A 72,089-nucleotide genomic window follows, 5' to 3' on the forward strand; every position below is an offset into this window, starting at 1 on the left:
TGAATTTCTGAATTTAACATCTGAAACGAACCACAAGAAAATAACCCTCTCTGGAATAATTTTTTGGACAGACGACACCAAAGATGACTTGTCAGACGCACATCACCGCGTTTGGAGAAAACCACATGCAACATATCTGCACAAACGTCTCATACCAACAAGCCATCAAGCACGTGGGGTAGGGCTGACGGTTTGAGCTTGTTTTTCAGTCACAGAATCTAGACACCTTGCAGTCATTGAGTCGGCCATGAACTCCTCTGTATACCAAAGTATTCTAGAGTCCTATGTGAGGTCTCACAGCTAAAGCTTGACGAGGTCACGCAACAGAGCAATGAACCTAAATATAGCAGAAAATCAACGGAATAATTACTAAAAAGGAAGGACTTGAGGTGTTGCACTGGTCCAGTCAAAATCCTCAACTGGTTGAATTATGGAGCGGACTTAATTTTTCCACACAGCGTTTTGACTTAGTTTTTGTAAAATAACAGCACAGTGTAATATTTCATGGGTTCAGCTGAGGTTGTATTTACCTCATTTTGTTAAAGACAAGATTATTTTTTATTATGACATGATTTGTAGGAATTTGGAGGTGAGATGGTCATCATCATGCGTATTGAAATTTCAACTTCTGCAGGCTCATCAGCTATTATGTAAGTAATCTTTCTCTTTCGTCGACTTTTCGCCGGCAAGGTTCTAAGCAGCATTATCATTGATGACAGTGCTACAGTGGCATTGTTTTCTTCTCCACTTTCATAGTTGTAGAGTAGTTAGCGGTAACCTTCACGTAGCAGCGCCACCTCTGTGACGGAGAAAATAGCGTTACCAAACCCCCCGGCAGAGGCCCCGCTCAACACCCGAGAGGGCCAGGCGCCCCAGACAGCCAAGCGCAGTGGGACAGCACATGCCCCAGTGCCCCTGGCCAAGCGCCCTGGGAGTCAAGACATGCCCACAGGTGGGTGAAGCCATGGGCAGCGGGGAGAGGCAATGCCCATCCCCCATCAGGAACAGCACAAGCAGGCCAGAGGACAGCAAGACCCAGACCTAGTCACCCCATAAATCATATAAGAAAAAAAAACAAAAAAAACTACCAATAATAAAAAAATAAATGAACACACATATAAACAAAGACGAGATTACCTATGTCTATGATCGTTGGGGGATGGATGCACATGCACATCCGCTGGGGTGTGGTGCAGCGGGCACATCCGGGGGCCAGCAGTCCCACAGCCACCACAGACCCCAAACCAGCAGGACAATTCCTCCTCCTGGCCCCTCCCGCCCCAGGCAGCAACCAGGCAACAGGGGTGTGGGAAGACCCCTCCCCTCGCCCCTCTGGCTCTTCCATATTTTCTAATAGTGAGCATTTAAAATTGAGGGGCAGGCAACCTTGTGGAACTGGGAGCGTGGCCCTCCGGGCAACCTACATACCCAAAGAGCCCCGCCCACCAGATACCACTCAGTGCTACCACCCCCCAAAACCTAATGTGTGTGCGTGTGTGTCTCATGAGTAGTGATGTCTAAGGTGTGATTAAAACAAGGGCGGGGGGCTGCAGAGTGCAGCAAAGGGGACCACCTACGTGGTCCCTTCCGCTACACCCCGCTAAAACCCTACGTGTGTGAATGTGTGCTGTGTACAGGAGCCAGAAGGGAGAGGGGTATGGGGATCTAGAAGACCGGGGGAGAGAGGCTCCCCTGGAGAGGGCAGCCACATAATGACTGCAATTGGCACCCCTGTTTCCTGGGACCTGCCACAGGACAGGAGGGCCCGATGTTCACCAGGTCCGGGGCCTGCAGCGTAGTCAGGGAGCCACCTGGCAACCCGAAGGCACAGACGGCCCCTACAAATAAAGAAAATAACAAAACAAACAAACAAAAAAACAAACAAACCACGCAGTCACTCCAGTCACAGCAGCCCGGGCCTGAGACCCACCATCACCCAGGCCCACCCAACAGGGGAAAAGCACCACCACACCCCACCGCACGCCACCACACACTAACAAAGAAAAACCTATGGACACATTAGAGATCCCAGAGCAACCAGCCCGACACCAGGACCCGCACCAACCCACCTTCACCGCGGCGTGCCCAGGGCAACCCAGACCCCCCAGACACAGGCAGGGCACCCCCGGGGAGCAAGGCAGCGCCCAGACACCAGGGCCCAGGCCCAGCACTGCAACCCATGCCAGAGCGGCGCGGCCACACGACCCAGAGCCAGCGGCCACCACCCCATGGCCCCCTAGCGACCACGCCCCACACTGCAAAACAGCTCCACCCACAAGCCCCCCAAACTGCCAACCAGGCCAGACACACAGTCCCCCCCAGCAATGATCAACCCAGCCCCCACGACCCGAGAGACCACTAGACACCCAAAGCCACACAGCCCCCCCAGCACACAACCAACCGCCCAGAGTAGCGGGACAGCAACACACCACCCCCACTATGTGATAAAGCTAATCAGCGGGGACCGGCAGAATCCTAAAAGACTGCCATCACCCATCCTTCAGACTGTTCACCATGCTGCCTTCTGGTAGACGGTACAGAAGCATCCAGTCTCGCACCCGCAGAATGGAGAACAGTTTCTATCCTAAGGCCATCAGGCTCCTAAATGGACTATAATGCACTCTCATCACTTACACACTCGACACTTACACTTATACTTTACACACTTTATACTTTACACATGCCTACCTCCACTGCTGTTTGCACTGCAACTTGCAAAATTGCACAATATTGTATTTTTTATTTTACCTTATGTTATAGGTTAGTATAGGTCTAGATTAGCATAGGCTATTATGTGTATTATATGTTCAGTACAGCTCTTGTAATTAGCGTTAAAATGTATATTGTAGTATCCACATTGCCTATTTATTGTTACTGTCTTTGTTAGAGTACTTATGACATGACAAGTTACGGTATGTTGTCTTGTTATGGTAGCTGCTGTACGGTGTACTGTCCTAAGAATTTCAGTGCCCAGTCCGACTCTGTTGTTCTGTGTATCTGACAATAAAAGACTTGACTTGACTTAGAATTAGAACTGAAGGATAGATCTGCCTCCCATTTTGAGGATGGTAAAGAAATTGTGTCATCCATCTTAGACAGTAATTTATATATTTTTGATAGCAGTTTTGGTGTGCAGATGCTTAAAAGTTCTGCTACCCTAATAGGGAATCGTAAGTCTGGTTGGAGGAGGATATATTTCTTAGTTATCATAGACTTAAGTTGTTGGTATTTTAGAAATGTATTGCTTCCTAACCCATGTTGTCATACGAGCGCATCGAATGAAATAAAATTTCCATTTAGGATAATATGTTCCAGATGGGAATGAGATCCTTCCCCAAGTGGAGGAGTTCAAGTATCTCGGGGTCTTGTTCACGAGTGAGGGAAGAATGGAGCAGGAGATTGACAGACGGATCGGTGCGGCGTCTGCAGTGATGCGGGCTCTGCACCGGCCCGTCGTGGTGAAGAAGGAGCTGAGCCAGAAGGCGAAGCTCTCCATTTACCGGTCAATCTATGTTCCTACCCTCACCTATGGTCACGAGCTGTGGGTAGTGACCGAAAGAACGAGATCGCGAATACAAGCGGCCGAAATGAGTTTCCTCCGCAGGGTGTCTGGGCTCTCCCTTAGAGATAGGGTGAGAAGCTCGGTCATCCGGGAGGGGCTCGGAGTAGAACCGCTGCTCCTCCGCATCGAGAGGAGTCAGATGAGGTGGCTCGGGCATCTGGTGAGAATGCCTCCTGGACGCCTCCCCGGTGAGGTGTTCTGGGCCCCTCCCACTGGAAGGAGGCCCTGGGGAAGACCCAGGACACGTTGGAGAGACTATGTTTCTCGGCTGGCCTGGGAACGCCTCGGGGTCCCCCCAGAAGAGCTGGAGGAAGTGGCCGGGGACAGGGACGTCTGGGTCTCTCTGCTCAAGCTGCTGCCCCTGTGACCCGATCCCCGGAGAAGCGGAAGATAATGGATGGATAGATGGATGGATGTTCCAGATGTTTTATTCCTTTGTTCTTCCATAGAGTAAAGTTTAGCATTTTTTTGTTTTGCAGGATGTCAGGATTGTTCCAGATGGGTGTAAATTTACACGGGAGAAGTGAGGACTTTGTAATTTTAAGAAATTCCCACCAGGCTGTCAGCTGATGTTAATGCTTTTGAAACATTCGTGATGTTTTACGTTTGGACAAATAAGTGGCAGGTCCGAGATTTCCAGATTATCACATAATGCTTGTTCTATATTTATCCATGGTTCATCTAGTGGGCTAGGTTTAAACCATTTTGTTACCTTTTTTTTGGCTAAGAAATAGTGCTGAAAATTAGGTAAATCTAATCCACCACTGTCCTTGGTCTTCTGTAGAGTTTTTAAACTAATACGTGGTGGTTTGTTTTTTCAAAATTATTATTATTATTGCTATTATTATTATTGTTCTTTTCTTGTATATGCCTTGTTGTTCTATGTTGTTCACCGTTTGTAAATGAACGAAATGTGCAATACACATGTTTAAAGGATAAGACCGGTTTTTTGACATTGGGCCCTTGATTTCACATTATAACATGATGTTCTACTCACCCCTGCTTGTTGTTGGTCATTTGGAGCTGTTCCGAAGATATTCGCGAGGCGTCTGGCTGCTCTCTTGAGATATTCGGCCATGAAACGGTTTCCTATGGACAAGCTTATACAGGCACAAACTATGCTGTTTATAATTTATTAATTACTGTACACTAGCACTGATAACGTGGAGGTGCGTCGCTTACTTACAAAAAAATCCGGGTTACTAATTTTGATTTTTTTTGTCGTAAAGTGGGTGTTACTGACGTCCTCGTCGTGCTACTGCCACAGACAGCCCACAGACCTGCTGCCTATTTATTCATTCGGCTAAAATTCAAAATTAGTAACCCGGATTTTTTTAAGTAAGCGACGCACCTCCACGTTATCAGTGCTAGTGTACAGTAATTAATAAATTATAAACAGCATAGTTTGTGCCTGTATAAACTTGCCCATAGGAAACCGTTTCATGGCCGAATATCTCAAGAGAGCAGCCAGACGCCTCGCGAATATCTTCGGAACAGCTCCAAATGACCAACAACAAGCAGGGATGAGTAGAACATCATGTTATAATGTGAAATCAAGGCCCCAATGTAAAAAAAAACGGTCTTATCCTTTAAAGAAAAAAAAGAAAAAAAAAGCAACCAGGTGGTGACAGGTGGTTATTTCTTTGTTTACTTTCAGTTTGGTTTTATGATTCACATAAAATGTACATTCTTTGGAAAGCTGCTCTTTCAGATGAAGAGTTCAAAGTTAGTGTGACCTGTGGAACAAAAGCAGCCAAATTAATGGGAAATATTCCAGATAGAAAAAACCACAAGGATCCTCTGAGGTTCAAATGACTCGGCTAAGGTGAAGGACTGGATGGGGTAGTTGTTAATTGGGGTCGTCTCAGATATAGTGGGTGTAAGTACACACTTACACCCATATTTGAAGTTGATTTGCATCACCAGTGATCAAGTAATCATATACGCAGGCACTGGATTCAGATTTGAATGCTTGGATGCTCACAAGAGACTCATTCCCCCCCAGGCTTTCCACACACACTTCTCACTGTTTGCTTTAATCTATCAGAGTAACCACAGTGAAGTTAAATCAGGTCCAGAAAGCACACACACCCTCACCACTAAACACACACACAAACACACCTTTTGAGACCTTTGCTCCCCAGACCTTTGTTCCCCAGAGAGTGTTGTGATCTTTGTCACGTGTGACTGAGAGACAGAGAGGAGAGCCAGGAGATCAGTTTCTGTGTCAAAGATTGTGTTTGAACTTAGTTTGTGTTATGAAGTATTACAACCAAAACTCCCACACGCATACACTGCTTGGGTACCTGGGTATTAAACATTAAGCTTTGTAGTGTTAGGAAATTAAAATCTGTCTCTTAAGAATACTCAACAGACACAGTTTGTTCAATTAAATGGATGAAAAATAAAAGAATCTTATACAAATGTTTCATTAAACATTTTTGTATTAAAAAAGGTGACTGTGTGAGAGATTCGTCTCTATAAAGAGCTGTCTGTGTGTGTCATATTTGAAGTTGATTTACTAAAACATATACTACACATGCATATAAATAAAGTATTTGGCATAAAAACCCATTGGACACAGTGACATAACAGTGTCACTGACACTGTGCCAATGACAGAAAACACTGCTGCTGCTTATCCAAACAGTTGGATAAGCACATCACACACCAAATAGTCTTTACTGAAATTGACTTTCACGTAGATGCAAAACTCTGACTGTAGTCGCCTCAGAGAGTCTGAGTGTACACAAACTGTGATGGAACTGAGAAACTGATATTAAGATAAATGTGTTCAGGCCTGAGTATTGAAAGCTGATGTCCAACGTGACAAAAATTGAAAGTGCTTAATTGACACTGAATAAACACTGGTTTGTGAAACAACAAACAGAAAATGAATAATTCAACCATCATCGTTAACGGTGGCTCAGTGTACCACATTTAGCCAAATCTTAACATTTGAATCATTATATTTGACCATAAACCAATGTTGATTCGGTGACATCTGTTCGGCATTCAATCTGTTAAATTGTTCATCAACCATGAATTGAAGTTTGAACTAAAAATTATTATTTTTGACCAGAACTCATTGTTGAATTTAGAACTCAAAATGGAGATTCTCAGCTGAAGGAATATATCAAATGTTGAAACCTGTTGAGCCAGAGAAAATCATTGCCGTTACAGTAAAATGCATTGGAGGCTGTGTATTGTGGGAACCTTGCATTCAGCTCGTGAGGTAGAATGGGTAATGTTTTTTATTGTATCTTGTCTCGATTTGCCAAAACGTCTGTTTTACAGTTTTGGCATTCAGTCAAGAACAGATTTGAAAATGAATCAGTATAAGTCTGTTCAATAGATATTTGAATATCAATAAAAAATCACTTTGATTTGGTCAGAGATGTATGTAATATCCACAGTATTTTGTGACAGTGTCAGAATTAAATGCACTTTAAATTAAAAGTTTAGGAGATATATGTGAGGCTGTCATGACAAACCGCAGGAATGTATTAACTGACTACATAAACCTTAACCTAAAACCTACTTTTGATCCAGGAGTGTTAGCTAATTATCAACCTATTTCCAACCTCCCTTTTATTTGCATCATAGCACAGAAACAGCACTGGTGAAAGTTTGCAATGATGTCCTCTTGGTCTCTGATAGCGGATTTCTATCTGTGCTTGTCCTGTTGGATCTCAGTGCTGCACTTGACACAAACGATCACAACATTCTATTACAGAGACTTGAATGTGTTATTGGGATTAAAGGAACTGCATTAGGCTAGATTTAAGTCATACTTTTCTGATAGATTCCAGTTTGTTCTTGTAAACGAAGAATCTTCCTCACACACCAGAGTGAATCTGATGAATCTGCTAGTGTGTCTTGTCCTGCCTCCACCTCTGGCACCCTCTATACCAGTGATACTCACTATTTTTTTCACAAGAGCCACATTGGCAGAGCAAAATCAAGGGAAGAGCCACTTTTACGACAACATACTAAAGTCCCCTTTTGCAAATATGCATTTCTACATATAAAACATCCCACAAAAAAAGAAACAACACAGCCAATACATTTTCAATTAAGACCACATTTACCTTAATACTGGGATGAGCGGGAACTGAGTATCTCTGCTCTATACTTTCATTACCCCCTACCCGAACCAGGGTTTGTATCCCCACCCCACTGTGACTGGTGTGCAGTTGGTGAGAGGCTGGGGTAGCTTGTGGTTGTGGGGGAAAAAAATAAAATAAAAAAAATGGTTGTTGTGGTGTGAGGAGCAGTGATGGCTGGCATTAGGGGAGTGACTCTGGGACGCCAGTGATCACTGTCTAGCCTCCTGGAGGTGTCGTGGCCCAACTAGACGTAACACTGATTAAAGGAGGTCCCCACCTGATGACCCCAATGACATGTTGGTCAGCACTGCTCACTGGTCTATATAGGGAGTATAGGGAATTATTCACTGAGTCTGGTCCATTTTTTTTTCTTTAGCACAAGTTTCTTTTGTTTACCTTGAATGTATCAATGATGAATAATAAGCAGTTCTCGCTTTACGAAGGGCTTTCTTATACGTTATTAAACTATCTTTCCAGGCTAATTGAGACTCTTCTAAATTAGAGGAACGCCATTGTCTCTCCAGCTTTCTTGCAGTCTGCTTTAAAGCACGCAGCTGTGAATTATACCAAGGAGCCAACCTCTTCTGACTGATCACCTTCCTTTTCAGAGGGGCAACATTGTCCAGTGCTGTACGCATTGAAACTATAGTGCTGTCAACAAGAGAGTCAAGTGTTGCTGGAGTAAAGTTTAGGTAGTCGTTCTCTGTCACATTTGCACATGAAGAAAAGGATGATGGAATTAATTCTTTAAATCTGGTTACAGCATCCTCTGATAGACACCTTCTATATGTAAATTTCTTCTCAGAAACTGTATAGTCAAGTAATGTAAACTCAAAGGTTATCAGAAAATGGTCAGATAAGACGGGTTATGAGGGAACACTGTTAACTGTTCACTCTCAATGCCATAAGTCAGCACAAGATCAAGGGTGTGATTAAGGCAGTGAGTCGGTCTGTGAACGCTGAGAAAATCCAATAGAGTCCAATATAGAATTAAAGTTCATATTTAGGCTGTCATTTTCAACATCTACATGAATATTAAAGTCACCCACAACAATAACTTTATCTGTACTCAGCACTAACTGGGATAAAAACTCTGAGAATTCAGACAGAAACTCAGAATAAGGGCCAGGTGGGCGATACACAACAACAAACACAAGAGGTTTCTGGGATTTCCACTTTGCGTGGGAAAAACTGAGAATCAGAGATTCTAAAGAGCTCAAACTAATCTTGGGTCTGGGACTGATTAGTAACCCTGATCTGAAGATAGCTGCCACTCCTCCTCCTCTGCCTGTGGTTCGAGGAACGTGAACATTTAAACAGTCAGAGGGAGAGGAGAGATCTGATATTCAGCAAACCACATTTAATAGTTTGATGTTTTTGTTTTCAGTACTTCCTGCTTCTGAAGAGTGCAGAAGTGTCTCTGCTTCCTCCTGCTGCGAATAAAGCAGATTCGCTTTTTAATCATTCTACTTCTTTCCACAAGTCTTGGATATAATTTTATTCTTTTATTCTTTTTCTTTTAATTGTATATTTGTAAACGGTATTAGCCCTCCTGTTTACAAAGAGAATCGGACAGAACAATCTCTCCTAACCCTGCAGTATCAGTGAGCTGCACACAGTGTGAGAAACTCTTTGTTAGGATAACACAGCTCGAGAAGAGGATTGAAACGCTGCAAGAAATTTGTAACAACGAGGAATTTATTGACTCTATTATAGCTCCTGTGCAGGCTGTGGAGCCTTTGTGTGCCAAAGGACTAACTCAGATCTTTCTACACGGGATCACAGCTGATGTGGAATCTCACACTGCAGACCTGGCTGACACACTTCCCTGGATCTGTCCAAATGACACTGGAATTGAACTTTTCAGCAGACTTCTTGGCCTAAACACATGGTTGTCAAATGCATGCATCGCCCATGGGATTAAGTTCAATGATAACTTTAATATCTGTTGGAACTGTAAGGAGTGTTTCAGACCTGATGGCGTGCATCCGAATCGAACTGGATGCAGATTACTTGGTGCACACTTACGTCATGCTGTTGGGACGGCAAACCCAAACATGACTGTACAGATTAGACTGAAGGACACAGCAGCGAGGCAAGCAACATTCACTTCTTTTGAATATCTTAGTTTTATTTAAAGGGTGTTCCTGAAATTCTGTTCTTAATCATTTACAGATCTCCAGTATACTGTGCAAGTTTTATTGATGAATTTTCTGAATTATTGTCTTTTATTTCGACTAATTTTAACCATTTTATCTTGACCGGGGATTTTAACATTCACATAGATAATATGATGGATGGTAATGCCAAAGAATTTTCTTCTGTGCTGGACATGTTTGGTTTGTGGCAACATGTGACAGAACCTGACTGTTACATTCTGACCAGGTCCAGAATGTGAGTTCGAGGTCACAAGTGGAACAAACTGCCAGTGGAGATTAAACTTTCACCAAATGTAGATATTTTTAAATCCAGGTTAAAAACATTTCTTTTCTCGTGTGCACGCTATCTTTTCATTTATCTGAACTGTTGCTTGTTTTTAAATTAATTTAAATTGTTTTATTTGTTTCTCTTTACATTCTTTTATGTATCTTTAATGCTTCTTCCACTCCCCGCTGCAATGTTTTTATTTTATGTGAAGCACTTTGAATTGTTTGTACATGAAATGTGCTACAAATAAATTTGATTTTCTTTTTTTTTTTTTTTGCTCCTTTTGTGTTAATCGATTGGGTGGGTAGCAGCAGGTGGGAAGCTGCAGAGAAGTGTGTAAGACTACAACTCTGCATCCTGGTCTGAACCCTGGGTTGTCATGTTTTAGGTTGACAAATAAATTCGTCCATATTTCTAGAAATGAGAGCCGCTCCTTCCAAAGTGGGATGGATGCCTTCTCTCCTCATCAGGTTTTCTCCAGAAAGATTGCCAATTATCTTTGTAGCCCACGTTGTTTGCTGGACACCATCTGATCCATCCTCTGATCCCTTAAAGCTCTCCCAGTAACTCCTACCTCATAATGCAGGAAGTCATAAATACAATTCTCTGATGCGTTCAGGTGCTGCTGGAAATTAAATTTCAACCCAGCTTGCAGTCTGTTTAACAGCTGTTACAGGCATTCAGGCTGTTTTTAGCCATCAAGCTTCACTGCGCTTACAGTATAACAAGGAAATTGAGTTGAAAAAAACAGGATTTGAAAAAAACCCTCCAGATTGAGTTAAGTACATTTAAGAAATATAACTTTTTTGCTTAAAATAAGATGGTTAAACCTTATTTATTATTTAAACCTAACCTTATTTCAGTTAAACGGTGTTCACACAGCTGACATAATAACGCACAATCTAACATTTTACAGAGTTTTGTGTTGAGTTTTTTTTTTAAGACAGAATCGAGCGCACGGTTGAGTTGTGATAATTCCGATAGTACTGAATGCGGCAGAGCTGGGTGGTGAGTGGGTGCCTGCAGCACCCTGCAGGTTCAGAGCGCCTTTATTTCGTCCTCGGGCACGGAGAGCGCAGCAGCGGAGCACTGCCGAACGTGACAACACGGGACACGCTTTTACCTTGAAGGACTCATCGGATTATTATTGAGCTTTATTTCTTTTCTGAAACCACAAAGAGGACGCTTTTAGAAAGTTTTCAAGTTGCAGACGGAACAAACCAACCAGGAGAACGCACCAGGTGCATTTTACGCATCAAATTTTACGCAGAGATCGGAGAGTTTTGTACATTTTGGACACATTTCTACAGCTGTACTGTGATTTTTTTATTTGTCGACCTTTCTGTCAAATTCTCAAAGACAATGACGCTCATGATGCTACTCTACCCGGCGCACGCGGCTTGTCAGGGGACATGTCGTTGGCAAAAATGTCGTTAAATATATTGGAACGTGACTGCCGGTTATCAACTTTCTCCATAATGATTGCGGGAATTCTGATGAATTATTGACAGGACGCTGAATGAACTGGATTTACCGTCAGAATTCAACTTGTTTTGTTTTAAACATTAAGAGGCTGATTGGTGCCTTGTCATTTGGAGCAGAATGAAACTTTAGTCTCATCCAGAAGAAGTTTTTAGTTATGAACTGAAATTAAAAGAAGCTCCATTCAGATATTGTTTTACCTGATGTACAGACTCTGAATCACTCACATTTATTGCATTAATGGCATCTACATTGAGACTTGTGCTATGCAGCCCGGTGCTCCCTTGGCCCCTGGTGTTGGTGCTGCTGTTCTGGTGTCCTGGTGGCACATTAGGAGCCTCCAAGGACCTGGTGTGTGAACCCATAACAGTGCCCATGTGCAAGGGAATCGGCTACAACCTGACCTACATGCCCAATCAGTTCAACCACGACACCCAGGAAGAAGTAGGGCTAGAGGTGCACCAGTTCTGGCCCCTGGTCCGCATCCGCTGCTCTCCAGACCTGCTCTTCTTCCTGTGCAGCATGTACACTCCCATCTGCCTGCCGGACTACCGCAAGCCGCTTCCGCCCTGCCGCTCTGTGTGTGAACGGGCCAAACGGGGCTGCTCCCCCCTCATGAGTCAGTACGGCTTTGAGTGGCCTGAGAGGATGAGCTGTGAGCAGCTCCCCCAGCTCGGTGACGAGACCTTGTGCATGGACCAGAACAGCAGCGAGACCACCACCTTGGCTCCCCCGTTTCCCAAGTCCACCCCTAAAGTCAGGACCAGACCTCCCAGCTCCTCGCAGTGCGACAGAGAGTGCCGCTGTCGAGACCCCCTGGTCCCCATCAAGCGGGAGTCTCACGTTCTGTATGGCAGGGTCAAGACTGGACCCCTGCTCAATTGCGCCCAGCCCTGTCACATGCCTTACTTCTCAGCCGACGAACGCGCCTTCACCGCCTTCTGGGTGGGACTCTGGTCGGTGCTGTGCTTCATCTCCACTTTGACCACCGTCGCCACCTTCCTCATCGACATGGAGCGTTTCAAGTACCCAGAGAGACCCATCATCTTCCTGGCTGCCTGCTACCTTTTTGTCTCCTTGGGCTACATCATCCGCCTGGTGGCAGGTCACGAGCGAGTGGCATGTGGCACCAGCGTTGTGGGCAGCAGCCAGCTACACATCCTCTATGATGCAACTGGCCCCGCTCTCTGCACCCTGGTCTTCTTGTTGGTGTACTTCTTTGGCATGGCCAGCTCCATCTGGTGGGTGGTGTTGTCCTTTACCTGGTTTCTAGCTGCAGGCATGAAGTGGGGCAGCGAGGCTATCGCCGGATACTCGCAGTATTTCCACCTGGCCGCGTGGCTCATCCCAAGTGTCAAGTCCATCGTGGTCCTCGCTCTCAGCTCGGTGGACGGGGATCCTGTGGCTGGAATCTGCTATGTGGGAAACCAGAGTCTGGAGAATCTGAGGGGATTTGTACTCGCACCTCTGGTGGTTTATCTCTTCACCGGCTCACTTTTCTTACTCGCTGGTTTTGTCTCTCTGTTCCGCATCAGGAGCATTATCAAACAAGGTGGCACCAAGACAGACAAACTGGAGCGGCTGATGATTCGCATTGGGCTCTTCACGGTGCTGTACACAGTCCCCGCCACCATCGTGGTGGCCTGCCTGGTCTATGAGCAGCACTACCGACCCAGCTGGGAGCAAGCTTTGGCCTGCTCCTGCCTGCCAGAGCGCCAGGGCTCGGGCCTGGGCCCAGACTATGCCGTTTTCATGCTCAAATACTTCATGTGCTTGGTGGTGGGCATCACATCCGGAGTCTGGATTTGGTCAGGAAAAACTCTCGAGTCCTGGAGGAGGTTTGTGGCTCGATGCTGCCCCTGCTGGCTGCAGAAAGCCACTGCACCACCCTCCATGTACAGCGAGGCGAGTACAGCTTTAACTGGGCACACTGGAAGTGGATTAACTTCAGGAATCTACCACAAAGCGCCTCCATCCCATATATGACCTGATGGGCACAGTGAAACAGTTTTAGATGAGTGAATGACATCCTGTGTTCACTCTTCAAACACAGAATGTGAATGGTGATAAAACATCAGGACTGCGTGCTTGTGTGTCATTGTGCTCTTAATAGCAACACTCCCAAAAACCAAAACAATGAACAAGAGTTCACAAAAAGATTCAGAGCATAAAAAGGACAAATCAAACAAACTGGGTAATTAGAAATGAAAGAAAAGGAAGACGGAATATTTATGGAGCGCCTGATCTTTGTCAAAAAGCCGTTTGCAACCACTAAAACTGATTTTTTTTTAAGCACTGTGGCTTAAACGCTTGACCAGACTTTGCAATATTTACATCGTTGAATGGATCCACAACAGAGCCCGTTAAATTGCTTCCTATTTGCTTCTCCTGAGCACTGAGAAAAAAAAACATATTTATTGATGTGTATATTGTACATATTTGTTGTAAAAAGACGAGTGATATTTAGTTTCTAAACATCATCAGCCAAGTTAAATGTAAGTCACCAGAGGAACAAATTGTATTTGAATTGTATAAATTGTGCATAAATGCGCTGCTATAGGTCTGTGTGTGTGTGCTGTGGGAATACAAACTCAGAATTGTCTTTACATTGACTTAGAATTTCACTTATTTTGTCTTTATATTAGGTTCTAAGATTACCTCTTAGCTCTGTGAAGTCATTAAATTGTCTTTGTGATCAAATAACTAGTTTTGTATGTGTTGTGTGAACAAAGACGCAACAATGATCAAAGCTACAGGTAGATATAGGACTCTAGCCCCCTCTGCTGGTTCAGTGGAGATGTTCACTTCATGTTCTCAGCAGAAACCCTTCAACAACTGTATAGTACAGGACTATAGTAGTCCCATAGTAATTGTTGTATAGTATACTTTATTATATGATTCCATGAAACAGAAATTCTCACATTTCAATACGATTTCGATTATTGTTGACAATTACCACCATAAACAAGCTATTTTTTATTCATTTATCAATAGTTGTTCAGATTTGAGAACCCTTTAAAAAAAATGAGGCTTTTCATTATTCCAATCAAACCTTTTAAAAATCTGTAATAAAAAAGCTCTTCGTCCTCAGTCTTACAAGGACTGTCTGCATTTAGGGGACAAGGAGGAGGCATCCGAAATATAGTATCCCAATATAGTGACGAACCGATGAACCATCCGAAGTCACATCCTTTGTTTCTGTTGAGAAATTGAGTGTACAAAGCAACCAACAGGAATAACATAAAATAAGAGCAGCAGTCTCAGTGCATGACTGAGTCGTGGGAATCTGCCGCTCTTTTATTCTCAGTTTTCTGCTTCTCCCCGTAATGTTTCATGAAATCTTCACTGCCATTAACTGCGTTGTGTGTATTACATGACTGTTGATGCTTCCGATTAATTGGTCGGATGTGTGGGATTGAACGTCATTGCATGAATGTTTGATGACTGCCAAAGAGTGTTGGTAAAAACCGACATTTTAGATGTCTGTGTGTAAGTATACATGTCCTTTCATGTTGACAGATGTCCCTGAAAGGGAAATAAAATGATATTGTAGATTTTGATATCATGGAATTAAAAGAGTTGGTCTCTAGAGTTTGATGTATGTCTTCGTAAACACATCTTTCTTTAAGTATATATTTGAATGACATGTAGATATTTTAAGAGACTCATTTAAATCATTTGATTATTAAGTTATTTCAGGGGGGGGAAATCACCTTAAGCTATAATGAACACAAAGTGTATGTGGCCTAAAAATGGATACATGGAAATTAGTTACATTTTCTCTCCAACAAAATAGTGTCATTAAGCGAACTGAAAGACTGTCCTTGGTACAACAAAATTTAGCCCTCCTCTCACGGGCTCCTCTTTTCCAAGGCTGTATTGTTGCTCTCCGGACTCACCCTGTCGATTCATCCTCTATGTCAACCGCTGCCTGATAGTATTTCGTTTTGTGCCTTCACAGACCACAAGACATTGATTCTTCATGAATTCGCCATCATCTGCCATCTTCCCTCAGCCGCATATGTATATTCTGGGTCTATAACGGAAACTGCCAGGTCAAGTGTTGCAAATTTGAGCAACACTGAACATTTTAATGGACAAAAATAATGGTCTACTATGTGGCAAAACCATCATATTTAAGCTAACTTTATTTTCTAAATGCAAGAAGTGTGATAAACATCACTCACTGTAGAATCAGAATGCCTTTATTGTCATTATACATGGTGCAATGAAATTTAAAGCCACCAAAAACAGTGCAAAGAGAATGCGAATATAAAAATATATAAGTAATGTATACTGCATGTGACTTTCATTTTATCTAAAGATATCTAATAAATCTAACTCAGAACTAATATGGCAGATCTTGCTCATTCCCACAATAAACTTATACAGATTTCATATAAATATTTAACAGCTGGACCACCCTCTGTAACAAGTGACTAACACTGTCATCACTATATGGATGAAGATCCTCCGATGAGTCTCCACAAGTAGCACTGGCCACATAACAATATGCAAACAGTTAGCACTTTTATTCTTTAACATTAATTTGACCAGAATCTATATCCATCTAGCGAGAGTAAAGCACCAACTGCAGAGGAATTTCTCCAACGTATGGTGTAAGTTGTATGAGCATCAGACCAATGTTCAAAAAAACGTCCTCTTCTTCTTCCTGTGTTTAACAGGTGGAAAAATAAATACATTTACAAAAAAAAGACCCAGAACAAACATCTTGGCCATATGGCAAAAAAAAAAAAAAAATCACAATATCATTTTCTACATACGATGGATCTCAAACTTGTTCCCAATAGTTAATGCTGTCAATTTCAAAAGTATACTAATGACTGCAACATAAAACAAAAATAAACTTTAGAACAGAGTTTCTTAACCAAAGTTAAGTGGCATGCTCATATAAACCTTCTCACTTACATTAAAATCTTAAAAATCTACTTATCTTAAAGATCTCATTGTAAGATATTTTCCTAACAGAGCACTTCGTTCCCAAACTGCAGGTTTACTTGAGGTTCCCAGAGTTTCTAAAAGTAGAATGGGAGGCAGAGCCTTCAGTTATCAGGCCCCTCTCTTGTGGAATAAGCTGCCAGTAAATGTCCAGGAAGCAGACACCCTTTCCACTTTTAAAACCAGGCTTAAAACTTTCCTTTTTGATAAAGCTTATAGTTAGGGATGGCTCAGGTGATCCTGAAACATCCCATAGTTAAGCTGCTATAGGCCCAGCCTGCTGGGGGGCCTCATCTGTCACACCTTTCCTCACTTTACTCTCTTTTTCCCCCGTTTAATTTCTCAAATGATATTATGTACATGTGGCATTTGACTTGTTCCAACAGGTATCCTTTGAATGGTGTTACGGTGTTTGTTGTCCCCTCTTTTCTGTCTTCTCAAACCCCAGCTGGTTGAGGCGGATGGCCACCCTTCCTGAGTCTGGTTCTGCCAGAGGTTTCTTCCTGTTAAAAGGGAGTCGTTGCTTTCCACAGTCGCCTCAGGCACGCTCAATACGGGAGATTGGAACGAAGAGAAGTTATGATGCATTCGGAATTAGTTGAAGTCACATCAACATACAGTCAGCACAACAAATCTTTGCTGCATGATTAGTCTTTATTTAAAATACTTCATTTGCAAATTCTTTTCTTTTCAATTAAAAAGAAGACAAATTTCACAGCTAGTAGCCTACATAGTAAGCAAAAAGAGGGGAGTGTCCATCAGTCCTTTCTCCCCCTCATTATCTATGTAGTGTGTAGAAACACTTGCATGGTTCAGGTCTTGGGACGAGCACAGGATTAGTAATCTGCTGGATGGATTCTATGAGACGAGGTCAGGACAGCAGGGTCTGAGGGGCTCGATACCGAGATTGGACTGTGTGAACAGACCTGTCAACCAGACTTCCACATGGAGCCTCTGCCAGCTCAGCTGTACTGATAATCTCTTTGTAAAATGTCCTATTTTAACTTGTTGTACGTGTATATAGCATGACAACAATCCTAACTGGAACTTCTGACACAACAGTTAACAGATGATTGAGGGTTTGCTTACTACAAACAACTTCTGTGGAGTATTAACAGGTAAATACTTATTTTTATATATATATATATCATGTTGTTTTATCAGTTCAGACTGGTAGAAATTTACTCAAACTAAATCAAACTCCTGCAGTCCTGACAGTGAAACTCATGGCATGAACTCTAATTCAACTGAAAGAACACTTTGCATTTCTTCCGCCATTTATAAAGAATCAGACTGGTGATGTCATATCTTTTAAACAGTTCATTAATCCAAAGAAAACATCACACCAACCTGAAAAAGAAACCTGAAAGACTGGTATTTTCTGTGCTCGTCGGATACTGTTCATCATTTAACCCTTTAACTGTACACGGTACCGGTAATACATTTTCTATGTACTCTGTGACAGAAAAAAATGTAATCTCACTTTTTTTTTTAAAAAAATGGTCCAAATTCCACAATTTCATCATTGCTTTCTAAAGATAATTGAAATTTCATGTAGTGAAAGAGCATAAAAAAAAATGCTAGAGGTATTCCAACTGAGGCAAAAAAGAAAAGAAACTTTGTTTTAAAATTCCTTCATGGCCATCTGTGCATGGATTTGTGTTTACAAGGCACTACATGAAAAGAAACATGAAATTTGCTGTAGGTGGTCAATGGGTCAAAGTTTTTAAGTGGTGTCGATCTGATCACGTCACTGAAGTGTGAATGGTTTAATGAGCCTATAAAATAATAACTCAGAAGGTGTTGGAAAGCATACTTGTTACTGGCAAAGTTTTACCGTGTTCGGATAAACACCGACCCAGCTGTCTTTCAGCATATTAATATATCAATATAAGTTGAATTAAACAGAAACGATCTTTAGTGACAGAGCCATTTCTGCAGATTATTTGCACAAATGTAAACATCTGAAACTAGAGAACCGAAGCACACCTGTACTGGAGTCTTCCAAAAGACCTCTATAGCCGTTGATTTAAATAAGAGTGCAGCTTTAATATCCAAACGTAGCGTAGTTGATTCTTTGATTTTTTTTTTTTTGCTTATCTTGTCTTAAACCTTGGAGCTGTGATGGTCATTACAGTTTGGTAAGTATCAGAAACATTGTTTCCTTGCTGCATGTCTTCATTTAAATGTGAAACACAGGAACTTTTTTCTTTCACTCCTTTTACATTTACATCTTCTTGACATACAAAATTCCACTATATACTCAAATCCCCCAAGCACATTAGGCAATGTGTTGAAAGTTTGTGAGTTCCATGCCAAAGTAAACGGCAAAGCTAACCAGGACCAAACTTCTGCTTTGTCCCGGAGCAGAAAAAATGAAAATTAAGTGTGAACACACCCCTGGATTTGAGCAAACTGCAGCCTTGCCTTCTCTAATATGACTAATAACACTCTGGGGCACCAAACTTTTCAGTTGCATTTACGAAAACAGGTGCTCGGTAATTTAGATGGTGAAAAAAAAAAAAAAAACATGGCACAAAGTTCAGCATGCAAAACGATCAACAGGCTAGGTAGATATCAGTAGTGTCAGACTAAAAATTATGGTTTTGGTTTTTCCACGAGATTTGATGACAACAACTAAAGCACAACCCCGCACCAGCTTATCCTTTGAGACTAATTAAAACATTTTAAATAGTTATGTTTTCATGGCAATTCCACATAAATTAACTCCTTCACCGTTTCACACTTTGTCTTGAAAATTTGGGAGAGGTAAGAAATAAATAATCATTTTCAAAAAAAAAAAAATTATTTTCTTTTTTTAAATAGCTGTGTGGTTAGGTTTCATCAATGTTCATCAAGTTTAACAATCACACACCTCTACAGCTGGAACATAAATCAACATGTGAGCAGAACAGTCGGAGGCATTTTAAGCCAGAATGCTGCCTGATGTGGTTGTGATGGCTGGCGCTGTACGGGTTGCCGTGCTTTTCCCAGAGCTGGCTGTGGGTTAACTGGGCTTTGCAGATCAGAGGGCAGAGGCCAGCAGAGTGGTCTATGAGAGCACAGCATTGGAACGTCGGATTCCTATCAGGTTGTCTGCACTGAGGGATCGTCTCATGGCTGCTCGACTCAGGTCCTTGTACTTGTCTTCACACAGTCTTGAAATGGCCTGGACAAACAGTCCCACAAAAGGCAAAAACTGGAGTCAGACTAAGTAAACAGGTCATTGTGTTTTAAGTTCACCTTCTTGCTGCATGTTACAGTGCAAGTTCTGAGTAGATGAAAACAAAATGGAATCTAAATGATTATTTTTTTTTATTATTATTGATTTTTTTTTTTTTTTTTTTTTTTTACAAGCTTTCTCCAGTACCTAGCTCGATTCACATTTCTCAAATGTAAAAATTCAACCCCTGGAAAACAATCGCTTCAACAATCGGGTATTTTCTGTCTTTGAAAATCTGAAGTAACTACCACGACAGCAGTTTCTAATCAGAGGTTAGAGGCTGTACCAGTCAGTACGATGGGTGGGCTGCTGAGCAGACATGTTTAAGTGTTTGGAAGGCAGCTCACCTCTAGTTTCTGAGCACGCTGGTTGTTGAGAGGCTCCAAGGGGAAGCTAAGGTTGCTGTCATCAGCCAACTGCCGTAGGTCAAAGTAGTACTTGGCATAGACGCTGGCTGGCACATTAATATTAAACTGGAGAAGTTCCAGGAAGTGGCGCTCCATCTCATTCCTGGAGGGTATGGAGACAACCGATTGTTATTCTGGAAAACCAAAGCCTCTGAGCAGTTGATTATACTATAATCATGCTCTTCCAAAATAGTTATTGAGACGAACAGTTGAAGTCTGAGACAACTTGTAAAAACACAAGAGGAGCAAGGACCATGCAAATTAACACCTCAACGTTTAGATAAAGCTCAACGATAACAATATTGATCGATAAACATAACTCGAGTCTCCTCAGAACTTTGTGAGCTTTTCTGCTGTCCAAGCAAAAGCCAAACTTTCCCAAATGACCACACTCCCCACAAACTGTTTTAGTTTTACATTTCAGTGTTACTGAAAATCCTAAAATAAACAACAACTGTTCTTCAAATGAACACAAGTTTTCCTGAAGACATTTATTAAAAAGAAAATGAAGACACATCCCCCTTTGGCAGTTATTGATCCCTTTAAAAACTCCCGTTTTTGCCACAAAAAGACAAATTTGCATCTTAAATTGGCGCGGTGCAGCGAGCACTTTCTATGGTTTTCAACAGTATTAGAGAGGCACTGCTTGCCAGCCAAGAGTAGACGCGGCTCTCGGCTAGCTTTAGGCTCCTGCAGTTCAAGAGTTTCCGACTTGCTCAGCCATGACCTCGATAAGAGGTCCCTCGGCTTGGAGATTGGGAATAAGCTGAGCTAGCTCTTGGGCAAGGGAGTCTGGGGAGCCAAGTAGTCAAATTTGCTTGGGAACCTTCCTAACGTAGTGAAATGACACGGAAGGATAAAAGTAGCAGCCAAGGTAGGAGCTGTTCGAATTGTCAAAATGCAAAGGAAAGGAGCGCCAACGCTTCCTTCCTTATGCTATCCTACGCTTCCCCCTTCAGCATAGGATACACCAGACCTTCCTTTGTGAGAGAAAGGAGATCATTTCTTTTATTGCGACGCTCGATTTGTTTTCATCAAGTTTTAGAAACCGATTCAGATAGATACATACGAAGACAAAAGGATGAGTACAAGTAGCCTGTGACTCTTTTCGGTTTAATAATAAAGTAACATTCTATATTATCTCCACATTAGAAGACATACATAATAACATAACATCGCAATAGACGAATTATCTGAAGCACTTCTTGTAGAATTTTCATTGAACATTTGTAGTTTCAGTGTTGTAGACCCACATCCCAGCTCAGTGCAAGTGTGGTCAAATTCTCATTTCAGCATAGTTGTCTTTTCCAAAGTCTTTTCCTACCCCCAAGGTCAAGGAATAGAGCTCAGGAAAAACCGCTAGGGTTTCTTTTCCTATTCCACTGGATCTCTGAGCGCTACTTCCGCTAACTCCAGAGATCAAAGCCAAGTGACCTCCTGGCTGAGCGAACCCAAGTCGGCTAGCTTCTGGACCATCTCTGGCGCCCCACAGCTTGCTTGACTGGCGGAGAGCCTTGGCTCCATGCTAGGCCTTGCTTCCGTCTTTCTACCTAAGTTGAGCTAAACTCTGCTCATAGTTTGTTAGTTTCTTTTTTTCCCTTATTCTTTACAGCACGTGCATATTAGTTGTTCAGCCCCACCCTGCAAGTGATCAGGATTGGTTTCTGAAAATAGTCAATGTAGAACATACAGGCTGTCTGATTATGCCTGTAAAGGGTAGTAGGCGGTGCTCGGGAAATGCAAAGCAGAAATCCTCAGTCAAAACAGTCATGATTGATTGTCTTCCGTGTAACATAAAAAAAACAACAACAAAAAAAAAACATCTTTTAGACCAGTGTTTCCCAACCCTGGTCCTCAAGGCACACTGCCCTGCATGTTTTCCATGTTTCCCTGCTCCAGCACACCTGATTCAAATAATTGGGTCAGGTCTTAAAGCTCTCCAGAAGGCTGAGGACGACCCATTCATTTGAATCAGGTGTGCTGGAGCAGGGAAACATGGAAAACAAGCAGGGCAGTGTGCCTTGAGGACCAGGGTTGGGAAACACTGTTTTAGACACTATACGGTTTCAGCCTTGATTTTTAGTGGATACAGATTTTAAAATATAATCAAGTTTTCCCAGCTCATCTTTTTCCAGACTACAATCTCCATCATCCCTCCTCATCATCATAGTCACGAGAAAATCTAAGGGAGGTGGTCGTCAAGGAGACAGCATCCAGGATGCTTTGTTGGTCAGCAAAGGTGGCGAGAGTGCATACGAGTGAGTGAGTGTGAGTGTGTGTGTATGTGTGTGATGTCTGGTCTCCCAGGGCAACTAATGGAGCGGGCGAGAGCCGGGGCCATTATGTAGAAGCAGTGAGAGCACTTGAGACCCTTCCCTCTATTTCTCTTCCGTTTCCCTCTCTACTCTTCTTCCCATCCCTCCATCCAGACCAGGACCAGCTCACAAAGACACTTCAATGGCAGCAATGAAAACAGAGCAGAGGGAGCGTAGGTCAGACGTATATATATGAGAGAATAGCCAGAGAAGGATGGGGGCTCACAGACTGTGAACACACATGCAGGCAGAGCGCACAGCTTTCCGATTCACGAAAAAAAAAAAAGGACAGCACTCTGAACCTCTTTTACACACAGACATGAGAAAAGCAATTGTAGGAAATAAAGCAGAGGTCCTCCAAGTGCAGCCCCTGGCCTCTTACAGCCAGACAACAGAGATACTCCAGCTTCCATCTATTCCAGCACTACTTCTGTTTGCTTTAAGTGCATCTTATTATATTAATTTTATTATGGGTGGGGTAGGTGGTGAGTACCTTGTCATATTTGTTAAGAGCTTTCTTTTTTTAGCATCTAAACTATGTGGCAACCAAAAAAAAGAAAATTAAAAAAAAAAAAAACAACACAGAACATTGTTATAGATTGAATCAATCTATAACAATTAGGATGATTTTTTTTTAAACTTCACTAAATTAGTTAATGGTCCTTATTGCGATCAACAATAAGGTTAAAAAATACGAAGCTAAGCTATTAACCAATGGTGTATTCAATCATAACAACCTGGTTCTGGGTCACATGGATATCCAAAGCTGGACCTTCCTCTTTATCATTACCATCTGCACCTCCGTTATCCTGCAGTATTCTCAGGCAATATGACGAGACGCCTTATAAACGGATTTCTGTGCGATGTCATCACAGAGGTGCACGCACAACTACAGGACAGAAACAGTCAAGACCCTAAACATAGATGACAAGCTGGTAAACCTATCAATCGCCTAAAAGATTAATGGAAATTGTTCAAAATCCAAAAGATTCAAGTCCATCACCAAGAACAGAAACAGATTTTGGATCCAGGTCTGTAAAATAGCGGAACCAAGTCCCAAGAATACCAAAGTCTCTGCAGGCCATCCCATATTTAGAAAAACATGACAGTTAGCTCAGTTTGGGACAGTGGCTGATTTTAGTTTTAAGTTACAATTTCAGCTTGGACCACCCACTTTATACAAATCTTTCATCATGGACAGCTTTGAAATTTCAGTAAAAGAATCTTGAATCCAATATGCAGAGAACTTGAGATCCAAACACGATTCCTGATAAAGAAAGGTCAGAAGTGTTTTGTACGTTCGGTCTGCATAGTTTCTGTTAAATGAGGCAAAGTTGCAACGTATACTTCATTCTGAACAGTATCAAATATTGAGTCCAGTGAAACTAACATTACAATATCATATTGACAAATAAGGAAAGCTGCAACAGATCATTCAGAAACATTGTCAGCTTACATTTTCCACGCATCTTTTTAAAACTCTGAACCATTAGCGACTTATGATTGAATCATCAATGTATTGATGAGAGAAAGCAAAAGGCTTACTTCAATGGTCACACACAATCTGTTCTAATTTGTCATCGATTTCTCCCAAAGAAGCAACATGGCCCTAATTTTACATGGCCTCACGGCGAGGCCATGTAAAATTAACAAAGGTGAAGATCAATAATTTAGGATCAACTCTGACATTAACAAAAAGCACAAAACTGCTATGTTTACTTTATTTTTTTGGGTCATGCTGTATAACATATGTACTGCCCTATTCAGCTCTGGTAAGCTTAATTTTCTTGCACAGTCACCACTTGCACATGTGCAGTGTGTTCATGTGATATTTCATTTATTAACATGCTGGCAACACGAGGGGACCAAGCATAAAGCCTCTCACTAGAGCTGCTTCTTGAATGAGTGCCATTCTATTCTTTGTCACTTTCCATGTGTTTCAAAAGGCCTCTGTGTGCTACTCTGTAGCTATTGGCCAATCCGACTCCGTGGTCCCGCAGAGGCTATTAATCCTTTCGAAGTTCTCCGTCGGGATGTCGGATATGCAAGGCAGTTCACCTCCCGATCAGTAGGCGTTGCTACGCTAGACGACCTAATCTCGCAACGTCTATCGTGAAATTTGTTGATTGATTGTTTACCTTCCGGCTCCGTTCCACTCCTCGCAGTGAACATGACGATAGAGAGAGAAAGACTGTTGTTGGCGTTGGAGCCAATTGATATTGAAATGCAAATAATTTTGACCAAATGTTGACCGGCACACAGTAAACTCTTTCAAAAATGGCGGGGTTGTTGTTGTGAGAGGAAGGAGCTAAACCGGAAAAGTGGATTAGTAATTCCGGAAATGATGTTGTTAGCTGACCAATCACAACCCTTGCGGTCTCCGCGAGTCTCCGTCTCCTCGATGATTAGTTAGGAATTTTGGCTGACCCACGCAAGCACCGGAGAGGGTTTTTTCTGACGACGGAGAGGGCTCTCCGTGGCCTTTCCCGGACGACTGTAAATCAGGCTTAAAGGGACACTGTGTAATTTCTTCCCCCATCTAGTGGTGCAATTTTATTTTGCAAAGTCGAATGAATTTGCTCTCTAGCGCCTCGCATTGCAACTTGTTGAACTACGGCAGGCGGTATGTGTCAAGATTCTCTTTTTCGCTTTTTTGGCGACGAGGATCCCTTCTCCTGTGGCGTGGCATAACTATGGTCTTCCATTGCGAACAAAAGTGCGGGCCGTTCAGGCTGGTTTATACCAGAGAATGTCTGATGGCGTAGACTGGCTCTGTTTATACCTGCGTGCAAACGTGACGTCAAAATGACGTCATTTCCGCTTGCAGGCCTGGCGTTGGGGAAAACGCGATTCGAAGTGCTTTATGTCCCTCTCGGCACTTCGTTGTTTTTCATAGACCGGAAGGACATGGCAGCCTCCATAGAGCTTGCCCGCTCTATGTAGATACAGACAAGTGATTCTTCACTCAGGAGGATGAGTGAGATTGTTGACAGAGATAATTTTACACCAATGAGGACTAATTTATGAATGAATATGTTGATTTGAGCTAATAAATTACTTAATATATTACACAGTGTCCCTTTAAGGGCCTGCTTGTCCCAAGTTACAGATGCACACATGAACAACTGCAGCCAAAACTGACCCGCAGTATTGCGTCCATTTGGAGAACTAGAACCTATATCTTTTCAAATCAGCATCTACAGACATCTTCAGTAAATGCGTACAACAGATCAAAAGCTCTTCTCATTTCTCTAATTTGTACCTCCTCATCTGTGACCTGGAAATAAATCTGAACGCAACAAAACAAAGGATGTATTAATTATAGGGCTGGGCGAGTTAACGCGATAATAACGAGTTAACTTGTTAATTATTTAACGCCGATAAATATTTTATCGTGCATTAACGCAGGTTTTATTATTGTAAAAGTCTGTTGAATGCATCACATTCACACAGTTACAGAAAACACCACAAAGCATGGAGTAATAAAATGAAGATAAACTAGCAGGTAACATCACCGTTACAGGTGCTCCTCGGTCTCTGTGTGAAGCTCACGGAACTAACCGGTGCTACTTCCTGTTTTACTCGTTTCAACATAGAAGCAAGTATTTCAAAATGAATAAAAAAAAAAAAAAAAAAACTCCTGCATTTACAGCCAAGTTGAATTGTCTTCTCACCATAGCAGTTCCAGTCTAAAATACTGTATCACTTAAAGGAGAACTGCGGTATTTTCAACATTAAGCCTCTTTTCTGAGTCGTCTGCAGTGTTTTAGAACCCCCCTCACCGCTTTTTTGAATTTTACTGCTGTCTCTGGTATTTGCCTAATTTTGGTTCTTCTCAACCTGCTTCAGAATGGCAAGTCATAGAATGTCCTAAAAGGTCCGTAAAAGCACAATAAACGTCCGTTTTCAAAATCATCAACTCACCGGAGTGGTTACTGGTGTGCACTGGTAATCCATATCAAATTTCGTTGCGAAAAGTTGCTTCTGTCGTGTTTTATTTGACATTTTGTACTGGATGTTCGTTGATATTACTCCGCCACCGCTAAGAAAATAGTTCGAGCATGAACGAGCTGCCAAATAAAACACGACAGAAGCAACTTTTCGCAACGAAATTTGATATGGATTACCAGTGCACACCAGTAACCACTCCGGTGAGTTGATGATTTTGAAAACGGACGTTTATGGTGCTTTTACGGACCTTTTAAGACATGCACATGACTTGCCATTCTGAAGCAGGTTGAGATGAATCAAAATTAGGCAAATACCAGAGACAGCAGTAAACATCAAAAAAGCGGTGAGGGGGGTTCTAAAACATTGCAGACGACTCAGAAAAGAGGCTTAATGTTGAAAATACCGCAGTTCTCCTTTAAAGGCTAAACACACAACTGATAGCAGCAAGTCATTCAACAAAACAGACAGTGGAGCGAGGCTTCTACATAAAAACTACATAAAAATGTTGAAATCGTGTGATTAATTAGATTAAAAATTTTAATCGTTGCCCAACCCTAATTAATTCTTAAAATGCAACTGGAGAAGAGAGGATCAAGGAGGCTTATCAGTTGAGCTATGAGCGAGAATACACTTGTGTGTCCTTTAAGGACATTTTTTCAGGACAGTAAATTATTCATTTAATAAAGTGAAACATGTACTTATTCAAATAAGTAATCGCATGTGTAATAATTCATCAGTAGTGTTTGTATGCATTTTGCACACAAAATACACACATTGTGTATACATAAAACCTTTTTAATTTACTATTTGAATTTTTCCAAATCCGATTATTATTGTACTTATAATTATTGTACCATTTCAATTTGTTTTAAAAATACTTGTATTACTTTCTGTATCTGTAATGGAGGACAGTAACAAAACAATTTCAATTAGGTAAATAGTAGTAACATGAATGTATGAAAGGAGGTATTAATGTTACTTAATTTTAATTCATTATATTAAAATCCAAGAAACGAAAATATTAAAAAAATAAGCTGTCATAAAAACGTTTATGCTCATCTGGCAGAAATCCAATCCAAAAAAACAAAAAAAACAAAACCTGTTCATTCATTAGTTCTCTTTCTTAAAGCTTCACCTTGCCTTCTTTGCTCACATCACAGGGAAACAGACAAAGACAGAGACAAAGACAAGAAGAGAGGAGTCAAGGAAAGGAATCTAGGATGTAAAAATAATAGTCAATTTGTACATAACCCACATGTCCTCCACAGTGATGTCTTTTAAGATCTGGCAGTAGTCGACATTCCATACAGCCTGGTCATCCCAAACTTTGGAGGCCAGCAAGATGGCTCCCAGGATGATGCGCTTCCAGTTGGCTGGGCAGATATCCAGCTCAGCATAAGTTAGCAAGCGCTCCAAGTATACCTTGAGGAAAAAGAAAATCCAGATTTAACAGTGATGTTTTGACATATTCAGCCTCAGGAACTCCCCAATAAGTTCCCAAAACACAGTGTCAGGGACACCAGACTGTTTGTGTGTATTCATACCACAAAACCCATACTTTAATCATCAGATTACACATTCCGTGTTTTTTCTGCTTGTGACACGGACATGCGAAGATGGCTCAGTTATATTTTCTTTTGTTAGTTTTTACTCCTTGGAAACACAAACGGAACAACCACAAGCAAATGAAACAACCAAAACTTTCAAGAAATGGAAAAAAACATCTAAAAAAATAAAAAAAATAAATGAAAAAAATAAATCAGTTTTACACTGTTTTAGTACCTGTACCTCATTTGGTAAATGTTTACAAAAAAAAAAATGAATGAATAAAGTTAGCTTTAAATACTTTTGGAAAAATAGAAAATAGATTTACAATGTCATGATTTATCATCATACACTCATTCACCTATCAAGTGGCATTTGTCTCATTCAGACAAGTCAGTTTGTAGGACTTTCCTGCCCTCTGCTGACTGACTAATGCAACGTCACAGTATTCACCAACAACAAATCTCCCAGCTTTTGTTGTATGATGCAACCGAAAGAATGTTCATGTCAATAACATGACAACCCAGGGCTCAGACCAGGATGCAGAGTTGTAGTCTTACACACTTCTCTGCAGCTTCCCACCTGCTGCTACCCCCCCAATCAATTAACACAAAAGGAGCAAGTCCTCTTGTGAAAAAAAAAAAATTAAAACAAAAACTTTAACTGAACAAAAACATCAAACTATTAAATGTGGTTTGCTGAATATCAGATCTCTCCTTTTGAAGTCTCTGTTGGTGAATGAGTTGATTTGTGATCATCATATTGATATATTTTGTCTTACAGAAACCTGGCTGCAGCAGGAGGATCATGTTAGCATTAATGAAGCAACTCCCTCTGACTGTTTAAATGTTCACGTTCCTCGAACCACAGGCAGAGGAGGAGGAGTGGCAGCTATTTTCAGATCTCACATACTTTCTTGTCTACAGTAGTAGATCAACCCTCATCTTACTTTGAAGCTCCCAGATCAAGGAAGTGACGTCGACGCAGCTTTAGCAGCAGAGAAGCTATTAGGCTTGTGTTGATAATAATAAACTCCTGGACTATGTACAAACTTCCAAATGCATCGTTTGGTGAGTACAGACCATATTTGTACTACTGTAAAAGTTTGGTGTCATGGCATTTGATTTTAGTGTGGTAATTTTGGAGATACTGCCAGGATCCGTTAGCGCTTGTACTAAGCTATTCGGGAAAACTCGGTAACTCGGCTGATGTTCAGCCAAGATCGAAAAAACGTGGCTGGATATCACAGTTCAAATGACCCTAGGGTGAATCTACTCCGAACCATCGCTTTAAGTAGCTTAGAGCGCAAGTTTACTTTTTTTTCTTCTTCTTCCTCGTCGAATTTCTGTTGTCATCTGGTATAAGTGATACAATTGGCTATGAATCGCGCGCAAAGCAGCATGGGAAGAACCAGACGCCATTTGATAGACATTCGTAGCGCCCAATAAACGGCTCTAGGCATTTGTAAACCACGCCTCAAATACGAGAAAATGCACACCTAGTTCCCAGACCACCATCTCATCGAGATTGTGGACGCGTAAATACATCAGAATGCAACAATACAAAATACAGTTGGAATAAAAAAAGAAAACATAATAAAAAAATTGAAATGACAAAAAGACAACCAATACTTACAAGTGTGACAATGGCACATTCTGCGGTGAGCTGTGCAGCACTGAAGAGTGTTCTGACGAAGCGGTAGATCAGCTTGTGTTCTGGGTCCACATACGAGTAGTCATCTGGTACTGGCTCTCTCTGTATGGGATGAACAGATACACATGTCTCAGGGAAGTAACCAGGATGTAAGCATGACTTTGTACGCCTTAGGGAACAGTGGAACAACTCTTGGTTGTTATGGTGATTCATCTCCATTTTTGTGGTGACAAGAGTCTTGAGCCATTTAAAGCCACAAACAACAATATAGTTAGGAATGATACAGTTACATTACTACATATATGAATTCCCATTCCTGATCATTGGTTCAACCCTTTTTTTTTTTTTTTATAAATTGTGCTTTAGAAATAAAATTGGACTGGATTAAACTCCATTAATAATGGATAATCTTATAAAAGCAACCTAAAACCTGCTTTATATTGAAGATGTGAGTGAAATCAAGCTTCACTTACTACTTTAATTCAATTTTTAAATGAACTAAAACAGAATGCGTTAGTATTTTATGACTTTATAATCTGTATTTTTTTTTATCTATCTATCTATCTTCTATGGCGTGTCCTCACTGATGGTATTCATGGAATCTATTCATCACAGCCTCAGTTCTTAAATCTTTTTGTATTGACGTTTTGCTGAGTAGTTATTTATTACTTTGTGAATGAATGTAGATGAGACTGTGTATGACATTGGGCAGGACCAGTGGGCTCACTGTTTTTTATTGCACTTTGTGCTACATCCTGTTGGTGAATGAAGTTTTAAACAAGTAAAGCCTGAAATGACGGACAAGACATCCAATCATGACGCCATTCTCAGCCTGCGCTCCTACCGGGTAATCGATATTATTTTTTTAATTAATTAATTTTTTATTCAAACTGAAAAAATGAACTGAATAACACTCAAATAATTCAAGTCATCGTGTCTCAAGTCAAGTCAAGTCCCGAGTCTTTAACTTTCAAGTCCGAGTCAAGTCTGAAGTCTTTTATTTTTTGTCAAGTCAAAAGTCATCAAAACAGCGACTCGAGTCGACTCGAGTCCAAGTCACAGTGACCATCTCTGATATCTATATATAAATGGTAAATGGACTGTACTTATAAAGTGCTTTTCAAGTCTAGTTGACCACTCAAAGCGCTTTTACACAAGCTACATTGTTACAGGCTACAGGCTTTTTTTGGTTTGTTTTTATTTATTACACACATTCACACACCGATTGAAGCATCAGTGGGAAGCAACAGGTTCAGTGTCTTGCCCACATGTGGTGGAAGCCTGAAGTTAAACCACCACCTTCCGATTGGCAGACGACTGCTCTTCCCCCTGAGCTACAGCCACTCCCCCCCCACTGTTTGATAGTTTTTCTATATTTTGATCTTTAAAATCTAAAAATTTATTATTTTTTTTTCCTTTGTTTCTTCCAGTTGATAACATTTGATTTTTTTTGTGATCAATTGTTTATCGTGCTTTTTTATTTTAGTAGAGGCAGACATTATGTGTTCACGGTGATCCCATACAGAAAAAAAGATACCAGCTATCTGCCACAACCCTCCCCGCAACCCTGGTAGTGAGCCCAAGACAAGGGAAAACTAATAATAATAAAAGTTTTAAAAGATTTGTTTAAATAGTTTTTACTCATTCAAAGAATGTGTAGTGAAGGGCTCAAATGTTTTAAAACAATGTCATTTTTTAAGCATAATTAATTGTTTTCCAGGTTTTCCATGGGGAAAAAAAAAAAAAAATTCAAAAATACTAACCATGAGCCATCAGCTAAATTCTTATCTTTAACATCGGTATAGACCCAGAATTAAACGATCGTTGTATCCCCAATATGTAGATATATTTGTGTTTGGTCAAGACATACAATGTTGTGTCGTGATGTCTTTACTTTTCTTTTTTGTGTGTTTTTTGGAACCCTGCAAAAACTAGATGCTACATCTCACTGAGTGGTCTCTAATAAATAAATTAGTCATCATTAACATATATATGAAAGATCGGTGTCGAGAGCAACATTTCAATTGGATTTTCAATCTGACTGAAAAGTCTTAAAGCCAATGACAAGTAACGGACATTTCAGATCCAGATCTGATTGTGAAGCTGCACAATTAATGATGATGTTTTAAACTAAAAAAAACTCTTACAATGAAATGCATAAACAACTTCAGTCTGAATATCTCCAAACTACTCCCTAGCGAGTCTCCCTTGGTTTAATTAATACATGAGAATGAAACATTGACACAGGAAAACATTGCCATACTCACTGATAAAGGGTGCAACTTCTCATCAAAGATATCCAGTGATCTGTCAGAGTCCCTAAAGAACAAACTACGTCAATATACTGCAACTGCATACCTGTTTTCATAACATTATTGGACAAAAACAAATCTATTAAAAGGTGATTAAAGTAAAGATGCAAACCTACCTGTTTTTGATGTGGTAGTATATTGCTAAAGTGACACTGGGGAAAGAATGTTGAAAATCAACGTTTGGTTTGTCTTTCTGTCTCTACATACAACATAAACAATCAAGAGTTTCTGGTAGAACAAAATATTTCAGTTTTAGCAGGAAAGATTCACTGAAACAAATGCACAGAATCCGGGTAAGTTAAGTGTTGTGATGTGTCTGGATTTTTTCATAAGAAATGAGCGACTTTTGGACAACACAGTGCCATGTTTGCGTTTCTCACCATTTGATTGTGCTTTTGAGGTTTGGCTGGCTGACGGTGCTGTCGTCTATGAAGATGGTAGAACAGGAGCTGTATTTCTTTGACATCGGACCAGGAGAAACCTTAAGACAGTGAAATCACACTATTGACATGAACTAATATGGGAACAAGAATTGGTGTTCATGGCAGCATTTCTAAAGACTGGAAGTAGGCATCTATATAGCTCCTCACATTTTTTTCCTGATATGCTAACAGCTCATATGTTCCGATAAACAGCCGTTTTCCCTGTCTGAACTGATTCGTTTGTCATGTGTTAGGATTCATCAGCCAAAAGAGCAAAACAAACATATTTTCCGATTAGATTAGATTAGGTAGTTTACCACCGTTTTTATTTTTAGCTGGATGTCCTAATATAGTTGCTGAGACGTTCACTCTGCTGTTTTTGAATGGAGCGCTTTTGTGTCTCGTGGATTTTCTACACTAACAGCTTTACATTTTGGGCAAAATACTGAATATTTGTGTGAAAATCTGGACAACAATCAGAAATCTTCATCGTATCACAGGACATTCTGCCCTCGGGAACAAGATTTGGTCATATATGAGTTTAAACCCCATCAACACCTTTAAGGACAAAATACTTTGCTACATATTTAATAGATACTTTCGAAAAATAAAGATGTAGATTCGGTCACTTACGTGACTGATATGGTTTATGTGATTGCTTTTCCTCTTGTCTTGCACTGCAAAAAAAAAGAAAAAGAAAAAAAGGAGAGGGTTCAGCAAAGTCAAACTAAAGGCAGATAAATCATAGGATTCCTGCAAAGCTCACCAGATGAAGTTTAGGACCGTTTTAAATCTGAACAAAAGAGCCATGTAAATTCCAGTTCATAGTCATACTGGTGCATTGGGGTGGAAGAATTAAGGCTTATAGTTGTTAACCAATCAAATGCATTTTTAGCCAATATTTCATTTTTCTATAAGTCCCATTTTTGTTTGTACAGCCAACTTTACAGTTGATAATATTAAAGACAATAGCTGCTATTACAGTTGATCAATTGTTCCTTAGATCCAGATCAATGGCAAATAATTATGCATGATGAGAAAAAGAGGCTTAATTTAACTAATGTGTGTTTTACATACATACAAAAAAAATGTATAAATGCAACTTAAAAGACCCAAAAATTTGTAGTTACGCACTCACGTTATGATTCTGCATTCTCTTTTTTTTTCTTCCCCCGTTTATTCATAAAGGGAAGCTTTATGAATGTAAAGCTCCCCTTGATGCCCATCAACTGCTTATTTATTTATTTTTGTTACAATACTTAACATGTACTAGTGCCGACCCTGATGGGGGTACAGTGAAAGAGGAAGAGCAAAGAAAAAGAAACCGAACAGAAATAGAAAGAAAACAATCAGAGAAAACAACGAAAAATCAGACAACCAGCTGCTACACCTGTAAACACAAAACAGAAGACAATCTACAGCCTCTGTGGGGAATCCAGCCTTAAGGCGGTAGCATGGTTGCCGCGTCTGTCACGGCGGTGGTGGACCGTGACGTCAAAATGGCGTTTCAGGCCTGGCGCTTCCCTTGAAAAGACAGCGCAGCGCGTTGTCGTGCACCAGTCGATTTTTGTAACTTGGCGGCGCCGAGCACAACGAACCGGATGGACCGATGTGAGACCAGGCTCAGTGAGGAGGTGCGTTTGTACAGGCAGCTGTACGAAACTGCAGTGAAACAGCACAGGGAGCACGTAAACTCCCCAAACTGGTGCACAGAGATTGGCAGAACTTTGGGGAAAGAGGGAGAGTTCTGTAAGAATGTGTGGAAGAAGCTACGGGACAGATACGTGAAGGCAAAGAAGAGGGCAGAGACTCTGTTGATGCCGGGGGCTTCAAACCTTCACCTCTTTTAACTGAATTACAAAATTAAAATGATCCGAATACTGCAGCAGTATCATTAATTACAGTATTCTTACTCTTGACAGCGGCATTGTTTTCTTCTCCACTTTCCTGGTTGTAGAGTAGAGGTAACCTTCACGTAGCAGCGCCACCTCTGTGACGGAGAAAATTGCAACTACTGGCGCGCAACGACTTGCGCCACTATATAGGGTCCTATGGCGGGCACGAACTCGTGACGTCATCAACACCGCTCGCGCGAGCAGACGCGGCAACCATGCTAGAGCCTTTAGGCTACCTTTACACGGAAACGATCTGAAACCAAAACGCAAAAGTGGCGTTTCGTTTTCACTTTTAAATCTGCGATTAGACGAGCGTTTTAGGGTGAAAATCTGCGTGCATATGGAAACGCAAAAGTGTGTGACGTTTCATATTTATTGATGCAGTAAACACGCCAGATGGCAAGGTGGCAACACTACCAAGACCAAGTCTTTCTACTTCTCTACTCATTTCTATGTGACGAGAAATGCAGTTTTGCGTTTTTCATCCTTTACACGGTGGCGCGATAGTGGAGCGTTTTCAAGAATTCCACTCTGGAGGGCGGGTTCACTTTTTTTGCGTTTTCATGCCCCCAAAACGCCGTTACCATCTGAACGATATAGTGCATCCGCAAAAAGGTTTTGCGTTTTTAACCCGTTTTCGTTTCTGTGTAAAGTGCACCTCAGAGCCACCAGGAGCACCTGTAAGCAGACAAGCAGAGAAAGAAAAAACAAACAAACAAACAAAAAAGCACAAGTAGCAGCAATCACGTATAGATGACCATGCAGTCACAACAGTCACAGCAGCCCGGGCATGAGACCCACCAACACCCTGGCCCACTGTGGCGGCCGTGGCTCAGTGGTTAGAGTCAGTCGTCCAATAACCGGAAGGTTGGCGGTTTGACTCCCACTCTCGCCACTCAAAAAAAGATTGGTGGAACTGATAGCTGGAGGGATGTCAGTCCACCTTCTTGTCACGGCTGAGTTTCCCTTGAGCAAGGCACCGTACCCCCCATGCTCCCCGGGCGCTTCATGGCTGCCCACCGCTCCAGGTTGGCATCTGTCTCTGAGTGCGTGACCCTGTGCATGTGTGTGTCAACAGGTGCCAACCTGGATGGGTTAAAGGGGGAGGACGAATTTCGTGTGTATGCATGTATGCATGACCAATAAATCGGATCTTGATCTTAATCTTAAAAGCACCGCCACACCCCACCACACCCTAAAAAAAAATGTATGCAGAAATTCTATGTATGCAGAAATGTTCTTGGCAGTGCGTAACTACAAATTTTTGGGTCTTTTAAAGATGCACTGAAACGAATGTTCATCTATCATTCAAATGAAATTTTTGTCTTTTTCTAAAACCATCAATCCAACTTGAACTAAATTTTCCGGGCATAACTGGTTAAAACGGCCATTGAGAAGTGTGAATTATGTGGCCTTTGGTGCGAAATTAGCCACGTGACCGTGACGTCATAGGGTTGACTCCCTTATTTGCTAGTATGGCTGGCTGCGAAAATAACATACATTTGATGGACCCATATCTCATAAAGGAACCAAAATTCTGATACAAACATCAGCAGGTCGAAAGAACACACCTCTAACATTATGTGGAAAAACTTTCGTTGAATTTAAGCCACACAAATCGATTTAATATCTATATTGAAGAGGCTCTCTGCACCTCCCGTATGGGTAATGGAAATTAAAGAAAGTTACCATTTTCGGCACAGGATCGGCGGCACAAAACAGCCATCGCTCCTACTACACGCTGATTATTATTAAGATGTTATCAATCAAATGACACAATAGTGTATGTTTGCTGTGGTAAACTGGAAAAGATTTGAACATGCCGGTTTCGCAGATATGGCATTCTGCTGCGCTGTCTTTGACACGTTGAAACCTAACCAAGTGGCACTTTGAAATCCAGCCACTTAAAAAAAACGTATGTGATAATAACATGGTTTTAATATAAGCTTAATAAACAATGGCGTGGATTAACGGGTCGGAGATCCTCCAGTGCGCGGCCCCGTCTGCGGATCCTCACGGGTCGGCGGCAGGGAGATGGGCACCCGGCCTCGGCACGACCGACAGCAGCCATCGGTAGGACTGATCCACGGAGCCTCGGATGTCGTAGCCGGCGCAATCACCGGAGAGACCAGACAGCAATTCTAGCTGGATATGTGTGTAGACCGAAGAGCAAAGCGAGCAGTCCCCTGCTTCCGAGCAGCAATTCAGGTGCAGCTATCGGCAGGCGGCAGCACGCAGTGATACGATCCACCGTGCTCTCAGCCAATAGCAGTGGTCGACACTTGCCTCTCAGAAGCGAACAGTAAGCGAACATTATTATATATAAAAAAAAACAAGTCCAGTAATGTCCGATCTGGAAATTTCAGACTCACCTGTCTTCGCGCCCGAGCAGTAGTTCGAGCAGGGACAGTCTCCGTCGGCACACCAGGTCCAGCGATGTCAATAGTTGGAACAGCTTCAGCTAAAAGACGTCTCCTATTCCCAACCATTCCCGCGATCTCCACATTTTTAGTGAAACAGTTGTGATGGAAATGTACGGAGCACAACACGGATGTTGAGGACACTTCAAAATCACGACGATGCCTCCGTACAAACTGTATCCACCGTGCTCTCGTCTTTGCCTTCTCCTTGTCAGCCTCAGTTCCAGTAGTTTTTGGTTTGGGAAACATGTGCAGAGAGATCCCTTCAGTGAAGCTGCTATTTTTGCAACTAACACCATTTGGCCCTCCAGCAACACAATATTTTCTGCCGTGCTTTGATGTCTTAGCCATAGATGCCGCCATTACAGTTAGACTACGAGAACTTCTGTGTCAACCCTATGACGTCACGCATTAAAAAATGAATTCGCACAAAAAGACAAAATGTGGCTCCTTTTGAGCCCGTTTTAACATGACTTCCCGGATAAATTATTATCCAGACAATATCTCATTTTAATCGCAAGGCTTGGAACCTTTAGAATCAGCAGCAAAAACTGTGAAATTCCAACAATTAAAATTCGTTTCATAAGCACTTTAAGTTGCATTTATTAATTTTTTTGTATGTATGTAAAACACACATTTGGTAAATTATGCCTCTTTTTCTCATCATGCACTTTTAAACATTAATATAAGTTAAAGTTGGTTTCCTTGATTTGATTTCACCAAACATTTAAGGGATCACTGATCTAAATTATTCAAGATTATCTTCTGACCACATTTCTTCCTTAAAGATGATGGTTCACCGCCATTCTTCCGGACTGTTAAATACAACTGATTTTAGTTGTTTCAACAACCTCGTTTTTTTGCTTTATGCATCAGCAATTTGGCCTCTCTTAAAAAAAAGAAAAAAGGTAGTTTCTGTTTCTGCTTTACACAATACTACCTGGACAGTATCTACCATAAAAACAAAGAGGGCATGTTTAGAACATTAACATCACAACCCTGAAGATTTATCAACCATGACATTTAATTTGACTGTTTCAGATATGTGTGTACTGTTCACATACACAGTTAATTGGACAGTTAATGTGAGTCATGCTCTGTGTGTGTCAGTCATTGCTTACCGTCTGTCTGGGACTTGCTAAGGAAGATGGTGCTCGCTCGGGCATGGTCCGATGGGTTGGACTCCAAGGCCAGCTCTGCGAATACATGAAGTATACAAATTCACATTAAGCGGGGCTGGGGGTGAGCTGTTCAGCTTTTATTTCAGGGCAGAGATAAACCCACAGCAGAGAACACAGAGCCAAGAACAATCACACTGATAAGAGCACTCAGAACAATTCTGTGAATTATCATTTTCCACAATTAAGAATGAGAGAAAGAGATATATGGATGCAACAAAAATTAAATGCAGACAAAAAAGCTCAAGTGACCAGGAGGAAATAAATATAGTTATGGAGTTAGCAGAAAATCATCCGGAAAACTGGCAGGCAACTGTCTGATTGTGACAGTTCTTTGTGTATTCGACACAAAACATGACTTAAAAGAAATAACGTTAACTTGTGGACTGAATTTAAAAAGGATGCCATTCCTAAACAACTCACTTTTCAGCCAAAAGTCTGAACTCTACCCTCTTAATGACGATTTCTTTACAAATCCAGTTCACCTGACTACTTGAAAATACAACTGTGTCGCTGTTACATTACTTTCTCTTTTCACTCAACATTTCCAGCTACACAGCAGTGGCATTTTAGATAAAACTGTAACTAAATGACAACAACACATCACAAAAATAGCACTGAGCAAGACTTGGAAAGTCTTCTTTCTACAAAATCCCTGCAGACTGCACATTACATTAAAGATGGAGGATTAGGAAGAAACATTTGTTTAGCAAGGACAGCAAGGAATCCAGTAAGAACTGCTGGAGGGATTTTGACCCTCATCTCATGACTGTCACAGCACTGTACACAACAACACGGATGGAATGAACGCTGTGCATGTCTGGGAACTAATAAAGAAAGGCAAGACAAGGACTGATGCGACAGAAATATTTGAGATGCTTGACTTCTAGGGAGATCATATCTGTAAAAGTGGACACAGAGAAGTCACCGTTGTACGTCATCGGTTCAGTACTACATTCAGCAGTCGGACATGGTCTATATGGCAATAAGAATATGATGCATTCATATACAATATTAATGTCCAACTTTATAATGCGACGCCAATAAGATCAATATGATGCAGTGGCTATGTAAATACTGCCAAGAATGCTCTCATCATCCATGCAGTGTTGGCAGTGGAATAGCAATAAACACTTATGGTAACTTATGGTTTCTGTTTGCATGCTTTCCCTACTGTAAGTGAAAGTAAAATAATGTGTGCCGAGTTTAGATTTTTTGAGTCTTTAACAAGTGCAAATTCATTCTCCACCAAATAATATAAGATAAACCTCCCAGCATGTCAACAAATATGGTTGTTGTGTATACTGGGGCTGAAAGGCTGGAAAATTAGGTTACTAATAATCCAAACTGTGTGAGATATAAAGAAACCACCTACCATCAGGGACCTCTCTGTCACTTATATGCTGCAGGTAGGGCACAGTGTTGTCATCGCTCACTTCGGTGCTGGTCTGAAACTCCTCCAGCCGCTCTGCGGGTTGTCTTGACGGTAGTTTGGGGCTCGACTCGGGAGAGACGCAGCATGACACGGTATTCCCCATTCCAAACGGGCGCAAGCTTCACACTATTGCAGCCAAGTCCAAGTACTGCATATATCTTAAGCTAGCTAAAGTTAGCTCCCCCACTGTCTGATAAACATTACCAAACAGTAAGTCAGCGCGAGCTCAGCATTAGATTTGCCTGCTAAATCGCCGCTGTCCACGAACTGCCAGGAACTGAATTCCTGTCCATTTGAGGATAGTAGTGCAGTCGAAAAACAGTTACCGAGAGAGGCCAGCCCGGGTGGACAAAATCAGCGCCGTATTCTATGATACTCGACGTGTTCGTTTAAGGACAATAAGCAGTTATTTGGATGCAAATAATAGGTTGTCCTTTCATTCATTCATTCAACACACTAAAATTTCGCTGCTAGTTAGCTACGAGCATTACGATAGGTTAGCGAACTAGTTAGCTTGTCTCAAACTTTTCATAACTCCACATTAAATCAACATTTTGCTATCATGCAAACGGAATTGACTCTACAATAAAATCACTCAATAAGAATTTTAAATGACAAATTCTATCGAACACATTTTACGAGACTTTCCCAACAATCCTACGGACAACTCCTAGCGCTCGGCTCCGTGTTTTGCTAAATCTAGCCCGAGGCTTCTGCGGCCTCAAGCATACATACAAATTAAAACGATTAAAAAAATAAAAATAAAAAAGCCTGTAGGGGTGAAATAATCTATGAAAGTGAACTGACGAGGCTTTGACCAGATTCACCACTGGCCGACCAACTTTTGTAGCTGATCTGGCATCCCACTTCAGAGTCTCCACCCTGCCAGATTAGTGCCGCAAGTACACTCTGATACCACCGCCATCTGTTGCCGGAGCCCACAAACGATACTACTTGGCAGAAACGTTGCATCCCGCCCGAATTGGAAGTTTGTTCAGTCCCATTGGCTAATAAACCAAAGAGTTGGTTTATTGTGCGCTTCTCATTGGTAGAATGTTATGCCAGTTTAAGACGATTTAAACCGATAAATGCATTTTGAAATGCTACTATTTTTGTATCGTCACTGATCCACACCCTTTATTGACAGTGAAAAGTGAAGCGCTATTTATCAGTCAATCAACGCATCCCCTCCTCATTAAAGCAATAAAACACATCACTGGAGGATGGAGACGGGAACACTAATTTTCTCAATTAATCTTTACCCATCTTTTCTTAACATCTCCTTCCGACAAAGAATAATTTCTTAAGGTTAATTTCACGGATAAAAAAAAAGACAATCAATTGTAAGCAATGAAAAGCAACTGATTACATTAAAATCATTAGAAAGTATTATAGGTATTATACATGAAAATGTTAACTTTCTTCCATTTTAAGAATGTTGGTGTAGTTTTCAAATATTCTTATATCTAAATCATATTATTTGCATAACTACAGGTTTTGATACCAAATATAATTGTTAGAAACAGCTAAATTTGAGAAACGTTTGTTTTTGTTTTTTTAATGCAGGTCTGGCTGCTGTGCTGCTGGAATGATTGGAATCTGGTTGTAATTCACACAGTTCTGTTTTAATGCATAACCATGGCAAGGGGAAAGTTATTTGCATGTGGAGGCAGCCGATTGAGCTTTTCAAACCCAAAGTAATGCCTAGAATGAGACTCCAAATTTAATCTAGGTAAGTTGAAGAGGAGACAGAGAAAGAGGATGTGGAAGTATGGGAGTCAGTATTACTTTCCACTGAACCGTGGCTGCAGGAACAACTCAATCAATCAATATTTATTTATATAGTGCTTTCCAAACTGCAAAAGGTGATCAAAGTGGTTTACATTGACGATAAAACTGGAATAAAAACACAAAACGCACATACAATAGAAAACATATAAAAGCAAGTAAAAAGTGAGTGCAAATGCCACAATGTCATGATGCTACTATCAAAAGCCAATTTGAATAATTAAGTTTTAAGGTCAGATTTAAAAAGTACCGGGTCAACAATGGTGCGTAAGTTGGGGGGGGGGGTAACTTGTTCCACATCTTGGGAGCAGCAACAGCAAAAAAGCGATCACCCCACTGTTTACACCTAGACCTTGGTACTTCTAAGTTGCATTGATTCTAAATTCTAAAATGAACTGGGAGCCAGTGAAGAGAAAAGCACTGGGGTGATGTGGTCACGTCTGGATGTGTTGGCTAAAAGACAGATGGACAAACTCGAACACCTCTGTACTCAGCTTTAAGACTATATCAACAGACAGAGAGCTAACAGATGAACAGGAGGTGTAATCCCTCCTGTGCTTGTTGCCAACAGATGTGTGAACAGGTGTCAACCTACAACGGGTCACTGAGAAAGAGTCTCTGCACCCCAGATGTTGAACTGTTGGCTGTGAGTTCCTGTCCATGTTGTCTACTGACAGAGTTCACCTGTGTTACCTGCCGACACTCTGCTAAGCTGCTGCCAAGCTACAAAAACATCCCAATCCATTCATGGCATCTCTTAAGATTTCAACTACTCTTTTTTTGTGCTATACTTCCAACTTTCTAAATGTTTGTCAGCTGATTTGTATCCATTTAGTCAATCTATAACAACATAATATATTTAATAATAATGCACATTTAAGCAATATTATTATTTCCCTTTGGGAGATTCATAAAATATTGTTGAGTTGAAGTGATATGAATTGAATTACGTGTTGCTCACACATCAGTAATCTTCCAACATCGTAAAAATTTCATGCCAGTAAAGAAACAATTTCCACGAGTATTTCACTTTTGATTCTGTTATTGCACTGGAATACTTGAGCGTGCAAGTTTGACTTTGTGATACAAATATTTCTGCAAAATATTTCAGCAAAGCTAGTCTACAACCAAAAAAATGTCAATTTGAGAAACCTTTCAAAATAACACCTGATAAAACCTGTTAAAAACATACATTAAAATACATTTAAGCCACTGTAATCTATTCCCAAAGACAACAAAACTCACAAAATCTAAAAATATTATTTACACTTGTTTAAATGATCGCCTAATATTTCACTTGCAAAAAGAAAAATGAATAGTGGACTGATTCACAATAAAATTCAAAACAGTCTTCAAGAGTCCTTTATTGTGATGTAACGTGTTTACAAAAGAGGGATGTAATATCAGAATAACAGCACTTTGAAATAATGGGCTGGTATAGTTTTATAATAGGATGGTGTGAAAAACAGCCTGTAATGCGTCATTTGGTGACTTTGTCTTAATAGGATAATATACAGTACATTGCATTCATGTTCATAGCTTGTAAAAGTGTCAATGTGTAAACTGATCACATTCAAAGTTAGAAAATCTTTTATCATTACTCTTCTAGAAATAATATATTTATACTTTTACAAACATGGATATCAGTCTGTTACATGCACAAGTGAGGCCTGTCACAGAAATCAAAACACTATTGTAGGAAAAATATTGTGTACTCACATCACAAAGTTGAACTCACAATAGCAAATGAACAGAAAAAGGTTATTACTAGATTTTTTTTCAGCACCAGTACTGAACATGTGAATCACAAGGAGTGAATTTTCTTTTTTTTCCGGAAAACATTCCATCTGGTTCCATCAATAACTCAGTTATTGTAACGGCACTCGTATTTAAAGGACTAAGTGCTATCAAGCCCTAAACACATTTTTAAAATCGTGGCACTAATCACACAATTATTACTAAATATTGATTTCACAAAGGTTTTGTCACCTCTGAAGTATGTTTTTCCACTTACATATGAACAGTGTGGTTTGCCGGCCCTCATGCCCTGAAATTCATGTTGAAAATATTATTTAGGAGTTTTTTTCACCTCCAAATAGATCCTCTAACCACAATGTGACAGGACAGAAAACAGGGTAATGTATTGTTACAGTACACACAAATCTGGCCATTAAAATGACTATCTGTGTTCCCAAATCACAAATTCTTTCCAAACTCACGACAGAGGTTTCAAAACATTTTTGTGAAAGACTGGAATTATTTGCAGTCAAAAAAACTCATGGAATAAACTCTATTTGATGGTCTTTTTTTTTTTTTACAAATTTATGGAGCATTTAGCCAAACAAAGAAGGCTTCTGAGGAGGAGCCTCAGAATGGTTATCTTACAACCATTTCATCACATTACTGAGGTTCCAAATTTTGTCATTTAATGACACTCGAGTGAATTAAAAAGTAATTGAAATCGATACGAAAGTGGTGATCAGCTGGACAAGATGGCGGCTTAGGTCGAATTCGCTCAACCCAGCATTGCTATTTTTATTGATTTCCACCGTTGTGACAACTTTTACTTTTCTCTTTTGAGTGCACCAATGACTATAAATACGCCATGACGGATTCGAGCAAGAAATTTGAGCCAGGGCTTGCTGTAAAGACGAGAGGGATGTCCGACATGGAGGCCATTGCGGAAGCGGTACTTGAAAAACAACGTGGCTACCTGGAGACACGCTTCGACAAACTTCAGCAAATGGGAGAAGACACGGAGGCAAAATTGGGAGCCATTCAAGCTGATTTATTTTCTTTGAACGAGAGTATCGGCTCCGTCAATGTGGAACTGGACAAAATACGGTCAGATGTTGAAAGTAACCGTGGGAAGCTAACCAGCTACGAGGCCACGTTGGAGACCATGCAACTTAAGCTAGCGGACATGGAGGATCGGAGCAGGCGCTGCAATGTCCGCGCCATCGGGCTACCAGAAGGGATCGAAGGGTCCAACGCGGTCCAGTACCTCACAAAATCGCTGCCGAAATGGTTCCCCACCCTGGGCAATCTAGACGGCGAAATCATGCGTGCTCACCGTGTGTACAGCGACAACAGAAAGAGATCCGGGCCCCGCACTCTAATCTTTAATACGCTCCGGTACACAACACGCCAACTTATCCTTCGTGCAGCAAAGAAATCCCCGCTCACAATGAATGGACGGCCGGTTCGCTTGTCACCCGACTACAGCGGCTACACTGTCAAACGGCGACAAACTTTCACTCAAGCCATGAACATGGCCCGAGCCAAAGGAGTGGAGTTCTTCCTGCTCTACCCCGCCACACTGAAAGTCAAAGCGGCCGGCAAAACGGAGGCTTTTCAGTCCGCGGAGGACGCCGAGGATTTCATCAGCTCCCTCCCGGCGCCGCGAGTCCCACCTGCGGCTGGGAATGACGACTCGGTACCTGGACAACCAGACGAAGCTGCGGGCTAACCATGTCGGAACTGAATCATTCTACACGGTGCCTGGATTAAAGCGCTGATCATCACTCAGAGCTTCTACCACAGTATGGTTTGTTAATCAGAGTGTGCGACAGGTTTTCCTTTTTCCTTTCTTTTTATTATCAGCGAGATGTGACATCTCTAGCCTGCCCTGCATCAGCAGTTAATTTACAATCATTTTGGTCCGTAATTATTTTTTTATATATTTTGATGCTTAAGCTACAGGCTCTTGTTTTCATTCTCTAAGAACAGTACTGAGCACACCGCCACTTTATTTTTGTGTTTTGTTTTGGACATAGTTTGCTGCTTGGTTAGTCATGGTCACTGCCAGCAGGAATGATGAGGACAATCTAAGGCTAACCCTTTGCACTTGGTCATCTCTAAGTTATGTTTACTATGGACTTAGTTCATCTTATTGCTCAAGTGTCGCTGCTCCTCCTTTTTTTTTTTTTTTTTCTTTAATTCTAAACTTTCCGGCCTTTGTTATTTGCTCACCAATTTAAGCTGCGTATATGAGTGCCGGACATGGAAGTACAGTAACGCTAACACAAGACACTCCTAGAATCTTGTTGTTGTTGTTTTCCTTTCTTCTCATTTTCTTTTTTTTTTTTTTTTCAGTATTAAGTAAGGAAAGTAAGTTAGTTATCTCTGCTGGTAGCAGCTCATCCTGTCCTGATATCAACGGTTTTGTTTATTATTTGCTGGGTTTGAGGTTGAAGGTTGAACCTTTGCGGCCCATATCCATACTAGATCACGGATCAACATATGAGGGTTTTATTATTATTTTTTGGCTTAGTTATTTTGAGCCTTAATGTTCCTGGGGTTTTACATGTTATGTTGTTTTTCGGGCACCATCAAGGGGTAATGGGGGGTAAGGCACACACATTTTGTACGCCTATCTGTCAGTATGGGTCAGTTTACCACAACTGCTGGCTCTATATTTTATCTTTGGGTACATGGTCGTTAACTTTGAGTTCAGCATGCAGTAATGGGTGATTTATCCGTTTTGGTTTGGAATTGTGATGGGTTAAATACACCACACAAGAGGACCAGCGTCCTTACTCTTTTGCGTCGGCGGAAAATTGATCTGGCTCTCCTACAGGAGACGCACTTGTTAAGCAGAGACTCTGGTCGGATGGCCAACAGATTTTACCACACAATTGCTTCCTCTTCAGCTGAAACGAAAAGTAAAGGAGTAGCTATTGTTTGTAAACGTAATCTAAATATTAAGGTGTTGGATGTATGGGCGGACACCGCAGGAAGGATAGCAGTAGCCAAGGTGGAATTGTATGGGAGGAAGGTAGCTGTTATTTCTGCTTACGCTCCAAACAAATTTGACAAGACTTTCTATGACATGCTTACGCAGAAGTTGTTAGAACTACCTGAATATTCTCTCATTGTGGGGGCAGATATGAATGCGGTGTGGCATACAGATGATCGATCTAGCTTGAGCGCCTCCAAAGATCAACAGCTAGCAACTGCAGCTTTACAGTCATGGGCCAAGACCCTTGGCCTGATAGATGTATGGCGTTCCTTCAATCCAACCATGAAAGATTACTCCTTTTTTTCAGCCAGACATAAATCATTTTCACGGATAGATTTTCTTTTCACTTCACCACAACTTTTTCAAAAAATAAATGATGCTGCCTTACTACCTATTGCATTATCAGACCACAAAGGAGTATTTTGCTGTGCGACCTTGGGCTGCTTATCCAAACGTGCTGCTAGGTGGCGCTTTAATACCACTTTGTTAAAAAATGATGATTATAAATCTCAGTTTTTGTCCCATCTAAAGGAATTTTTGGACTTTAATTTAGGCTCAGTCAATGACCCCAGGATTTTATGGGATGCAGTCAAAGGGTTTATACGAAGTAACGCCATCCGTTTTGCCTCAAATCTGCGTAAGGATAGAACAGCCAAATTACAAGCTTTGGAAGCTGACTTGGCTAGAATAGAATTGACTTTACAAAATAACTATTCCCAACAGGTTGAATTACAACGGGAAATCATTAAAAAGGAAATTAATAATATTTTAAAACAACAGTCAGAATTCCTGATACATAGGACTAGACAGCGTTACTATTTTCAGGGGTCTAGACCCAGCCATCTATTAGCTTCCAAAATAAGGACCAACGAATACTTTGCTGACATTCCTTCTGTCAGGTCAACAACAGGCCAAATTCTGACTGATCCTAAGCAGGTGAATGAGACCTTTCGCACATATTATTCTAATTTATACCAATCAGAGATACAGTTGGATAGAGATAAGTGTCAGAATTTCCTTGACCAACTAGATCTACCACAATTGGCAGTGGCTGACTCTACGCATCTGGACGCACCCATATCACTGGAAGAACTTAAGGCAGCAGCTCTCGACATGCAAAGAAACAAATCTCCAGGGTTTGATGGAATACCTCCAGAGGTATATGTGGAATTCTGGGACATGCTGAGTCCGCTACTTCTTGACATGATCATGACATCTATAGACAAAGGAAGTTTTTCACGAGATGTCAATATAGCTCTAATATCCTTACTCTTAAAGAAAGATAAGGACCCTGTAGACTGCAGTAGTTATAGACCTCTCAGTTTATTAAACGCAGATCTTAAAATATATGCAAAGGTGCTAGCCAGACGCATTCAGAATCACATGCCGACATTAGTCAGTTGTGATCAGACTGGATTTATAAAGTCTAGGCTAGCTGCAGACAATGTCAGACGACTTCTCCATATAGTAGATGCAGCAGTAGATAAAACAGCACCAGCTGCAGTGCTATCCCTTGACGCTATGAAAGCCTTTGATAGGCTGGAGTGGTCCTTTTTGTGGGCGGTCTTAGGAAAAATGGGTTTCGGAAATAACTTTATTCATATGATAAAGGTCCTGTATTCAAATCCCTCAGCTCTGGTACTCACCGGGCAACTATCCTCTGCGCTGTTCCCTGTCACCAGATCGTCCCGACAGGGCTGTCCCCTGTCACCGGCACTTTTTGCACTTTCTCTCGAGCCACTAGCTCAGATGATTCGTCGGTCCCCCAATGTGCATCCTATTTCAGTTCGTGATTCAGATCACCACGTATCATTGTATGCTGATGACGTGTTGGTCTTTATGGAGAAGCCACTGCAATCTATACCGAACTTACTGTCCATTTGTGAAGAATTTAGCTGTCTCTCGGGTTTTAAGATCAACTGGACCAAATCTGCGTTACTCCCCCTTAATGATTCGGCTAAAGGGTTGCAATTTCCAGTTGGCATCCCAGTTGTCCAGGATTTTAAATACCTCGGAATACAAATTTTTCCGTCCTTGAACCGTATTGTAACGCACAACTACTCAAAAACATTTAATAAAGTTAAAGCAGACTTGGATAGGTGGATGAGTCTCCCTAACTCTCTTAGAGCCCGTGTCTCTATAGTCAAAATGAACATTTTACCCAGGATTAATTTTATCAGCTCAATGATTCCCCTCTCTCCTCCTGTCAATTATTGGAACAAAATACATTCTTGTGTGTCTCAATTTATTTGGAACAGAAAGCGCCCGCGCCTTAAACTGTCCATCACACAAAGAGGAGTGGCCAGTGGTGGCTTATCTGTACCAAACTTTAAGTTTTATTTCTGGTCATTCGTACTTAGACCATTACTTGTGTGGCGTGACTCTGATGCCTCAGTTTCCTGGCGCAGGCTAGAAGAAAACTGTGTGAGACCCTGGAACTTGCAGGAGGTTCTTTTTGCTAACATATCCAATAAACAATGCCAATTACGTTTTGGTCCAATAGTCTCGCAACTCATTCAGACATGGCGTGCGGCTGAGCTTCAGTGTAAAATCTCCTGTAAGTGGCATACACTTACACCGATCTTTAACAACAATGGCCTATTAATCGGAGGGAGACCGATCTCTTGTGCTGCCTGGTGTAACAGTAATATTCGCACTTTAGACAAGGTATATAGTGAAACTGGGCTGCGCACCTTTCAAGATATTAGAGACAAGCACAATTTGCCTGCAAACTCGTTCTTCCTCTATCTGCAACTTAGATCATCTTTACAGGCGCATGGTGCTCCGGTACAACAACCATTACCCATTCACCCACTATACAAAGTACTTGCCACTCGAATCAAAAAGAGAGGGTTAGCATCCGCACTTTATCATTTCTTCCTGGAGGCCTCCTATAATGAACTACCACTTGACAGAATATGGAGGTATGATTGCCCTAATTTGGACTCTGATTTTGATTGGTCACAGGTCTGGGCAAATATTAGAGAGGCTTCCCGCAACCCCGACCACCAGCAGATCCACTTTAACTATGTACACAGAACATATTTGACCCCTCGCAAACTCCATTGTATGAAGTTGATACCTGATCCCTTGTGTGGCCTATGTTCTATGAAGGCCTCTGGCACTTTTTTGCATATGATGTGGAACTGTCCTCCGGTTTCACAGTTCTGGTCCAAGGTGGCAGCCAAGCTTTCTGAATTGGTATCAGTGACCATACCAGTGACCATACCTGTCCTTTTGCTAATTGATCTGTCACAAGTTAATATTACTAAACTTAAAAAGCGCACTGTACTAGCTGGCTTAACAGCTGCCAAGAAGTTGATAGCCTTAAGATGGAAACCTCCCCATTCTCTCACCATCAGACACTGGGCACTTACTTTCCTAGATGTAATTTATCTAGAACTGTCAACTGCTAGAATTAATGGCGCTAGTGAGGCTTCCATAAACAACTGGCGTGCAGCAGCTGACGCACTGAAAGAACTTATAAGATAAGCTCAATGAGACTCTAACCTTGTTTTTCCTGAATGGGTTTGTTTGCGTGTGTGTCACGTCAGATCTATACTCCATAGGGTGCTAGAGAGCGTACCACTGTGAGTGTGCTGTTGGGGTGGGGGGTGGGTGCCCATTTTCCTTTTCCTTTTTTTTTTTTTTTTTTTTAATATAATTTTTATGCACATTTGTTTTGGTTTTTCTTGTACCTTATTGAAGTGCAAGGTTACACTATCACTATTATTATTTTATTATTTTATTTTTTTTTTTTTTTGATTTAGTTGTTACAGTCAATTTTTGTACTGTCTCTATTGTCATTAATGAGTCATGTTTCTTGGTTGTAACTTGTATTCTTGTTAAATAAAAATTTGATCACAAAAAAAAAAAAGTAATTGAAATCAACTAAACTATTATCACCAAATTCAAAAATTGAAGCTAGGAGGATATGGTTACAACTCAATGACTATGTTGAGTGTCAAGCTTAGAAAGTGAGCTGATGAACGACTTAGGCATGTTTCCCCACCAAGTCACTCAGCACGGTTACATGCCCATTTGAGCCGAGGTACACGACAGCTCGACATGGCCACTTAACTGGACTACTGTGCTCGTTACAGTATACATGCATAAGAGCAGAATCAAGTTGACTGAAGTGTGTTGAAGACATTTCGCTGCCTTTCATTTGCTCCGTGGGAGATCATCGTACATGCAAGTTTTGCTGAATTCACTGCAAAGATGTTTATCTGTAAGTTACTTGAATGGTGATTTTGTCAGATGATGCTGCAAGCGATCATTTTGAAATACTTTAAGTAAGCATAAGTCGACAGTCTATTTGGGCTGATTTTCAGTCAAAAATTTCTGACATGTTTAGCCATCTGAAAAAAAGAAACAAAAAATATGTATGAATGAGAGCAGCTTTATTGGCAATTCAGCTGTACTCATTTGCGCTTACAATTTGTTAGATTACAGTCAGACTGACTTGTTTACATCTATTTTAAAAGTCTACTTTTGGTCAGAATGACGTCATGAGTAATTATTTTTTTTCTTTCTAGTGTCAAGTAATTATGAACATTTTAAGAGGATTCAGGCTCGATGAAAACAGCTAATTCTTGAAGACTGATTTACAAACATGTATCCTACCACTGGAGCCAATGGAGGTTCAACTTAAAACAGGGGCCTTTGGAAAGACAATTTGTGCTTTCATTTGATAACCTGGAAGGCATAAAATCACTTACTGCTGGAATAATTTCTGGTTTATAGATTAAAGATAAAAAAGTTCAGCACATAATATTTTAAAATTGACAAAAACAGCTGTCAAACCGATATATGTTGCTGACCCCAACTGCTCTCAGACTCACTCTTTTCTACAAACAAACACTGCTGATCCTAAACAGAATACAACACTCCACATAAAACATCTCCAACAAAGGCCTTTCTCATATACTAGCTGCCATGACACTTTTAGGCCTAGTGGATCACATAAATATACACTCGGTAGTAGGTACAATGCTTTGAAATATACACTCATGTATCATACAAATATGCAAAGTTGGTTTCATATAAGCCATAAGAACATTTTTAATATCAAATAAACCGAAATATGAGGTCTACACATGCTGTAGAGTCTATGTACAGTTATATAAAATATCAACAGACAAATAGTTATCTCTTTCCAACAGGATGTACAGTATGACTGTGGATTTCTAGAATTAGACTCGTGGAATTGTAGCCGACACTTTCTGTAGATTTAAAAAAAAAAGGAATCAAATCTGCGACATATAAAGATTACTATGAAATTTGGTAAATTCATCCATATTACACCATCATTTTACAGACAATGCAAATAATAATATTGGAAGACCCTTTCGAGTTAAAGGTAATTGAAAAAGGATAATTTTGATCATGGAGGTGATATGTGATGACAGAAATTAGATTATGCTTTATCTCAAATGAACAATCTGGATCTTATTCTTATTCATGTAGGGCTTCACCCTCATTTGTTACAAAGCAGCGGTTTACTCATTCAGTTAAGTGCTGATATATGGACACGCAGCAAGTAACTAAGATGGTGCATTATAAACAACAATGCAGCCAATAAGTAGTCAATGAAATTTGAACAATTTAGTAGCTCTGCAAAGTTTTGTTTTCCCTTTGGAACAAATAGATAAGATTAAAATAAATCTTGAAATTCTTTTTTTTTGGTCTCCCAAATGTTATGGTGTAGACAAATGTCTCTATTAATACTGTCTGTTTGGAGAGAAGCTTGTGAGCAAAAATGTTTCCATGACTCATGGGAAAAATGGCCAAAACTATAAAAGATAGACTCCAGGTTGTGAAAACAAAAACTGGGTGACAGCTCATTACTGTGAACTAATTCCATCAGCCTTGTGTACAGGCAGAAAAACAAAATGAGTTAACAGAAAAGTGGGACTTTGTGCCACATCCCTTTCTTTTTTTGACAGATACGACTGCTGACACACATCCAGTACTGCTGACACACATCCAGTACATAGTACCAAACCTACATGATTGGCAGTTGGTAGCGTCTTTCAAAACACTTAGAAAAGTAAACAGTTTGTGCCCAATTAATGAGAGTCCTCTGCACAGGGTGGTTCACATCTAGATGAGGATCAAGTAAAGATTCACAATTCAGTCTTGAACTGTCGCTGACTGGGCTTGTCGGCTATCGATGTCTTCACCGTTAACTTTTTTAGGACAAAATATTTTCTGAATGTACCGTGAAATATACCATAAAATGTAACAAATACACATCAGGCAAAAATATAAAAAGCATCACATTTTAAACGTGTTAAATTGTGTTAATATCAAAGGCAACTAATGTTTTTCCTACAAGCTGGGTCTTGTTGTCATAGTTTTGGCCAGCATATGAACAGTTCTATGAAGTCACAGCATAAAAACACTTGCCATCTTTGTAAAATCACATATTGCGAAACCTTGAAAAGATGTTGTCCAGTTTAACCATCAAAGCACATGGTATATTAAACTGCATGTGGCCACAGCAACCCTGGTGATGTACAAGTGGAACATTATTGCTTACATAGTTAAATGCATTGTCTCTACTGGAGTCGAATGTGGCCAATGAATATCATACTGCTTTCCAACAGTTAAACCTTAATGCAACTAAAACCACTTCATTTCTGAGCTAAAGCATCAAAAGTTAGTCCCTGTTTAAATCCATAGTGAAACATCTGGATCAGCTGGTTGATCTGCTCACATCAGAACTACAAAAGAAACCACCTGCAGGTTCTTTTAAATGTTGAAAACAGATCAGAGGACAACATCTCCTTGGCGCTTGTGGCCTTAAGCATCTTTTCCAGTGAAGAATCTCAACAATGACCATAGTAAATTAATGCACTAACTGAACAAAACTATGACAAAAAGATAACGGCTTGGAGACAAAGGCATGTAAAAAAAATTCTTAGTATCATTCTCTACAAATTTTCTTTTTGTTTCAAAGAATTGTAGCCAGTACTTTAGACCTCCAAGTTTTAGTTGGCACTTTTCCAAGGGTTGCCCTCACATCTGGATGACAGAAAACCACTGTTTGTGTTTAAAAATGTATTGTTCTGACAGCCTACTGAAGAAAAGGTAGTAATATTGGGCGACTTTGTCATAGATAAGCCAGCCATGGGCCAGAGGAAGGCCAGGCTGGCAGAATCAAACAGTCAAAGTATTTTAAAAGAACTGAAATGCTACTCAGCCTAGCCCAGAGTTTCGGAGAAAGGAACTACTCAGATTTATGGCAGTAAAGGTCTTTAAGGGCTTTCAGTTCTTCAATTAGTGTCTTGTTTTGGTTCTCCAGAACGGCCACTCTGTTCTCCAGACACTTAACATACTCCTTCTTCTTCCTGCGGCACTCACGGGCTGCCTCTCTGTAGGAAGGACAAGACATCATTTTGTTTCTTTTTTTTCTTTTGAGTTGGGGGGGTGGGGGTGGTATTATGTTCGCTGCTGGGTGTTACATAAGATAGGATTTACTTTCAATATTCAATAACACTTGTTGGAAATCCCATTAAATGATTAATTTGTTAATGCCACACTTTCTATTTATTAATGGATGATCTTACATCACTGTTTCATTATAGAACTCAACACTTCAAGCGATGGCAGCAGCTATGGATGCTGAGTTAAAGATGTTCTTGACAACGATGAACAACCCTGGTCTGTTCATACCTGTTCTTCATGAGACGGACCTCCCTTTTTCTGGTGACCTCCTCTGTAGCGCCTTGTGTGGGGAGGGCAGGGGACGAGGCCATGACCACACCAGGGGCGATGGTGCTGGCAGGGGCTGCTCGAATCTGATAGGCCTGAACGTCACCGGAGGCCGCTGCATGACAAGGTCGGCAAAAAAAACAAGTCAATGTTTCATTAGCTTGTTTTGTTGATAGAATGATGAAAGAGAAAAGTGAGTGGAGAAAACGAGTAGAGAGGAAGAAATGTTTCTGCATGCATGTACAGATCAAGGATACCCCTCTTACCTTGGACCACTACCTGGTTACTGGGAACTAATATCTGCTGGCCATCACTGGTCTGTGCGTACTGCAGAATGGTGGCTCCAGGCTGGGCAGCTGCTGCTGCATTGGTCATGGTCAGAGTCTGAAGGCCCTGGACTCCATCCGTACCATTATTGGCCAACTGAATGGCCCCACCTTGTGTGATTGCAACTAAATGATTGGTGAGACAGATGACAAAGAAGAAGAAGGGAATACATAGGCAAAAATTACATTTCATTCATACTATTCAATTAATATTGTTCATTTTCTTGCTAGTAGAAAGCTATACCCTGACAGAACAGAGATAAATGTCTGTATGTCTGCATTTGAAGCTTTTGTGTTGCGTTTATCCGACCTAATTCATTCACCTTAAATTTCAACGATGATTGTGCTAAATTTTTTTTCAATCTTTCAAATTACACCAAGAAAAAAAAAAGTAAACTGCTATCCTAAAGATCCCAATATTACCATTTTAGGCTTTTAGATATTGTGATCTACTTTTGTCTACAGGGGGCAGAGGTGTTGACTGAAACACACAGACTATAGCCCTATTCGGACGGCACTAGTTTAATGGGGGGACCTGGGGTAAAGTAATAATAACCGGGAAATCTAGTCCCGTCCGAACGCGCCATGTCAGTAAATAGCGGAGTATGTTGGTAAACTTTGCCGAGAATTCTACCTCCTGTGAAACGGTCCGGAGTATCTACCATAGGTAATACTAATCCCGTGCGAATGCGACCTTCGGTAATAAGTACGGAATATGTCGTCACATCCTTTTAAAGAGAGAAACAATTAGGTGTGTCTGTTTGCAAACATGGAGGTTCTGGATGAAGCCCTCTCGTCCAATTTCGGACTTTGGCTTGCTTCGACCTGGTCGGCGCCATGTCTGTTTACAGATGGGGTTTACGGAAGTGAAATGAAGACGTGCATGGCATCCAGGATGAGACGGTTGTGCGTAACCAACAACTCCTCCCATGTTAGATGAATAGTACAGGGATTTCTTGTCCCGTCCGAATTGGTCATTTCTTCTCCCTGGCACGTCTGGTTAACCAACATTACCATACGCCCCCCCATTGAACTAGTCTCGTCCGAATAGGGCTTTAGTCAAATCATCGTCTTCAAAATATAGTTATGGTATTCATATATTTTGATTTTTCTTTTTATATTCTCTGTTTTAAGTTCTAGTGTTGACTCTACAATGTCTCTCTCAAGTTTCTAAATGTTACACTTTCTTTAGGAGCTTGTCTCTCAAAATGGCTTTTAACTGACTAACAGAGGATCTCCTGAATTGAGTCAAAAATGCTCATTTAAATGCTTCAGGACATACAGGAGAAATCTGCTTTAGTAGAAAACAAAGAATGCCTGTTCGCTCACTCTCCTGACCTGACACACCCTCCTCCATCTTGGAGAACATATATTGGTCAACAGGGGCTAACAGATAAAGTTCACACAGCTTTGATGTTTAAATAACATACGCCTGCACCTCCAACTATCACTTACTGTACTGTCCACTGCTGGTCTGGTAGATGGGTGTGGGAACAGTAACCGTGGTGATGGCGTGCGTGGCTGCGGCAGAAGAGGAATCTTCCTCAGCATTTTCCTCCTCAATGCGAGCAACAGCTGGCGCGTCGGACGAAAGGTCATTCAGGATTTTCCTGTTGGCACAAACAACCTTGAGATTTACTGACAAAACACACTGGGCAGGGTTAATATGAACTCATGAGCCAAGGTTGTCTTGACGGAGAAAGTTCACTGATATGTATGTGAACTAGCACTTTTGACGATAATTTCCATGCCCCACACAGATGAATCTTCTTTGTTTTTGGGTTTCACAGAAGATCAGCCATTTTAAAAGTGCATATCTGTGCTTATTGCTGTACATTATCCCAAAAGCGGTTTGATTGGAACATCTGCTACACTTACCATAGAAAGTAAAATAAAAAATTACCCACACTTTTACGCAACACCTTTCAATCCTGTACACTGACACTTAAAGATGCACAATGTTAAATTATAAAAATGGAACAATGAAAATGTATACATGACTATTTTGGAAAAAAAATAAAAACAATAAGTTGTAAAAAATTAATTAAAATACATGCTCTAAATCAGACCTGGGCATTTTACGGCCCGCGGGCCAGATACGGCCCTTTGCCCGTCCCTGTCCGGCCCGCGCTCCCCTGCCCCCTCCAGTCAAAAATAAAAACGGATTTTGGTGTGCATGCGATGCAGCTGTCTTTTATTTTGAAAGGGCCTGACGCATTGTTTATGAATCCACGCATAAGTGACAGTGACAAGTGACAGGTGATGCTAGCATCCAAATCCCTGATCCACACAAAATGTCTTCTCACGGTAAAAAAAGAAAAGTTGATTCAGAATGCCGCGTTTTCAACAAGGCATGGACAGCGAAATATTTGTTTACAGAAGTAAAAGGTAAAGCTGTGTGTTTAGTTTGTGGTGTGTCAGTGGCTGTGTTAAAGGAGTATAATATCCACCGTCACTACGTGACTAAACACGGGGAGAAATACAATAACTTTTCAGAAAAAGAGCGCGCAGCTGAGTCGTCTCTGTTGCTCGCCAATTTGCAATCTCAACAAACAGTTTTTACAAAACGTTTGACATCCAGAGGTGCTGCAGTCAAGACAAGTTTTGTTATTTCGCACAAGATTGCTAGAAAGAGCAAACCCTTCTCTGATGGAGAGTTCATTAAGGAGTGTTTGGTGGACTCGTCTGCGCTAATATGTCCCGAGAAAAAAGACGCTTTTGAGAACGTCTCCCTCTCCCGCCGCACCGTAACGAGGAGGATTGAGGACATCGCGAAAAAACTGGTGCTACAACTGAAAGACAGCGTGAATGACTTTGAGTACTTTTCCCTGGCTTTGGATGAGAGCTGTGGTATACGGGGCACTGCCCAGCTGCTCATCTTCATGCGCGGGATCAATGCAGACTTCAGAATCACGGAGGAGCTGGCAGACATGCGGTCAATGAAAGGGACAACAACAGGGAGTGATCTCTTAGCTGAGGTAAATGCATGTCTCGGAAGCTTGGGGCTGAAATGGGACAAACTGGTGGGCGTGACAACAGATGGGTGTCCAAATCTCACAGGAAAAAAAGTTGGTCTATTAAAGCGAATCCAGGACAAAGTGGCAGAAATTAACTTTTTTTCATTGTATATACATCAGGAAGTGTTATGCAAGTCAGTGTTACAAGTGAATCACGTTGTTGATGTTGTAACTTAAAACTGTTAACTTTATCAGATCAAGGGCACTGAATCATAGACAGTTCGTTTCACTTTTAGAAGAAATTGAGACTGCCCACCGTGACCTAAGCTACCACACAGCCGTCAGGTGGCTGAGTCTGGGAAAAGTGCTGAAAAGCTTCTGGGACCTGAGAGAGGAGATTCAGGAGTTCTGTGTGAGGAAGGGACATGCCATCCCTCAGCTTTCAGAGGCAGACTGGCTGGCAGATCTCGCTTTTACTGTTGATGTGACTGCTCAGATGGATGAACTAAATGTTAAACTGCAAAGCAAGGGACTTTTTGTGTATGAAATGTACAGTGCAGTCAAGGCCTTCAGTAGGAAGTTGCAGCTTCTGTCGAGCCAAATCAGAGATAATATTCTCACTCACATGCCACTTCAACTCACTTCAACCTAAACCACAATTTGTTCATGTTTATAAATATTTAAATATTCTTATTTATTACCAAAATAATCTGATTTAAATATTTTATTATAAAAAGAAATATAATGAGAAAACATAAGTCAATATTAAATTTGAGTCATTGCTGGTTCGGCCCTCCAACACATTTCAGATTTTTCATGCGGCCCCCTGAAGAAATTAATTGCCCACCCCTGCTCTAAATGAATGCTCAACCTGGAGCATCAATCAATTTGTGGTTTCCTCCTGCAGCATAACCATCATGAACTCTGCTTATATACACGACTGTAAAAATGTACAAAATAAGAAAATCAGTTCACACCGCTGAACTCTGTATCATCTGCCTGACAATAAGCTTTCGAGCCCAAAATAGAGGATGGATTGCATAGAGTTCTTTTTGCACATGTGAGTACAAATTGATCAAAAAGAGAACTGAATTAATGATGATCATTATGGCCAATGATTTTCCTTGATACCTGTATCAGACGAGTCCATACAGATGGCTAGTTTTCAAAAATAGAAATATTAAACCCTTTAATTTGCATTTCAATAAGTAGCTGGTGCTGTTGCCCGTCTAACTTTTTTAATTTTTTTTTTATCTGTTTTTGTTGTAACTACTGAATAACTTGATTGTTCTGACAGTCTTCACATAAATCACCTGTATGAAGGACGTCGTGACAGAATCTCTCTGCGTTTCTGGGAGTCAGTGACACTGTCTACTGACTCCTGTGAATCTTCACTCTCTGCTATGGTGGAGATCTGGAATAATCACATAAACGAGACGGTAAAACATTAATTAAACTGAATGTTATTTCTGTTATGGCTGAATATGAATACTGAGACAAAAAAAGAAAGCTTTTGTCTTTCACCTGTACAGCCTGGACCTGTGGGGACTGGATAACAGATGGCTGTGCAGCTTGGATGACACCATGGACCTGAACAGTCTGTCCATTGGGAAGCTGTACCAACGTTACAGTGGGACCTGTTGCTGAGGCATGTCCTGTTGTCATGGTTACCTACAATTCAGACGTGCTGTTAATGTGCTGTCAAGCCAGATGCAGTTTAACATTTGTAACATTTCAAATAAGTGATAAAACACATAGCGTGTTTTCTTCTATTGACTGTTATTTAAATAAATAAACCAAATTAAGAGTTGAAGTTTACATAATGTGTTACCTGTGCCAAAGTAGCGATCTGTGCCGGCGTGATCTGCTGGTTCTCTGCCTCAGTCACAGCAGTGTCCACTGCCTGCTGAGCCTCTACTGCTGACTCCATCTTCATTGGCTAAGCTAAGGATGGAGATTTAAACAGTCTTAAAACGGATACAGGACCATATAAACCAAGAAAATCTTTTTAATTAATAACAAAATTCATGACACATTTTTTGTGAGGTTTCACATAGGTAATGTAAAACAAACATTTATGGAATTTGCAAGTAATCATTGTTCTTGAAATTAAAAACATCACAACAATCAGTTAAAACGTTTAAAAGCTGCAACTTTTACAACACTGAGTGTTTCTGATGAGAGGCCTGAAATAGGAGCATCATTGACCAGACTATATTCACCCTGATGAGGTTAGGAAGAGTTCTGTGCCAATACCATGGGCTTCTGCTCCATGTCTGACACTTGGATGAACTCAGACGGTCTCTTTATTGGCAGGTGGTGTGTCATAATTATCACAGGAGATCATTTTTAATTTTTTTTCCCCCAAGAAAAAGCGATAATAGGAGCGTGAAGCGTATGAAATGTTACATCTATTTGTGTTCTGTGCAGATGTTCTCTTCCTTCTACGGCCTGTTAGACAAGGTACACTTTCGTTTCTTGCATCTTAAATGGCTAGCTATAATGAGCTGGCCTATCATATATTAGCCATCATCCAGCTCATTTTCCACTGAGCATCACAAAGGAATGATTACAGCGCTTCCAAACTTGCCATCATCGTCTGGTTTTGGTAAAGGCCTCTTTGACTTTCTGGGCAAGAAAAAAAAACTTACAATATTATGGATGGAGCCAATATTCTTTGTGAAATCTCATTCAAAGTGGGACACTAATAATTAGACATTGTAACGTCTTAGTCTGTTGTTTATTACTGCTACTTCCTCTCCATGGATATCTGGAAAATAAATTGTTTCACATAAGAACCGGGTTTCTTATTTTATATGGCTCAGAATCAATTCACTAATCTGAAATACATTTTGAACACATTTGTTTCTGTTGGGTACACTTGATTTGCCGCATATATATATATATAGATATAAATTATTTTTGGGATAAATAAAGTTTTTTTCATTCATATTTAATTTCATATCTCAGCATGCTTCCATACTGACAACGTTTTTGATGATGCTTTATTGTTGTTGAGGAAGCAAATCACACCACCGGACCATCACGGCCTCGTTACGGACAAAGCTATACGTTAACTGTACAAACTTTGGTTCAAAGCAGGGATTTTTAAAGACCAAGACAGTAAGCATCCCCTCAGTTAAGTTAGTTAAGACACCACACTCAATCCACCTTTTTACTTTGTTTTGTTAAATGCCTGTAGGATCAAGATTATATTGTTTAATCTTAGAAAGTTAGCCAAAGAAACTACATGTTGCCTTTCTGACATAACCAGGCTGCATTAAACAAATAAATAGTCTTTTTTTTTACAGGAGTTTATTTGTTTCTGACTTTGTGACCAGTCTAATTCTTAATTCTGATGTAATGTTTACTCAGCTCCTGGGCCAGGCAAATGGAACCTGCATTACTCGGGATGGAAAGTCTATTTGATTTTTTTTTTCTAGCAACATTTTAATTAATATGATTAAAAATTAATCAATTGAAAACGATAGTAACTATGAATTATGTATACACTTTTCTTGCAAGCTTACTTCTGCATTTTTTGCACACAACAGACTTGAAAAGATAATATAATAAGTACTTTTTAAAAAATCAAATCAAGAATCGAATTATGCAATATTTTAGATTCGCAGTACTATTTTTCACCTCAACCGTTCACCTTGAGTGACATATAAGGCGAGGCAAATGTTTTCATATAGCTCAGTACCACCAACTGTATTTCAATAAAAATCTGTTGATACTAATGTCAAACACCAAAGCCTCGCTGTGTGCACGTTACAGTTTTAAGATAAGCAAAGGTGCCACTAACATAATTCCAGAGGTGTCAAGTAACGAAGTACAAATACTTCGTTACTGTACTTAAGTACACTTTTTAGGTATCTGTACTTTACTCCATTACTTATTTTTCTGCCTACTTCTGACTTCTACTCATTACATTTTCACACAAGTATCTGTACATTCTATTCCTTACATTTTCAAAACAAACAGCCTCGTTACTCTTGGCTTCAGTTTTTTTTTTTTTTAACTCTTGGCTTCAGTGTAATGTTTATGTATTTCACGTCATGTGCGCCATCCAATACAGATCAGTGGCGCCCTCCACACCTAGTGAGAACGAGTGTAATTGGATGAATCATATAACGCAAACACTCATCGGTTAGGGTATTCGTCAAATTTGTGCTGACACACAAGGAAATCGTCATTCGTCAGAAGCAAGCAGGTGTTCTACAAACTGCAAACGCGAAGCTGCGCGAAGTGTGTGCCACGCCACAATGTCGGATTCAGAAAAAGATGGCGAAATCTCTGAAAGGCCGGACACAGGCGAGAGCGTATCGGGAGATGGAGACGGAGACCAACAAGACCTTCCTCATCCTTGGCCCTATCTCAAAGAAGAATGAGTCGTGGAAAATGCAATGCAAACTCTGCACACCCAAGACCCACGTGTAGAACTAATCAGTTTTCAAATTAAGCTTGCAATTCATATAGTGGCATCTACCTTTTTGTGTGGGTTTTAAAAAAAAAATATATATATTTTTTTTTATTTAAAGGTTACTTTATACTTTAAGTAGGTTTTAGAGCACATACTTTTTCACTTTTACTTGAGTAAAGAGGTCAAGTTGAAGTATCAACTTTTACCAGTGTTTTTAAACTGCAGTATCTCTACTTCTACTAAAGTAACAAATGTGTGTTGACACCACTGCATAATTCTAAATTACCTGTAAGACAAGTTAATTCTAACAGCCATACAATAAATCTGACAAAGCAGGACAAACTGGGGAAAATTCAGCAAAATAAAAAAGAGGAAAATAGGACAAAAATATTTGCATTTAAGGGGATTACATGTTTAATGATACACTAATCACTTTCTGTGTGCGGAAAACAGTTCGCGAATGAAACTTCAGCTGAGAACCAATCTTTCTGTGACTGCAGCACCCACAGAGATGTGATCAGTGGCTGTCTTCAGGCGGTGCAGGAGTGTTGATCTGGAACCGTGTTGTTCACTCAGCCCAGTGATCTCACACTGTGCGTAGCGTCTCTCCGCCGCATGATTGGCTTTACACATTTCTCCCTCTGCTTTTCAAAAATCACTTGGAAGCTCTGTGTGTGACAGCCGAGCCACATGGCCGGGCGACGCCCCCCTCCACGCACACAGGGTCACATCCCGGGAGATAAAAACTGTTAAAAACACAATCCGAGACCTTTCTATATTGTGTGTTAATGTCGACAAGGCTCGACCTCGCGATTTCAACAGTAAGTCAAATGCAGGCGGTCTGCGATGTCTGTCGACAACAAATTGTTACAAAACAACAAAAATAGCGGTTGACAAGACAGAAGTGATAAAAACTATATGCAAAAGTACACTTATCGGGGAAAAGTCACAGAAATAAATGAAAATATCGCGTGTCAACCTTTCAGTGTGCCTTCAAGGGGAAAACAGCGCAATTTTTGGCGCATATAAAGCGCCTGCATATTACAGCATGATTTGAAAACTTAAGAGTATTAATAACGCTGTAGTGCCATTGTTGTTTCAAACGTATGAACACAAATCTGTCCTCGCTAGTTTGCAATCAAAACAAGACATTTGCGCGGTTTCTCCCTTCCAGCCGCAGCCTCCCCTCCCTCCATCCTGCTACAAACACACCGCGGCGCCATGATCTCTTTGTTTCCTTCGGGCCGAACCCGACCAAACTGCCACTTTCTCAGGCCGCCTCCCGTGTCTCTGAACCCTGGTCATCCCTTCGTCCTTACCGATACAGACTCCCTTCGTCACTCCCGGGCCTCCGGAGCTCCACTTTTATTCTGGCCGACACGTAAGAGCCCGCGTCAGGCTACACCTCCGCCGCGTCACCGGGAACAACAACACGGAGATTGGAGAAGAACGAGAAGGCAGATGGCGACACTGACCGGAAATGTACGAAGTGTTTACGGAGGAGACCGGACAATACCGAAGGGAAGCGGATCAAAACGACAGCCTTTTGCCGCAAGGAGCATTGGCAAAATTGTACGATGAGCACATTATTACGTATTTTAAGCACTATTAAACAGTAATTTAAAAAGAGGCGGCGTTTTTTTTTCTTGTAATATCTAGCGTTATATTAACTGGGACTAGAGGTCCATGGGTTTATTTAAACTGGATAACATATTTTTTCAAATATAAATATATGTTGCATTATAGCTCGGTGGTTTGAGACGAGCAAGAAATTCACTTTATTTTAGAATTATTTCAAAACACTAAAAAAATGCCCCCACTACATTTTTTTCTAGTTTAGATGCTGTGGAGTTTAGTTGGGTAACCATTTTAAAACCTTCTCTCTTACAACATCTGGTATGTGAAAATGCTACTGATAAGGTTACAACATTCCTACACTTAGAAGAAAAAAGTGAACAAAATAGAAAAATACAGTCTTGTGTGAGTCTTAATCCAACCTTAATTTCTTCAAATTTTACTTCCAAGCAGCTAGACTTTGTAATATTTTAGCCAGCAGTCTTTAGCAAAAGTTCTCCAGGTTATTTATCAGTTTTTCTTTCTACATTGGCTGCTGTTTTACTCATTTTCAGTCCAATCATTGTACTTCACCATTTTCAGAGGAATTATTTTTTTCTTTCTTTTTGTTTGTTTGTTTGTTATGTCACTTAAAGGATAAGACCGGTTTTTTGACATTGGGCCCTTGATTTCACATTATAACATGATGTTCTACTCACCCCTGCTTGTTGTTGAACATTTGGAGCTGTTCCGAAGATATTCGAGAGGCGTCTGGCTGCTCTCTTGAGATATTCGGCCATGAAACGGTTTCCTATGGGCAAGCTTAAACAGGCACAAACTATGCTGTTTATAATTTATTAATTACTGTACACTAGCACTGATAACGTGGAGGTGCGTCGCTTACTTAAAAAAATCCGGGTTATTGTAATTTTGATTTTTTTGTCGTAAAGTGGGTGTTACTGACGTCATCGTCGTGCTACTGCCACAGACAGCCCACAGACCTGCTGCCTATTTATTCATTCGGCTAAAATTCAAAATTAGTAACCCGGATTTTTTTAAGTAAGCGACGCACCTCCACGTTATCAGTGCTAGTATACAGTAATTAATAAATTATAAACAGCATAGTTTGTGCCTGTATAAGCTTGCCCATAGGAAACCGTTTCATGGCCGAATATCTCAAGAGAGCAGCCAGACGCCTCGCGAATATCTTCGGAACAGCTCCAAATGACCAACAACAAGCAGGGGTGAGTAGAACATCATGTTATAATGTGAAATCAAGGGCCCAATGTCAAAAAACCGGTCTTATCCTTTAACACTGATTTATGAATTATTCAAGCATAAAAAAATGATCCAAACTCAAGGGATGAACCAGTGTTGTGTCTACACAAATTGTATCTTCAGGTACTTTGCTACTAGCAGCCTGTTGTAAAAACACATAACATTTTCCTAATTCTGTTGTTGCATCGGTGAAAAATGTAAAAGCTAACACAATTTGAAAATATTTCTATTCCTTGTTGGAATATTTTTTAGAACAAAGGGAGAAGTACTCATATCATAAGAAAAAAAAAATAGTGTCACCATGATCTTGTGAAACTTCTTCCTTAGCCACATAAGTCCTGCTCAAAAACTTGTCAGAAGTGTTGGAATAACTGTTTAGCAGCTGGATGATGCAGTAAGAGAATAGGCCAGGAATCATACAGCAGCCAATGAGTGGTTTATAACAGTTTTTGATTTGACAGGCATGGCAGCAACATGCCCGGGCACACCATCAACAACCCCGACAGATTTGAAACTGGCGGCTTATATACAGAGTCACTAATAGTTTGCCTGGACCTTTCCCATTAGCAGGTGTTGTCTTTTTTTGCAACCAATTGATCCCCTGGAACACTTATGAGCGCGTTTGTTTCCCCGGGAATCTTTTTGGCTGCGCATCTGTTCGGACGGGTGAGTTTTCCACACAACAAGCTGTGTTCAAAACCGCCTACTTCTCCTACTACTCCCACTACTCCTACTAACTTGAACTTTTTTTTTTAAGTTCCCGGATGCATACTAGATTCGCCAAAATGTTGGGTATCCATCATGAGGTTACTACTCATACTCAAACTACCCAAGATGCAACGCAACGTGACGTCGCCGATCGTCATTTCCTGTCAAAACGGCAGTTTCAAGCTTGCTACAACGAGGGAATATATACTGGAGAAATGATTGCAGTACTTTTAGCAGTTCAGTGGATAGAAGAGGTTAAACCATTAAAATCAATTATATGTTCAGATTCTAGTTCTTCATTATTTAGTATTCAAAATAGTAAGTCAGATAGACCAGATATATTAATTGAAATAGAACAAACTCTTTATAGAATTAATATGATGGGGCTTATAGTTCATTTTATATGGGTACCAGCGCATTATGGAGTTGAGGGAAATGAAATGGCAGATAGGATGGCAAAACAGAGTGTAAAACGAGTATTGTTTGATATTAATGTAAGACTGAGTGTAAAAGAGGTAAAGGGTATTACCGTATAAAACAAAAAATGGAAGAGAGATGGCAAAAGTTATGGGAGGAAGAAAGAAAAGGACGTTGGTTGTATAAAATACAAAGGAAAATAGGGAAAATGAGAAGATCAGAAAGAAGTAGGAGAGAAGAGACGATTATAACAAGACTTAGAATTGGACATAATGGATTGAATAAAAACCTATGATATGATAGGAAAACATCAGTCAGGGAAATGTGAGTGTGGGGAAGATGAGACAATTGAACATGTTATTTTATATTGTAGGAATTATCAGGCTCAGAGAAATAATTTAATTAGAAATCTTTGTAGGATGGAAATTAAATTGGATATAGTAGATTTATTGCAAAAATAATCAGGAAACAGAGGATATCAGGTTATTTTTTATTATTTAAAACAGTGTAGGTTGTATAATAGAATTTAGTATATATAAGAGTATATAAATGAGTGTATATGAGTAGGGGCTATGTAAATGTGTAGGCATATGTAGATATAAGGGTGTATATGTGGATGTGGGTGTATATATGTGTGTATGGGTGTATATATATATATAAATGTGTATGTGTGTGTATATATAAATATATGTATAGAATTGTCATGTGATCCACACTCCTTACCAGTTGGTGGCGGTAATGCTTCCTTAAGTTGTTTGCCAACCGCCAATAAAAAAAAAAAACGAAATAGAGAGAGAGAGCTACAACGAGGGTAGGTTCCTTTCCTGTTTTCAAAACAAAAGCACCAATTGTATCGTAATGGCTTTCCCTATGATAAAAGGCAGCGGGTATTTTATTTTGTGAAAATAACCGGAAGTGTGTTGCTCACTGCGGCTAGCTTTAGTAGCGCCGAATTCGAGGGAACAAAGTTGTAAATAGCTGGTATTTTGTCAGATTTTCAACACGTTGGGGATCTAAACGACTACTTTCTCGCCTGAAAATGTTTCAAATGTTGCTAAAGTTATATATTTACAGAGTTTATAGCTTAAAGACATGCTATGCAACTTTTTCATGGTCATAAAATTGCTTGGCAATCATCAGTTTGCTTGGCTGACCCGTTCCGATGAAAACGGTGACATTTCCTTCTCCATCTGGTGGCCCTAGCCCGAAACAGCGCTTGCAACTTTGCCTGTGGCGCCGCGTGCTTTGTTTAGCTCTGGAAGTCTCGCGACACACGGGAGAACTACTGCTTCACGGCAGGTCGTAAAGGGCTCTGAGCCGAGCCAGGTAGCCTGATAGCACAGATTCTATAATAGTACAGATACGCCACTCACGGTGCATTTCCGGTTTCCAACGAGGCGATTTTGGTTGCAGTTCCACCCTTTTTCCACGTGGGGCGCTCAATTTTGGAGACCAGAATGAATGGAGTCCTATGGAGCTATACGCCCTTTCGTGCCCTTATCTCAAGATATAATTTTTTCTCTAGTAATTCGAATGTTGTTTTCGAAAGAGGATGTTTAGAAAATACCCATGGCTGAGTTTTAGATTTTTAGAGCCACTCATTGGCTTAAAAAAAGGATTTGAAGTGTATATGACGTCATACATAGCTTACGACCGGAGATGCCGCTTTACGGCAATAATCCTGCTTGTTGTTGGTCTCAAAGGCAGCAGCGTTTTCAAGGAAGAGCTGTAGTAAGAGAGAATGTGTGGTAACATCACAGATTCTTAGGCTGTGGTAACATAAGCGGAAAAAGTCCATCTTAATTCTGTTGTCGCTTGGTATGGAGCCAGCCGTCAAGCGGTGCCTCTGGTCGTAATTCTGGTCGAGCGCTGTCATTAGCACAATGCTAGCGCGTGGTGGACAACAAGAAGCCAACCAGTAAGAAATCAAAGCGATATATGTACTCGTTCAGTAGATTTTTTACTTGAAACCCATGTTGAGCTCTCAGAAACTACATTCAAATCTGAGCGCTCTTGAGGAGACTTAGGTGAAACTGACCATTTGTAGCATCTAGCTCCATAGGGCCCCATTCATTCTGGTCTCCACCGACGCCCCCAGTGGAATTCTGGTGGAACTGCAGCCAAAAAGCCGGTACAATGGAGCTTAATAGAGAGTGGCAAGGCTGTTCGTTATAATGGCTGTGCTGATAGACACTGACACACCCCCTCTCCATTAGCTGTCGAAGGCTAAATTGAATGCGGTTAGCTTCTAGAGTTGTAATATAGTTTGTAATAGATATCGTGATGGCAGAACCACCGCTACTTGCCCGTCTGACCGCTGAGTCACCCAGAGCCAGCGATTCAGCGGCAGTGTTGCCATAGTTACTTTGAAACAGTAATCCGACTACTGACTACTGATTACTTCTTTAAAAAGTAACTTAGTTAAGTTACTGACTACTTGCTTTCAAAAGTAACTAAGTTATATTACTTTTAGTTACTTTCAGCCGAGGCTGATCCCCCGCCCCTATAACATGAAAATGACTACCAGTTCTGCCAATACTCACTTTATTGACATGTATTTTAACTGGAACATCAAAAATGACACGGGCATTTGCAAACTTTTTGTTTTTAAATAAAAAAAAATAAGACAGTCTTTCTTGACTTTACTTAAAATATAAAAAAACCTCTTACGTAAAAAAGTAATACATATTGAACATCCCTTGAACCTGTAGTTGTCTAACATTAGAGCAGCAAGAAGTGGTTTTATGAAACAAAAACAGTATTAAAAAAAAATCAAAATACTCTTTCTTCACTTCATTTAACTGAAATACTTATTACAAATTAAATGCTTTTTTGACTTCATTAAATCTAACTTAAAGGATAAGATCGTTTTTTTGACATTGGGCCCTTGATTTCACATTATAACATGATGTTCTACTCACCCCTGCTTTTTGTTGGCCATTTGGCGCTGTTCCGAAGATATTCGCGAGGCGTCTGGCTGCTCTCTTGAGATATTCGGCCATGAAACGGTTTCCTATGGGCAAGCTTATACTGGCACAAACTATGCTGTTTATAATTTATTAATTACTGTACACTAGCACTGATAACGTGGAGGTGCGTCGCTTACTTAAAAAAATCCGGGTTATTGTAATTTTGATTTTTTTGTCGTAAAGTGGGTGTTACTGACGTCCTCGTGGTGCTACTGCCACAGACAGCCCACAGACCTGCTGCCTATTTATTAATTCGGCTAAAATTCAAAATTAGTAACCCGGATTTTTTTAAGTAAGCGACGCACCTCCACGTTATCAGTGCTAGTGTACAGTAATTAATAAATTATAAACAGCATAGTTTGTGCCTGTATAAGCTTGAGGAAACCGTTTCATGGCCGAATATCTCAAGAGAGCAGCCAGACGCCTCGCGAATATCTTCGGAACAGCTCCAAATGACCAACAACAAGCAGGGGTGAGTAGAACATCATGTTATAATGTGAAATCAAGGGCCCAATGTCAAAAAAACGGTCTTATCCTTTAAATACTTCTTATAAAAAATAAAGTAGCGTTTCTTGACTCAATTTAACATAAACACTTCTTTTAAAAAAAAAAATACAATAGACATTCTTGACTCCATGCATTTAACTCTGATTACATCTATCTATGAATTACGGTAACACTTAAGTTATATTGAACATGTAGTTGTCCCGCATTAGAGCAGCAAGGAGTGGTTTTACAAAACAAATCAGAACAAAACCCGTATCTGTATTTATGACTTGGCTTTTAGTTGCATTTATGCGAGAAACTGTGGAGTAACCAGTGATTCAGTGACCATCAGTCATTCACTCCCAGCGATGCAGACAAACGGACGGTCATAACACGTAACCTGCTGATAATTATTGGCCCAAGCCAGTATGACAGTCAAGTTTTTGACCGAAAAATGTCACGTTTATCCACTCGTTGACCAATAAAAGTTTAAACAAACCTGATTGATCGTCAGACCCGTCGCTTTGCAGAAATGTTTGTATGCTAGTCGCCTACAACTGCAGCTGTTACTGGATTACACAAAGCTACACCTGACGAAGTATACATAGATAAACACCCACACACTCATTCAGATATCATAGAGGATGTAATACAGTACAAAGACGTTAACAAGTCATCTTTGAGTCATCAATTGCGACCAGGTAAGATAAACAGCTAGCTAGCCCTCTCCATAGCACTGCCTGAAACGTATATGTTATAAAGTTAGCACGAATAGCTAAACCTATCAACTATCGTCTGTGACAGGCACTGATGAAAACTGTGGTTTAGATTGGTGTATTTATTTAAAATGATTAGGGAAAGTGAGTAAAATGTAACAAATGATATCGCTGGTGTTTAACATTTTAGTGGGACAGATCAGTTTTACTGGGTAGGTAGATGTAAAATAACGAGTGACTTCAGGCGAACCCCGCTCCCGTCGCGGACACTGATATAACTCATAAGAAAACGAAATTATCCCAAATTATTTCAATACAAATGTATGGTTGTAATAATCGTGAATATATGTTGACAAAAGCCAAATATATGTTCCCCTGAAATGCAGAAATAGTAACGCACAATGTTTTAGATAAGTAACTTCAATCTGACTACTATTTTTGAAATAGTAGTTGCGTTAGACTACTCGTTACTGAAAAAAGTAGTCCGACTACAGTAACGCGTTACTAATTAACGCGTTACCGGCATCACTGTTCAGCGAACAGACGGGCAGGTAGCGGATCCATGCCAACTCGGAGCTTTTTAAGTTTCAATTCTGTCTCGTGACTTGACGAGCGAGCGCCCAGTCGCCAGCTACAGTCGGCAGCTACAGGCTTGGTTAGCGTGGCTTCATGCATCTTGTACAGTCGTTGAAAAATAATCATTTAGTGATATAGGGAGGGCAAGATCATTCCATGTTGTTTACTTGTAGGTCTAAACTCAGCATTGCCTCACCTAATGCTACCACATTTGTCGCTGTGTAAATGCACACACTAGCTGTTGTGTCTGGCTTTCAGATAAAATGGCATTGAATTATTACTTGACAAAAATAAATGAATGAACTTGTAGCCGTAGGCTGCTCTTTGATTTATCAAAATGAATTGATAAATGGGACAAAAAGGCGAGGCGCATAGCCACTAAACGGCAGAAAGGTTTTTTATTTTGTTTTTTTTTAAATAAGTGGTCCCTATAACTCGAATCACCTCCTCGAAATGATCCAATCAGCCCGGATTGCCCAAAAGATGCATCTCTACTTCTCCAACTCTCTGCCAGTGTCTTGAAAAATAAACCATAAATTGCCTCTGGTGGGTTTACGACAGTCTGGCTAGACTGTCGCCTATTTTCTACGGAGCTCCCCCTACAGCTTTGGGGTGTGTATTGCATGGTAAACAAACCCCGTATTACTGAGCCCTGCTTTAAAGCTGCAGTCTGCAACTCTTTTTCAAGCATAATGCCTGGAACTGTCCGGGGATTCTGAAAGTAGTACATTAAATACCCCAATACAAAAAAAAATGAGTTCTCTAGGTCCCTATATGTCCCGCTAGGTCCCTCCAAAGCCAGCAGGTTTGTTTACAAAATTGCAGACCGGACCGGTAAAAGGTAACCAATCAGGTTTACGAGCTGGGCTCTGCTGCCTGTCAATCACCGATTGTGCACGCGCGATACAAGGTAGGCTCGTCCCCACGCTTATTTATCTAGACTATTGAACTTCATTACGGGCTAGTCTACTTACTGTGTCTTCCATGATCGCAAATGACAGGTGAGTTGATGAATGAGGAGTCGTGTACGCGAATCTGGCGTGCACGTAGACGTGCACGAGTTCTCATGTGTTTTGATGGGGCGGGACAGGAAGTTGAATAACTTTATTTTTCGGTTAAAAAATAAGCATTTCTTGCATTTTGCGACTACGGAGGTCACCGTTTTCAACTTCAAGCGTTCTGATAGATCATGTAAACTCTTAAAATTCCAAAAATTAGGACTTTACGTATGACAACAACAAATCCTGCAGACTGCAGCTTTAAGCGAAATCAGCTTCAGGCCGGCTGATTTCGGCTCGGGCCGGAGCGAAGTGCACTGTGTGTAAACACTCTGCATACTGTCTGATCGAATGAGTATGCCGTTTGCAAGTATGTAGTATGTAGTTGGCGGTTTCGAACACAGCTATACACTTTCTGTGACCAAGCGCTAGAATACACCAATTCCCCTCGCCACAATAGCACGTAGATGTTTGACAATGCACATTTATTAATTATCAATTTCTCCTCTGAATTTACTGCCTTTACCGTCATGGACTGTCACTCCGCTCTCTTTCAGGTGGAGCCAAGGCATAAAGCCGGAGTTATAGTTGACGCGTCTGTTAGGGCGGTGGCGGGCCGTGATGTCAAAATGACGTTTCAGGAATGGCACTTCCCTTGAATACGGCGCTTCGCGTTGTCGTGCACCAGTCGATTTTTGTAACTTGGCGGCGCCAACATAGACAGACCGGATGGACCGATGTGAGACCAGGCTCAGTGAGGAGGTGCGTTTATACAGACAGCTGTACGAAACTGCAGTGAAACAGCACAGGGACCACGTAAACTCCCAAAACTCATGGACAGAGATTGGCAGAACTTTGGGGAAAGAGGGAGAGTTCTGTAAGAATGTGTGGAAGAAGCTACGGCAGGGGTGGCCAACCGGTCAGAGACTAAGAGCTGCATTTTTTACTGTGTTACCACAAAGAGCCACATTATTTTGAAAAATGACCGAATTCTCTCCATTCCATCCGTCTGTTCTTGACTCGCTCTCGTCTCGGTAACGTGACGCATCAGGAGGATGCTGCTAATAAAGTTACATACAAGTACACAGTGGATTCAAGTTTATTATTATATTTACTAAATACCACAGAGTCTGTGT

The 72,089-nt window shown here is 40.8% G+C and overlaps 3 protein-coding genes across 3 annotated transcripts; 1 reads left to right on the top strand and 2 right to left on the bottom strand.

The window, feature by feature from the left end:
- Positions 1–11,167: 11,167 nt before the first annotated feature.
- Positions 11,168–14,282, top strand: fzd5 (frizzled class receptor 5). The gene has a single exon (XM_075479101.1). It carries the CDS (start codon positions 11,820–11,822, stop codon positions 13,563–13,565), a length of 1,746 nt encoding a protein of 581 aa, XP_075335216.1. The 5' UTR covers positions 11,168–11,819; the 3' UTR covers positions 13,566–14,282.
- Positions 14,283–16,593: 2,311 nt separating this feature from the next.
- ccnyl1 (cyclin Y-like 1) lies at positions 16,594–40,248 on the bottom strand. Its single transcript, XM_075479102.1, has 10 exons — positions 39,235–40,248; positions 37,803–37,877; positions 33,000–33,043; positions 32,325–32,425; positions 32,061–32,096; positions 31,900–31,951; positions 29,615–29,734; positions 27,690–27,856; positions 20,109–20,271; positions 16,594–19,707 (listed from the first exon to the last, which is right to left on the bottom strand). The coding sequence occupies exons 1-10, from the start codon at positions 39,395–39,397 to the stop codon at positions 19,591–19,593; spliced, it is 1,038 nt and encodes a 345-aa protein (XP_075335217.1). The 5' UTR covers positions 39,398–40,248; the 3' UTR covers positions 16,594–19,590.
- Positions 40,249–49,701: 9,453 nt separating this feature from the next.
- Positions 49,702–62,702, bottom strand: creb1b (cAMP responsive element binding protein 1b). The gene is made up of 8 exons (XM_075479103.1): positions 62,571–62,702; positions 58,657–58,769; positions 58,350–58,496; positions 58,139–58,239; positions 55,324–55,478; positions 53,809–53,994; positions 53,504–53,657; positions 49,702–53,202 (listed from the first exon to the last, which is right to left on the bottom strand). Exons 2-8 carry the CDS (start codon positions 58,759–58,761, stop codon positions 53,058–53,060), a joined length of 993 nt encoding a protein of 330 aa, XP_075335218.1. The 5' UTR covers positions 58,762–58,769; positions 62,571–62,702; the 3' UTR covers positions 49,702–53,057.
- Positions 62,703–72,089: the final 9,387 nt, after the last annotated feature.

The sequence above is a fragment of the Odontesthes bonariensis genome, chromosome 12, assembly GCF_027942865.1.
Source record: "Odontesthes bonariensis isolate fOdoBon6 chromosome 12, fOdoBon6.hap1, whole genome shotgun sequence".
In the NCBI taxonomy this organism is placed as follows: domain Eukaryota; kingdom Metazoa; phylum Chordata; class Actinopteri; order Atheriniformes; family Atherinopsidae; genus Odontesthes; species Odontesthes bonariensis.

Bases quoted from the DNA above. Each gene is read 5' to 3' on its own strand.
- fzd5 (XM_075479101.1), top strand. From the start codon at position 11,820: ATGGCATCTACATTGAGACTTGTGCTATGCAGCCCGGTGCTCCCTTGG.
- ccnyl1 (XM_075479102.1), bottom strand. From the start codon at position 39,397: ATGGGGAATACCGTGTCATGCTGCGTCTCTCCCGAGTCGAGCCCCAAA. The intron at 20,272-27,689 runs GTGGGTTATGTA...CATACCCTCCAG, and splicing joins GACATCACTGTGGAGGACAT to GAATGAGATGGAGCGCCACT. The intron at 19,708-20,108 runs GTGAGCTGCCTT...CTGTTTGTCCAG, and splicing joins AGCGTGCTCAGAAACTAGAG to GCCATTTCAAGACTGTGTGA.
- creb1b (XM_075479103.1), bottom strand. From the start codon at position 58,761: ATGAAGATGGAGTCAGCAGTAGAGGCTCAGCAGGCAGTGGACACTGCT. The intron at 58,497-58,656 runs GTAACACATTAT...TCTGAATTGTAG, and splicing joins AGATCGCTACTTTGGCACAG to GTAACCATGACAACAGGACA. The intron at 53,658-53,808 runs GTAAGAGGGGTA...CTTGTCATGCAG, and splicing joins TAACCAGGTAGTGGTCCAAG to CGGCCTCCGGTGACGTTCAG.